The 72089-nt window shown below is 35.0% G+C and overlaps 1 protein-coding gene across 2 annotated transcripts; it reads left to right on the forward strand.

Moving 5' to 3' along the window:
* The first annotated feature begins 5561 nt into the window (after nt 1-5561).
* Nucleotides 5562-43912, forward strand: LOC125681339 (high affinity cGMP-specific 3',5'-cyclic phosphodiesterase 9A-like). 2 transcript variants are annotated; one of them, XM_048921376.2, is made up of 13 exons: nt 5562-5966; nt 12836-12985; nt 15736-15787; nt 21476-21578; nt 22459-22601; nt 27377-27518; nt 32195-32290; nt 34933-35055; nt 38120-38280; nt 38442-38544; nt 39814-39918; nt 42060-42206; nt 42375-43912. In XM_048921376.2, the coding sequence occupies exons 1-13, from the start codon at nt 5879-5881 to the stop codon at nt 42516-42518; spliced, it is 1557 nt and encodes a 518-aa protein (XP_048777333.2). In that variant the 5' UTR covers nt 5562-5878; the 3' UTR covers nt 42519-43912. The 2 variants fall into 2 exon arrangements, 1 of the variants encoding a protein (XP_048777333.2); XR_008801977.1 differs by lacking the exons at nt 42060-42206; nt 42375-43912 and adding an exon at nt 40701-41709 and having other exon boundaries at nt 5600-5966; nt 39814-40605.
* Nucleotides 43913-72089: the final 28177 nt, after the last annotated feature.

Below are 72089 nucleotides of genomic sequence, written 5' to 3' on the forward strand. Positions count from 1 at the left end.
GAATCGACAGTTTATTTACAGCACTTCTAGCATATGTGAGAAAGGAAATCCACCGACAAAATAAACGAGGGAAAAGGTAACCCTAAAAACTGTTATTACGTTTCAAAACTAGTGGTAACATTGTTTTGAAGTTAATTGCTTTGAAAATGAAACAATATTGCAGATCATCTTAATTTCTTTCTCACAATAATGAAGCAAAGCTGTGGAAAAATTACCTCTCCTAAAGATTTAAACAATGCAACTTCATTTATCATTCAAAGTTGTAATGAAAGCAGGAAAAGATATAAAGGCCTGTTCATTTTAAGAGACACGTTTGTTTACAGAAAAATCTTTAGTTTTAATCCCACCATAAGCACTAGGGTAGTTAGGATACCAAAATGCAGTTCCCCGTTACATTTTTAAGAATATGTCCATATCTCACGAAACTGTTTCTAACGAACTTAAATTGCCAGAATAAAACAGTTTATCAAGAAAGGTGATATATATACTAAAGCCAGTAAACAATGAGACAGTAAGGATTTTAAGCATGTTTCTAAAATATCAGGAAAAAAAGATAGATTCAGCTAGAGAGTGTTTTCATTGATGACAATATTTGTATTGTATATTAATTTCAATCTGGATTTAGAAGATCATATTTCAAAATTAAGGATTATCTCCCTCACGCATAGCTCTTATCCTTAAACGAATTTGACTCCACCTTTTTGGCACACTGTTTTTCCCTATAATAGCTCTAAAACTTCATTGTTATTTCGGATTTCAAACATTTCGGTTGAGCATCACTGAAGAGACATTATTTGTCGAAATGCGCATCTGGTGCATCAAAATTGGTACCGTATAAGTTTTACATTCTACACACAACTGCCTAATGAAAAAGTGAAGATAACGAACAGTGGTGAATCTCATCAATCCCATGAATTTAGAGGTGGGCAAACCCGAATCCTTGATATACCAAAGGTGGGATCAGGTGCCTAGGAGGAGAAAGCAGTCCCTGTTGACCGGTCACACTTTGCGTGAGCCATATATCTTGATCAGGTAAACGGAGCATTTGACCCAATCACAGGTTGTATTTGCAAACTAGATCGTTATAACGACCATAAAATTTGCTAACTGCTGACGTTAAACGAGAATGTTGGAACCCCTGTACCATCAACTTGTTTGTAAGTAGCCTGCTTCGATTTAAAAACTGACCTCCGTGGAAGAGTGGTTAGAGCATCGCGCTCAATATCACACGGCCTCTCACCTCTGTCGGCGCGGGTTCGAATCCCGCTCGCGTCGGTAAGTGAGAAAGTTTCCCAGTTTACTTTCGGAAGGTCGGTGGTCTCTTCCCAGGTACATTGTATCTGGGTTCTCTCTTCCACCAATAAAAACTGGGCGCCACCAGATAACTGAAAAATTGTAGAGTGTGGCGGAAAACATCAATCAATCAATAAAAACTTACCATATGCAGATCAAACTCTTGCGTATCGAATCAATTGATCAGGATCATTTAACGACTACAGAATTTGCGAAATGCAAAGATGATACATGAATATTGCTATATAAATATGGAAAGTTGACGATGGTGAAGTTTAAGTCACCTCGTTTGTCATGAAGTTGAGTTGTTAGTTTGTCGTTAAGGTACTCATTACATCAAGAATCATACATCTTACGACACTACCGTCACAAGATGACAATTCAAATGTTTTGAGAAATTACTTGTATCGAGAGATTTGTTTGTATATCTACGTAGCTCGATGGATTAGTTATCGTGTTTGTATATCTACGTAGTTCGATGGATTAGTTATCGTGTTTGTATATCTACGTAGCTCGATGGATTAGTTATCGTGTTTGTATATCTACGTAGCTCGATGAATTAGTTATCGTGTTTGTATATCTACGTAGTTCGATGGATTAGTTATCGTGTTTGTATATCTACGTAGTTCGATGGATTAGTTATCGTGTTTGTATATCTACGTAGCTCGATAGATTTGTTTGTATATCTACGTAGCTCGATGGATTAGTTATCGTGTTGCTTAACCAGCAGATCCAGAGCCCCATGTAGGCCAAATGACGTCACGCTTCATCCCGATATTGATTTATTGTCTATTTACTCAAGACGTATCCATGAGTGAAAAATTGATTAAATATTATACATGTACTTGTAATCAATCCAGGGGCGTAGCCAAGGTACTTTTGATGTGGACGCCCGAGTAGGCAGGGGATTTGGGGGCCGCCTTTTAAAGACCCACAATGGGTCCAGGGCAAAGCCCTGGTGGGGCCCATGGGGCAAAGCCCCCGAAAGCTGGTAAAATTTTAGACGATTTTGATGTGTATATTCGACCCTTCTGAACGCATTTTTCGTACACTTTATAAAATTTGTTCTGTTTTTGTACAAAATGCGGACAAACACTTGTATAATCTCAAACTGAATCCGTTAATAACAATTCCGGAGAGGACAAATATAATTGTCATAAATATTGCCCTTCACTACCTTTTGATATTTCTAATCCCCCAGCTCTCTCTCTCTCTCTCTCTCTCTCTCTCTCTCTCTCTTGTTATGCCCAAATGATGTGGACGTACAAACGTACGCCTGGCTATGGCCTGCAATCAATAGATCTACTTACACAAGATTCATTTTTAATAATTATGTGTCATTCTCTATACTACAGTTTAAACTATTGATGTTATGGTTTGCAACTATAATGAATAAAACGGTGAAATTATAAGTACTATTTTGTATTTTTGTTCAACGAGGAATAACTCTAATATTATTCACTCAAACTACAGGTATCAATAAATAGATATAGATAGGGGGTAAACCCACTCTGTATAAAAACACACAAGAAATAGAGTTTTCCCCCTATCTATATATATTTACTGATTAAAATTCAGATGCCTGTGCTCAAACACTACTCGTTTTTATTATTGCCAGCAACGAAGTTACCAAACTAAGGTCGTATAATTCATTTTTAATGTGTAGCAAAAAATTAATGAATTCGAAAATTCTCATTATTGCATCGCTGGGCACAAGGAAAACGAAATATAATTAGAAATATGAGAGCTAAACACTTTCTAATGAGTAGCCATAAAATAATACGGTTACAAAAAACAACAACCGGCAAAACCAGATGCTTGCAATTGGAATTACGTATAATATTTAAACTGGTATATATAGTATGACAGGATAGAAGAGTCCCACCAATCCATCATTAAATTCTGGGTTGCTCGCTTCAAAGTCACAAAAATTCGGTAATTGATCGTGATAATGCAGTAAAAGTTTTCTCAATCGAAAGCCAGAATATGAAAAAATAAGTCTAACTTCCGAGAATTATGTCACCATCGTTAACTCTACACCATTTTGTCCATGCAATTTTCCTTCGTTACATAATTGGTTTTTAACTTCCCATATTTATGTAGCAATATTCCATTATCACCTGCATATGGTGTTTATATCTAAAGTTCTTCAATACGCAAGAGCTTGATCTGCGTATAATCAGTTTTTAAATCGAGACAGGCTACTGACAAACAAGTTGATGTTAAAGAGGTTTCAACAGTCTCATTTAAAGTCAGCATCTTGCAAATTATATGGTCATTAAAACAATCTAGTTTGCCAAAACAACCTATCATTGGATCAAATGCTGTCTGACGTATTTCATACAATTTGTTTGGCCGTTCTTGGCACACTGGCTTTGACTGTGAATTACTCCGTTTACCTGATCAATATATAATGTTAACGGCGGATGTGATCGGTCGACAGAGGATGCTTACTCCTCCTAGGCACCTGATTCCACCTCTGGTATATTCAGGGGTCCGTGTTTGCCCACCTCTTTATTTTGTATTCCTTAAAGGGGTTATCTCATAACTCCAACTTTTTTTGAACACTGATAGGACAGCAATATTTTTTTGTACTGCAAATGTATCAATGAATAAAAGATATATAAAAAAGTATTTATACCTTTAATTAAAATCCTAGAAGTTATCTATCTTACAAACAATAATACTAAATTGTATGCGTGCCTTAATTATTTCATACCCAAACTGAATTTACTAGAGATAATTTGCAATAAAATACTGGACCTTTGAAAATTTTTGATATGAAAACATGTAATTAAAAATCACAAGTATTGAGCTGTGAATAAAATTGCAAAAATTACATGCAAGTTTTGCATGGAGTATGGATTTCAATTATAGAAAATAAAAATGTTATATCATTTTGACCATAACTTGAAGGATTACAAACCAGAATTTAATTAAAGTCTAAACACATCTTTAATAATTTGATAGAGAAACTGAGGTGTGATAGTTAAAGTGGAAAGGAAATTTATATACCATCTTCAAGGAGGAGAAGAGTAAAGGTTCTAGACAAATTCAAGGACTATTTATAATATGCGATCTGTAACAATGATAATGAAGTAAATTTGTCGTTTATTAGATAGAATTTATTAGATAGGACACATACTTTTTAAAATTACACATCTGATATAGGACAGCAATTTTGTTTTTTTTGTACTCTTAGAAGATAGGACATAGCTTTTTTTGTGTGTATTTTAATTGGTAATATGGAATGCACCGGTTCCAACCCCCCAATAAACATTGACCGGTCCCTTATAAAGTTTATAAGATATTTTTTTAAAAATCATTTATGAATTTTATATCTTCTAAAATTTCAGATATCTTGTATGTTTTATAAGTTATCTTCAATATTGTATGTTTTATAAGATATCTTATAAACTTTATAAGATATCATAAATAGTATATTTCATAAGATATCTCATAAATGAATTTTTATAAGATATCTCATAAACTTTATGAGATATCTTAGGCCCTATAGGCATATTTACAAACAAGATATTTAATTAATATGTTTTATATCTTATGAAAGTAAATTTATGTGATACTTTATAAAGTTCATAAGATATCTTTTTTAATAAACATCATTTATGAATTATAAGATATCCTATAAACTTTCTTTTATAAGACATCTTATAAAAGTTATATAAGATATCTTATAGTTATAACTAAGTTGTAATTAAGATATCTAATAAAGTTATGATAACTTTATGAGATATGTCGTCTATAAAGAAAAAAAGATATCTCATAGGCCTATCTTTCATAAGATATATTATATAGGAGATATTCCATAGATATTTCATAAGATATCTTAGAAAATTTATGAGATATCTTTAAAGAAAACGGTGTGCCGTAACACCCCCCCCCCTCTTTCCTTATGAGCGGAAAAGATACCAAAATTTTCATGTACATGCATGTTTTCTTCTTCTGTATTTCAAGAAAAATGCAATACACATTTTACAATGCCAGTATTATATTTCAAAAACACGTGTAGTTTAGATCTAGGCCTACATAATTTTTAACAATTTTTAATATAGGCCTAGATGATCAGTAGATCTTAATAGGCTCTTCTTGTACATTTTCTAAATTGAATTTTCTTCTTCTAAATCTTAGACAATAACTCTAGCAGTTCAAGGAGGGAAAATATTGATTAAATTCAAACCCTCTAGACATTCTGGTCATTTAAACTTTTTGTGTTCATCATTCTTATTATCATATGACGTCAATCAAGCGGAAGGGGATTTGTCGACCATCGATTCCGAAAGACCTTACCAATATTTTAACTCTCGGTGTAGGTGAACTTGTTTGACTGTCATTCTATAAATTAAAGCTAGTTACTCCAGTATATTTTCATTTCCATTTCACAATATAATTCTTTGCACAAACTGTCGTTATATATTGCGAGGAAATTCGGAAACATTGATCCGGGTCCTTTCGGATCTCTTTCACTTCACACAGGCACGTACTGACGACATACACTTCTCACAAGATGTGTGATGATTGCCTGCATCCTTTTATCGGTATGCTCGTCACTGATTGAAACTGGATTATGGCCACGAAGGTTGTATATTTTACCGTTGATGGAAAGCCAGAGCAGGCCGAATTTAGGTCGGATGATACGGCTGACGAACTGAAAGGTAACTTAGAATTTACCGTAAATTTATTTCTCGTGCACATGCATTGCGTAAACATGATAAACATGTCAAAAGTGGAAAGGGAAGATGTAATTCTTTACACCCACTATATTTACATGCATTAGATAATATGGTAAAATTTGTTTGTAGATTACGAGATATTTTACTGAAACTTTCCCATTTTTACGTCAAAACTCGCGCACTCGGAGGGCATGTTTTCCTTTCAGTTTTCTTTTTATGCAGAAAATCAGGCCTAGAGCTGTATTTGAAATAATGGAAAGCATTCCAACTGCTCCTAAATTTTATATGATTTCTGTTTTGCTCAAAATCCTCACTATGTAATGTGTTAAATATTGTCATTGCACATTGAAATGTTAACAATCATGTATGCTGTATGCCCGAGAGGGCCCTAATTTGGAAATTAATCATATTCTATTCTATAAAATATTTTGGTCTATAAAGAAATATGATACAGGCCTACTTTAAATCATGTTAATCAGAACTTACATGTAAATAATGTATTTTGTGAATGTACCTATCTGATACAATAAAAGGAGTACTTTGCTCTGTGTATAGAGTTCACAAATTATGAGTAGAAAATGTCCATAATAATTGATCATGGACTTCATCAGATAGTGAATCAATTAATGATCAGTTCATAAATGGTTCATTAGTTGTACTAGATGAGTTACTGCTCTAATCTGAGTGACCAACTGGAGACTGCAGAGACAGGATTTACTGAGATAAATGGTCAAGAGATAAATGAAATAATTCTCAGTTGAAAGCATTAGTAAAGTTTTATCATTCAATGATCCCAGGATGAGAAATTACCCTAACTACCTGTAGACAATTCTGTTTATTTTTATCAAACTGTGACATTTTATCAATCTAGCAATTGTCCCAAATCATATAGAGCTAATATAGTGAAATCTTGAGCCAAAGGTTTAAGGGAAATGAATTAGTTATTTTTTCCCATATATATATATATATATATATATATATATATATATATATATAAAATATATTTGTATATGTTTTTCTGCTCATTGGCAAACTCATCGATAAAACAGATGGATCATTTAATTGGTGCCACAACAAAACCTTGATGGGATTTGAATCAATTAGAATTTGTGATGTGTACCGAATGTGTATATTATAATTGTATATATGGCAATACCTGCTTCTCAAATAGCAATACCTGCTTCTCAAAATAAGCAAACATGGATGACTCTGATTGTGCATTTATTTAGAACTACCATTGGTTGTTTTTGTTCTGTATATTTTAAGACAAATTATGCATTCTTTCCTTGGCATGTAGGACATATAAACCAATAACATGTTATTTAATGTTTGTTCCTGATCTGTATGATGTTTTCAGACAAATCTGAGCTTGTAGCACATATAAACCAATAAGGCCAAATAAGATAATATGTGTGGTTCCGGTTACACTCCCTTGAAAAATAGGGTAGGTAGGTAGGGATTTTATTGTATTTATTTTTTATATGATAGATTTTAGATGGAAACACAATTTTCTTTTACTTTCACCTCTATGCATGTACCATTTATATATGCTGTGATATATCCCTATCAAAATTGGTAGGGATCACCCTAGTTTTGACAATTGTTCTATATGATATTTCAACCAGAGTACTGTTTTCAAGCCCTTACAAGTTTTTAAATCTATCCAACTTTTTCAAAAATAAGGGGGGGGGGGGGGGTGTGTGTGTGATCGCTCAGTATGATAAAAAAAGAAACAACCCTGAAATTTGCACTATCGTTTTTGTAAGCACTCTTTAGTTCTAAGTTACTTTCTGTCTAATATATTAGATGACCTACATAGTAAGTGTTTACAGCTTAGCATATTAGTGGTATCTAATCTATATATTTTGTCTATATAGATGAACTTACAGTCAAGCTTCACCTGAAGGAAAACGGGTGAAAAACCTATATGTATAGTGGTATATATTATGCACCCCTTCTCATATTAAGTGAAAATCTTGAAAAAAGTGTGCATTACATTTGGCAAATATGGTAATTGATTTTGGAAATAGTAAAGAAAAAGTTTAGGGTCAGGGGTAAAAACTAGGGGAGGTCGGGTGTCCGGAACCACACACATTTTTTTATTTGGCCTAATGTAAAATATCAAAGAGTTTCAATTTCAATTTCTTAGTTGCCTTTCCGATTTGTTGCCCATAATCCTTGGATTTGCATATCTAGCAATGGCTTTCCAGCAAGTTTGCTCACATTAAGACATGTCTGATGTATGAAAAGATTAAATGAAGCATGGGTAGCTGAAGATGATGAACTCTTGTGTGCATGCGTTCTGACTTTTCTATGATTCTCTCAATGGTGGAAGTGAATGTGTGTAATGTATTTTTAAAATGATTTTAAGTATTGAACCCGATTATAGCAGATAGTCATGACATAAAAATAGCAGTTGATCACATACATTAGTAGCTGACAGGTAATTGATTTTCAATTATAGAATTATTATTATTATAAATTTAAAGCACTAAAGCATACATATTGCATGGATTAAGAAATTTTGTTTTTATTTAATACGTACTTAAAGACATAGGGTCTAAGATATTGGTGACATTTTACACGTTCCAAAAAGGTGGCAAAATTTAAGATCATAATTAGAAAATCACAAAAAGTTTTTCAGAATGTTTAGAAACACATTGGATACGATAGTAATTACAAAATAATTCCCTGTTCTCATTTGCCTAAACTCAGCAGGTACCTGTTCGCATCTGTAGCCACCAATCAGCAGAGTACCAGTTTAATATATTGTCATCCAGACAAAAATATTTTTAAAGGGCTAAAACGTCAAAATGACTTCAATTTCAATGCGCTGCAGCTATAGATAACTCATAATTAATACTACAAATTTGTTTTTTGGAGTTCTTGCAAAATATTGTGATGTCATTTTTGAGATAAAAGATAGACCCTATGCCTTTAACAAATTGCAGATGGAAACTACACTGTACTTGAATTTTTTTTTATACGTATTAGTATATGGTTTGAAAGAATTTCGAATAGGTTCTAGCTTTGATAACTTTTATTTTATGATTTTTAGGGTTAAATTGTAGTTTAGTAAAGAAAAATACACCTATTTAGGGGTTCCTTTGCCTACAAAATAATTTGTCAGATATATCACAACTGTTCTGGTATTTTTTAAGCAGTTTGCGATCATATGACCACTATTGAATTATTGGTGCTATATTTCTTCCTCTATTTTACAATGGTCTGTATTGAATAAATTTATTTTCATAATTTTTTTCTTCAAAATTTTAGAACAGCACAGACATGATACACAATGCATGTTTGAAAAAAGAGTAACTTTGAAAATCAAATCATCAAATGGGGAAAATGGTCAACATGATTAAAGAGTGTAAAGCTCATGTATTAAAAAATCATTCCACTCACACCATCGTTTTCTTGAAATTATAAAGTTTTGATCAAACATTTTCTTCTTCTTGGATATAATGTCAGATTACAAATATAAAAATGAAATCATAATAGTTTTTCAAAATTTTTAACATTTTTTTTTTAAAATTCTCAATAGAATATCAAACTGATTGAATTTTTTTTTTTAGCAATTTTTATATCAAATACAAACCTCTTTTGACAGTCTTGTCAGACTTCACAAATCCTGTATTATACAAAGATATTCATGGATCGCAAGAAGAAAAAAATGCATTAAAATTTCTGCTTCTGTCATAAACATAATTGACAATCTGAAGTTTTGATATGTTTAAATATTTGTTAGTACCTAGTAACTGTAATTAAACCATATCAAACAGAAATCCCTAGTAACTGAATTCATGTGTCTAGTAAAATCCTTATATCATATTTTTATAATTCTGTTATTATACCATCTCATTTTCCTATTTTGATTCACAGATTTTGATTTGTACATGTATAAGGCATAAATGGATATATATATATATATATATATATATATATATATATATATATATATATATTTAACTTTTCCTGTTACCATGCTGTGAAGCAAGTCATAAATGATACATGTATACATGTTCTTTCTCATATACTGAAGTAGTTTAGTTTTGTGATTTCATAAACATGAAGTGGATATATGTTGCATGTATTATAAAGAATTAAAAAAAAAGAAGTAAGATTTATAGTGATATTAATGTATCAGTAGTGATATGAATGGTACAGAGATATAGTTGCACCTTTTAAAATTGCTAGTTTTCTACAACTATTTTGTACTTTTGAGGACACCTGTGACCCCCTGGCCCTCTCATCCAACTTGCATATATAGGCCCTACTCTAAGTTTGGGATGTACATCCCTTAGAAAAACTATGATCCATTTCAACTTTTTGTATTGGATTCTGTTTTAGCATTTCCATAAACACATTGCACATGAGTTATTAGCTGCAATAATGTAGCCCTCTCTGATTTTTTTTTTTTTTTTTTTTTTTAGGGAGGGAGCCCTATCCCGAAAACGCCAGAATAAAAAAAAATGGATAGGGCTACATTATTGCAGCTAATGAGTTATTGATACAGTAACAACTTTGTTTCCAACTAGATTTTAAATGATCAAGAGTTTTATCTTGGACATCTTAGAAGGGGGATATTAATTTTATTTAAGGTGCAGCATGTCATAATCAGAGAAACACTTGATGTGAGGGTAAATATTTATAATCTGCTGTCTTTTTAACTTAATTAATTCAGAAGAATGCAAATGCCAGTGATAAGTGCTTCTTGTGGGGTTGTGAAAACATTACAATCAGCACTGGTCCTCATGGCACAGTTCCGGCCATTGTATCTTGGCTAACATAGAGATACCTCATCTTGATAATCGATGAGCAAAATAATCCCCCACATAGGAAGGACCTTGGAAAATTCAATTGTATCCTTGCATTGAAAATGTGTCTAATTTGTGGATCATGTTTCAATACATATTTGAAAATTTAAAGATTTAAATTTGAATTGTTTGAGGAGAAAGCTTGACTGAGTTGAGCTTATTATGCTGTTTAGATTGTGTTCTAATCTAGATATATATATAATTATGCCATTCATCTTGTTAACTGTGACTTAGGTAAGGTTTGCAGATCCATCCAATCTAAAATTTAAAATTTAGCTAGCATTTCAAAGTGCACATGTATCACTTTTAAGTTTATGATGGTAAAAAACATTGATGGGGGAAATTTTATGTATACATAGCCCAAGTACAGTGTACACATGTCATGTGGAATTAACTACTAAGTGCATTAATGTATACATATATCAGGAACATTCCTAACAGCATACAATAAATTTAGTGAGACATTTTGCTAAGCTATGAAGTTATTCAGGCAATTCATGTTTTAATGCCTTTGTAATGTTAATGCACACTTCTCCAGCAGTATTTGAACGAGTTCGTTTTAGTTGATTTGGTCAATATTGACTTAAGAAATTATTGATTGTCAAGTCAGAAAGAAATGACAATAACATGGACATATTGTTATTTCAAGTGTGTTGTAAAGTCATAATATTGGTTTTATGTCCAAACACTCTTGGCTTTTAGTGCATGATCAATGACTGTCATATGAAGGGTTCTTTTGGTTCAAGGTTAGAGTATATGTACATAGTGGCTACACAGTTTTAGAACATGGGAATTCACAGTTCACTTGTATGTACCATAGGAGTTATCTAGAGTATTCAAAGAAATGACTTTTCAACATGTCATAGAAATTCAATTGCCCCCAAGTATCATCAGCAAAGAGTTCAAATAGCAATTAATACTCCAAAAGAAGACTCTTGTGAAGGTGATCTGCAGGATTTGATAGAAACATACATGGGTGTAAATAGTTTTTGCTGAAGTAGTTAAAATTAAGGGGGGTATCTAATGCATGGTTTGTGAAACAAGAGTGTCCTAGCTTGATCACAGCACAGGTTGTGGTTAAAAATTCTTATTACATTTACCATTTGTAAGGGTGTCTATAAGGGTTTCTACAAAGATTGAACAGCTCAGCTAAATTTTCATTTAGCCCTTTCACTCATAGTTCAAAAGTGATAAATGATATTATAGTTTTCAAAAAGTGGGTCAAAGTTCAAGGTCTGATTATCATACAATTGTCAAGTATCCAAGCTGACTTGTACAGTACAAATGTTATCAGCAGTGTTATTTTTTATAAATATTAAGTTGGTCGATGTGAAGTCCACAACTTGACAAGGTTGTCATATATGTGGTTACCCTAGTGTTCAAAAGGCCTTGTCACACACATCTCCTAGACTTCAAAGCCCCCTCACATATCAATTAAAAATTATAATCATTGTTAAAGTTGTCATAAAGGGGTTGAAGGTCAAGATATTAGCATCATTAGAAAGGCCTTGCCACAGGGATGCATTGATTGGATTTAACACATTTTTATTGTCTCAAAAAAGTTACAATTTGGAATTGCATGGACTCATTTTGTAGACATTAAATTGATCTCTGCCTACACTCGCACATTCTATAATCATTGTAAAACAGTGTAAATATAAAAATGATATTCATTGGATGTAAGGTTACTCTTACAAAATATGAATGGTGTTTTGTGAGTTCAAAAGTTCAGTGCTTTCAATAAATTCATAAGAGCTGGAAGTGAAAATTACTTTTGATGTGGCTGAAGATTTGGAAGAACAAAGTTCCAAGAGGGATGTATAATCCAAGAATACGCAATTTCCAAGTTGTTCTATAGTTGTTTGCTTTGGTTGAACTCTTGCAACAAGCTACTATGTCTCTACAATCTGACTAAAATTCAGACCTATATATTATAAACATTATAGGTCTATACTTTAGTCAGATTTGATGTCCGCATGGATGCAACAGAAACAAGTCCTGTACATAAGATTTCTTGGTTTATTTCAATAGAAACATTTCGTGCAGCTGCTGAAGCCAATTCCGATGACATTCTGAAGCTATACAACACAAAAGGCAACCTTGTCAACATCTCTCCGAAATTACCCGAGAACACCCCAGACACGAGATACAAGTTGGAGGTGGTGGCCTTGCACTGTAATGGTAGGGAAATGTTTGTAGGTTCCTTAATTAGTCATCAAACACTCACAATTAATGTTTTAATCTCAAGTACAAACATAAAATGCAGTCTTAATCTGTTACTGAATTGACATAATTTTACTCCAGGTAATAGATCACCATTTCTATATCTATGACGAGGAGTGTCGTACTGTGAATCTGTTCACTTGTCCATAGACAATTTTGCCTGGAGGTTATCTTTTACACTATGAATTAATATTTAGCTGCCTAGCACAAATGTTTAAAGAGTTAATGTTATTCCCCCCATCATTATTGGCATAGACAGCCAGATGGAAGTTTTTTGAATGGTCTATTTCAAGCCTTTTCATATGCAAGGGCGATGTATATGTTGATGTTCATTACCTGTTAGGATTTGGATGCTGCATATCTGACACATATTTAATTTTCTGAGTGAGTGACCAGGTTATAGATTTTTGAGCACTTTAAAGATTTTTGAATGGTTCATATCCTAGAAACTATGAACCTTACATAATTTTAACTTTCATATAGGATGCATCAATGGATGAAAACAACTGCTCATGATTCTGATGCTGCAATTATCAGACCTACTGTACTCGCCTATAAGTCGGATGTTTTGGAGTTAAATTTGGGTCCAAAACTCTATGTCCAACTTATAGGAGGGTCCTAAGAAGATTAGTATTTTTCTGGACGGTGCAAGACCAATTCAAATTAATTGATAGATTGTCATCCCCGCCCGTCCCTCAAAAAAGGGCCCGCCCCAATTTTTTTTAATTTTCTCAAAAATTTCAATTTCAAACAAACTTGCTTCCCAATGACATGAGTGAATGATTAAAGTCAGAATGTTGGTTTTATATCTTCTACCAAGGATTCTTTGAATGTTAACATGATTAACACTTTGTGTGATGCCTTTTGTCATTAATTTTTTTCTCGGGAAATAAAAATTAAAAAATAAAATCCTCTCACCCGCCCAATATTTTTTTGTCACCCTGGATGATAATCTACTAATTAAGTTGAATTGGCCTAATGTATAGCCTAGTAATTTTTAAACAACAAAACCATGGACGAAATAAACAAACTAACTGTTTAATTTGTTGAGAATAAAAAATGAAATATCGATGTCATATCCCAAAATATTATTGGAACACCGATAAATTTATACACAAGAGTATTGATATGAAATTGATTTGTCGAAAAAAATATCAAATATCGGCGCAAAATATTAAACATTAGAGCATTGATTTGAAATTATCAACTGATTTTTGAAAAAAGTTAGACTGACTTATAAATGGGTCAATGGCAATTCCCTCCAAAATAACCTATAAACTATACAACCGACTTATAGGTGAACCGACTTATAGGTGAGTATATATGGTACATGTAAAATTTACCAGATGACCAGGTTATAGTTTTTGCATGAGGTCCTGAGTCCTTAATAGCAAAGTCACTTGCATGTGTCAAGCGTATATTGTATATAAGGATGCACATGCACACCCGTTATTGATCCAGATGCCCCATCTGACGTATATTTTCTGGTTAAGCACTTAGGTTATACTTTTAGCAGCATTTCCAATCCTAGATGTAATAAATTGTATGTGTTTCATAGTTGCATGTGGATCTGGATTGGAATAGGTCCTCAGTACCCCATGCTTGTTGCAAGAGGTGACTGAATGGGGCAGTCCTTCAGATGAGACATAAAAACTGAGGCCCCATGTCACAGCAGGTGTGACACTATAAAGATCCCTACTTGGTCAAAGGCTGAAAGCGCTGAGCATAGGCCTAAGTTTTGCAGCCTTCACCGGCAATGGTGACGTCTCCATATGAGTGAAAGATTCTCGAGAGGGACGTTCAACAATATACAATCAACGCAATCATACTTGCATGGATGATTCATCTATTTGTATTCATACAATCATTAATGATTCAGATGTTGCATCTATATTAGTAACCTATGTTTTCCAGATCAATGATCAGGTTATAAGTTATAGATCCATTTCTCAGATAATGTAACTTCTATGTTGCATGCTATGTATGATGCGTTTATGGATGCACACAATCGTTCATATTTTGAATGTTGTGCTTAAGCCATATATATCTGGATGAGTGACCACATTATAGTTTTTACAGCGGGTCCATTCATTAGTAACTGAAATATACTGATGAGCAATTATCGTAAAATTCAAAAATCAGTTTTGTAACAAGTTATTTATTTGAAATTAGAGATAAAGTAAGATGCTCTCAAATTTACAACCCCCCCCCCTCCCCCATTCAAACATGCTAATGACAAAAGGATGTGCTTTAATCCTACTGCAAGGTCATTTAGACATTGTAAAAGCAACTGGTAAAAAATACACTACATCATCTTAGAGTGGAGCTCAAACAAGCTTGACACAAAGGTTGAATAGGATGTGCAGTGATTTTAGTGCAGGATTATTTAGACAAATTACCAGTACACCCCGAGATTTCCAAATTTCATGAGATTATAATTTCATTGAGAATCGCATATAAGTCTCCTCCGAGTTATCCTAGCCCAAGGTCATTTTGGAAAAGTCATGAGGAGAAAAAGCACATAATCCTTGTCTAGAAAATTTCTTTACAACATAGAAACATTTAGCATTCAATTTAGACTATATGAAAGAAAATAAAGTACAGAAAGAGTAATTGGTGTTAAAGAAGGGTAGAAACACTGTTGTGTTTACTAAACCAGATAAGATATCTGTTTATCCTGACAATGACTGAGTTTCATCTGATTTCAGACAATGTCTTGACAACACAGTTCGGGGCAGTGATCGTTAATTTGGAATCAAGGTAAACTTTCATCCAGAGATTTTGAGATATTTAATGACTGGAAGGCAGAGTAGACTAAACAATCACAAAATCACTCTGGCTGGGTATCAAAATCTGCTACTCATATGATTGAATAGATCATTGCATGCCCATACAATTTCAGCATTTTAAGGTTAATGTGCCATATTATGACAATTTCAAATCAAAACCTATGTCTTGTATTTCCAGAAATTATTCACACAAACATATATTGATGTATTTTATCGATCACCTCCACATTGCAATGCCCCATTTTATGGATGTATTATTACACTACATGTACTACATATAGATGTATTAAATGTAGATATGTTAAAAACACACAAATTCAGTATGTAGCGCACTCTGACATGTGAAATGAGATAAACATTTAGTACTCAAAAATATTTTATTCCCCCTCTCATGTATACATAGTAGATAGCCTACAACTAGTATAATTATATGTTGACTACAAGTACAGATTGATGACATGCAGTTTGGCTTCATGCCCGGTAGGAGCCCACAGACGCAATCTTCATCATATGCCAAGTCATGGAGAAACATCAGGCAGCAAACAAACCATTGTACATGGCATTAGTAGACTTGGAAAAAGCTTTCGACCGTGTCCCGAGAAAGGTCATCTGGTGGGCCCTACGTAAGTTGGGAGTTACGGAATGGCTGGTTCAAGTGGTGACGTCTATGTACACCAATGTACGTAGTAGGGTACGAGTCAGTAACAGCTACAGCGATGAATTTGAAGTTGGAGTGGGCGTCCATCAAGGATCAGTCTTAAGTCCCCTTCTATTCATCATTGTGCTCGAGGCTCTATCACTAGAATTTCGCACCAGCTGCCCATGGGAGCTCCTATATGCTGACGACCTGGCAATAATTGACACCTCGCTTGAATCACTCAAGGTACGTCTGGACAGATGGAAGAGTAGCATGGAGGAGAAGGGTCTCAGAGTGAACATGGGTAAGAACAAGGTCAGATTCGCTGGTCCCAACCTCGACTTATTGAGGAAAACAGGCAAACACCCCTGTTTTGTTTGTCTGAGTGGAACAGGCAGCAACTCAATCCTCTGCGCACACTGTTCAGAATGGGTGCACAAAAAGTGCAGTGGCATAGAGGGCCCTCTCAAAGCTGATCCTCACTATAAGTGTTTGCGCTGCGCTGGTGCGGCAAGACCAATAGATGGCAGACCAATGACGGAGGTTGGTATTGGTGACAGCAAGCTTGAAGTAGTGACAGACTTTTGCTACCTGGGCGACATGCTGTCATCAGGTGGAGGTTGTGAACTCGCAGCAGCTACACGTTGCAAGGCTGCCTGGAAACAGTTTAGAGAACTTCTACCAATCTTAACCAACAAGCACCTACCAACAGCTACTAGAGGGCGTGTCTACTCCTCATGTGTCAGAAGTGTGCTTATGTATGGCTCCGAAACTTGGGCTGTTTCTGCTAACACTAAAAAGAAATTGCAGCGTAACGACAAAGCAATAAGATGGATCTGTTTGGTGAAGCCTGAGCAAACCATTCCGTTTGAATCCCTCCTCGCTCAAGTCAACTTAAAAAGCCTCGCAGACATCATGCAGAAGAGCAGACTGCGTTGGCTGGGACACGTTGAGCGCAGCACTGGCTGGATTGCTCAAGTCCGACAACTGAACGTACCAGCGGAGAGGACCACTGGCAGACCCAGACTGTCTTGGGAGGATGTCGTGAAGCAGGATAGGAAAACCCTGGATATGGATTCCGTCAACCCTCATCACAGACAGGAATGGAGAGGAAGACTTAGATCAAGACTGGACAGTCAGGCCCCACCCTCAACAGAGGATTAATTGATGGCCTGATCAACAAATAAACTGGATATGATGATGATGACTGAGCTACGATTAGAGCAAGTGCAGTCACATGCATACATGTGTGAGTGGATCCAGAAATTTCCCCCATGGAAATGGGTTCCATATCCCACACTATTTTTTTTTAAAGGGTTCAAATTGAAATCATGGAATAATAAGTAGTATTTTACAACTGGAAATGCATACATATAGACAAATATATTTATTTTCTACCTAGCCCATGGATGGTGGTGGACCCTCCTCCCCACCCCCACCCACCCATGTCTTTGCCTGACATAGCCTCAACCAATGGAATTTAAGATATTTGATGTAAAAGAAAACGATAAAAATCGCTCAACAAGATAATCAAAATAATCATAAATCGATCTCTTTAATGGCAAGGGGGTTATTATCCTGAAAATTGATCTATTATCCCCATGTAGCAATGGCATTCATTTTAATTGAACACCATAATTGAATATTTCAGCATTCACATATTAGTAAATGTTTGACCCCCCCACCTTTATTTTGTTGTTGTAATTGTACATTGATTCAGAAATCCATTCATTAGCCAAGAATTAATCATGTTGATCTCGATCCTTTGATGTCAGATGTTTCTATAGACTTTATACAACCATGAATTTCTCTGTCATAGTGGAAGTGGCAAGGATCATATGCATGCATACTAAATTCACCCTTCAATTCCTATTTTAGATCTGCCGATTCTTCAGTTGTATTTTAAAAGATGTCAAAATGTAGACCGTTGCATCACACACCTATCATCTTGCCATGGTATTACATTCTCATTACACATTAGGCTTAATGCATTGTGTAGGGTATAGCTTCAGCTTGGACTTCTTCTGGACTTTAGTCATTAGAGCTGGCAGTATGAGCCAGCGCTTTGTGGAGTTATAACTTTTATAGTGCCTGCTTTCATTATGGCATCATGTTATTCTCAGGAAAGACCTATGAAATGAAAATAGAGACAACTTTTATTGTTCCTACTTTCATTATGGTACCATGTTATTCTCACGAGAGACCTATGAAATGAAAATAGAGACAACTTTTATTGTTCCTACTTTCATGTGTATATTTTATTTGCTTATACTACTTCAAGACGTCAAAGCAAAGAAAAAGTGGGAACCAACTCTTAAAAGTTGACATAAGGTTATAAATTCCTTGCCATTTGTTTTCATTCTTTCCTATAAAGCCTTGCTCTCTATTCACCTTATTTCTGTAGGAAACTGTGTACACTACACTGTTAGGTACACCTGAATGATACACTGGCTTATAGCTCTCGGAGCATGCATATCATTAGGGCTGAAACTAGGGTTGAGTATCGGTCAGAAAAATTTGATACGATATGAAATTTAACAATACACGATATATTGGGTTTTATTATTTATCAATGTAAAATCAAGCAAAAAACAGATAACAACAAAAATAAAAGCATAAAACAACTTTTCCTTTGTTCTTCTTCCTGGGACAAAGTAAAAAGAGAGAGAATTATAATAATTCACTGAACTTCAATCAAAGTATATGAATTCACGACTTCGTGCAGAGTAGCAACTTTTTTTCTCTCAATATGTCTCTATATATGATTGATTATCTCATTTCGAACTGATGCTGTTATGAATGTAAGAAAATCACATGCATATACATAATCAACATCTCCGGAGGTGCGAGTAGTTTCGCTACTTTTATGAAAGGTGAAGATAACAAACAGTGATCAATCTCATAACTGCTATAAGCAATACAAAATAGAGAGAGTTGGACAAACACGGACCCCTGGATATAGTTCGATATACCAGAGGTGGGATCAGGTTATTTAACACAAGGTTGTGATGCCAGTGCAAATGAAATACCAAATTAGTTGTCCCACCCGATGTGGTGACTACTGCTGAACACAGATTGCATTTTGCTTTCAAATTATTTTTAGGGGTTTTATTCATTGCATTCTTCTCGTACTTACTAATATTGATTCAAAGAAAATATCACTTCAAAATTCGATAACAGAAGCACACAATTGTAGTCAACCGAATTTTCGCTGTCATTTGAGCGAACGACTCACATGACTCAAAACAACGCTCGACAGTTTGTTAAAATGTTTTCAAGAGACTGTTTATGTGATGAAAGAACTTATAAAATCGATAATAGTAAGTACAAGAAGCATCGTTTTATTGATTAATTATGAGTTTAACTTTGAATTTGACTCCAAAGTATTTAAAATCTGCCCGAGAATGCTGCTTTCAACTGGAGGCAGTGAATTTCCAGTTTAAGTAATGGCACCGGTTCTGACGTTTTCCTGGCACGGTAAATATCAAAATCATAAAAAAGCCAGGAAAACGTCAGATATTTCGGACTAGTGGGAAAAATGCGCATGTGAATCTTGGATGATTATAGTACTTCTATTTTAATGACTGAATTCTGACAGAAATGAAAGTGGAATGTGAATACATGTATAAGAAATTTGAAAATATATGAGGGCAGGGACTGTTATGCTTCATGTTTGCATACTTTTCATGAAGCACTTCTAACATTAACATGCTCTTATGAAGTACATGTATACTAGAGTGAAGCATCACAGTCCATGCCCTGGTGTATTTTGAAAAATGAAATTTATTTCATAAGGCCAAAATAAATTAATAGTTTCTCAGGCACCACCGCATCCATATAAACTGTGCTGTATGGATTTTTTTTTTCTCCAATTTATATTTGTTTATTTTTGTAAATGAGGTAACCTTTAATTGCTGTAGATTTTTATGGTAAACTTTCAGAAGGTTATAATAAAATTGTAAGTAAGTTTGATCAAACAATTATTAAATACATAATCATTTATGTGCATGTGTTTAAGAATAATAGTATACACGTATTAAATAGTAAGTAATGTGGAGGTATTTTTTGTAAGAAAAATAAAAAATTTATTGCAAATTCCATATAAATGAAAAGGAAACTAATACTACAATGAACATAAAAAGGAGAGGTAACTCATGCTACATATAGTACGTACAGTAAAAAAAAGAAAAAAGAAAAGAAGATGCCTGCCTCCTCAAAATTTGAAATTTTTGGCCTGAGAAACTATTTATTAATTTTTTTGGCCTAAAGTTACCAGTATATATGATGCAATCTTTGGATATTATTGTAGGAAATAAAAGAAACTGTGTTTTATATCAAGCTGTATAAGTTATACACTTTATGCAAACCATACAATTGAACTCAATCGGATTATAAAGATCAAGCAAATTTCCTATTTAATCATGTATTCTCTGAGTTGGATAGTAAATGCCCCATTTTGAAATATTCATGATCATGTGACATATTGCACATGGATTTTAAAAGTCAACAATTACATGGTGGCGTGAAAGCCTGGACACCCCTCGGTGTGACGCATTCACTGATAAAAGACTGTCGGATCAAAACCAATTTGAGCAATGGAGGGGGAGTTAAATAAATTTCATGTTTAACAAGAAATCACCATTTGGTACGACTACATCCTGTAAACGAAATCCTCATCTCCCATGGTGTATCTAATAAATAAATAATTTTCTTGTGCACATCCACAGTAAACATCATTCCTTCAAAAATATGCATTAGAAAATCATTATTTTTCATGATTTATCATACTGATAAAATTTTGGTTTGGTTTTTAACATTGAGCAAAATATTACTGCACATATACCTTTAAATAACCCTTTTGATGGTATATCATCTGTATACCAAAAGTTTGTTTCATAGTTGACAGAACTTCATCCTTAATTCATAATCTTACTCTTAAGAGTTGTTTCTTCCTTCCACATTATATCATGCATGTATATTGATTATTGAAACCATATAACAGTCTTCCTTGATATGTTTCAGGATAGAAATGTTGGAAAAGAAAGTCTTTGTGGAAAATGGTGAGATTCCACCAGTGATAGGGGAACTAAAACACAAAGTGGAAAACTTTCGAGAAAAGCTGGAAGTAAGAGTTTGTTTTTGCAGTTATCCTTTGTGTTGTTCATTATGCCCCTGCCTTTGAACCTTTAAAGGGGAGGGGATTTTGTTTTGCACCTGTCTGTCAGATGGTCCATCAATCTGACCAATTAAGTCTTGTTCACCCAATATCTTAAGAACCATATATGCTTGACACACATTAAACTTGGTACACTGGTACATCTTAGAAAAGTAGATGACCCCTATTCATTTTGAAGTCACATGGTTAAAGGTCAATCCATTCTGGATACCTGATCATGAAGATATCTGCTCAATATCTTGAGAACCTTTCCATTGACAGAAATCAAACTTGGTACATTATAAGGAATAGACGAACTCTATTGATTTTTAAGTCACATTGTCAAAGGTCAAGGGTCAGACTGGTTATAGTAAAATATTGTCACCTCTATATTTTGAGAATCCTTGACAGATATCAAACTTGGTACACTGGTACATTTTAAGGAATAGATGATCCCTTTTGATTTTGAGGTCACATGCTTAAAGGCCAAGGGTCAATCCTCTTTGGACATGGGAAGATATTGTCTGCTGAATATCTTGAATTGTTTTGGCACTACTATCAAAGTATCAGTTGAATGATGCATGTGTATAACCCTTTTCAATTTTGCACTGGGGGGGGGGGGGGGGGGGGGATACATGTTTCTGAAAAAAAAAAATTTAATTCTTTTTCATTTAGAACTGTTTTTGAGGAAAAGTATATGTAATCTTTATTTTCATGAATGTATGTGGGGCAATTTTATGCTCTTGACTTCTTGAATGAGCAGTTACTGTAATATTTTTTCCTTCAATGAAATATTAAACTTTGAATAATACAAGTCATTCAACTGTTTTCATATCTGATAATTTTGAAGAATGTGGATCATTTGAGCTGGTTAGGACTATTCAAAGATATATCTTGTGGGACCTCACTAAGACCTTTCTGGGACAAGTCACAATCAATAAAGAAGACAGATGAACACATCAGAAATGTATATGAAAAGTTCAAAAAGATCAGGTATGTCTGCTTGTGTTATTCGGTAGGACTGGACACTGATAATTACTATCGTTATTGGGTAGGGCTGGACACTGGTACATGTTATCGTTATTGGGTAGGGTTGAACACTGGTACATGTTATCGTTATTGGGTAGGGTTGAACACTGGTACATGTTATCGTTATTGGGTAGGGTTGAACACTGGTACTTTGCATCAATGCTGTACCATGTTGTTTCAAAAGTACCAGTAATGGACTGTTTCATTTCTTAAAGGGGGAGTGCTGTTTAATCCATCTGTCAGGAATAAATTACTAGATTAGCAGAATATTTGATTACCCAATTTACCAAATGAGTAGACTGCTTATATATACCTCATGCTCCTCTACAAGAAGACCTTATGAATTAGCTTACTTTACTACTTGCTTCTCTATAAGAAGACTTTATAAATTGGCTTACTTTACTGCTCGCTCGCTCCTCTATAAGAAGACTTTATAAATTGGCTTACTTTACTGCTCGCTCCTCTATAAGAAGACTTTATAAATTGGCTTACTTTACTGCTCGCTCGCTCGGTAGACCACGTTTTCTGCTTAATATCTTGAGAACCATTCACTTCATTGTAATATTTCATATGTGGGTTGGTTATGAGTAGAAGAGGACCTTTATTGAATTTCAGATCAAAAGGCTAAAGGTTAAGGGTCAATCTACTCTGGACATAGGAAGATGCTGTCTGCTCAATATCTCGAGAACCCTTTCTTTGACAGACATTAAATTGGGACACTGATACATTATGAGTAGATGACCCCTATTGATTTTGAGGTAACATGGTCAAAAGTTAAGGGTCAGACTGGACATAGGAATACACTGTCTGCTCAATATCTTGAGATACCCTGTGCTTGATAGACATCAAACTTGGTACACTGGTACATCGTTAAGTAGGGCTGGATCAGTATATTTATTATCGATATACATCAGTATTTTTTAGCAATACAATAACCAATACAGCGAGTCCCGTATCGTTTAATATATTAAGAGTGGTTATTAACGTATCTTAGAGCGAGATTTCATGAACGAGTTAACAAATAAATTGAAAATATACGAACGAACTATCTAAATGTAATTTGCTCCATGACATGCATACAACGCAAACATGTGTCGAAAGTGCGCTTGGTGATGATACCGTGGTCTCAGTTTTCAAATATTACATATTTGTAGCTTGATAAGGCCAAGTAAAATTAATTAGTAGATTATCATTCAAACTTCACAAAAAAATGGGGCGGGTGGGAGGATTTTATTTTTTATTTTTCGCCATGGTATTCTTTACCTCGAAAATGCCTTTTCTCATTGAGAAAAGGCTTTATAAATCATAATTACATGTGTATTTGGGTTTCTAAAAGGCAAAGTGAAACAAAGTACGTTTACGATACCGGACCAGACATAAAAATATCCGAAAATCGTAATTTTGAAAAATAAAAAAAATCGGGGTGGGGCGATTTTCGAGGGGCGGGCGGGAATGATAATCTACTAATTTATTTTACTTGGCCTAAAACCAAAGTGTAACGTTTGTGTATAAAAACTAAATGGATATTAAGGAAAAGCAGATTTTTTTTATTATATAAAGTCTTTAATAGGTATGGATACTTTTGGGGGCATTAGTTTTAAAAGCACATGTTTTATGCTGCTGCTGAATATTAGAATTCAGAACAGAAAAATCATCAATTATAGATTTCATAGCCCTTTGGGCAAGTGATCCTCTGGACCCAGTTGTACGAAGGTTAGTTAACTTGTCATTAACTCTTTCATTTATTTAATGTTAACTAGACGTTAACTGTCAGTTAAACTTAAACTAACATTTGTGCAACTGGGTCCTGGTGACCATTAAGGGCCATGGGCCTGTTGTCTTCTCTATGAAGAAAAAGAGCAGTGCAGAGAGCAAATACTCATGAAAATAAATCCCTTGAAGAAAATATTGGTACAATGTAATAAATAATGTTATAAAAGTGAACTACAACTGTTATACCTGCCTTATGAATCATGGAAATAACAACAGATATTACCAAACCATGCGGTGTAATAATTACCAGAGGTACAGGAATTTATAACTATTTGGACTGTCACCTGCTGCAGGCTAAGGCCTTGTTTGGTTGTTGATTAATTGCATTTGCGATATCTTATGATTACCAGTTATAAACATTCCATTGAAAAAAACCTTACATTCATAATACATATGCTTCAATTTGTTATATACATACCAGTTTCTGATGTTTTTACATGCTGTTTTAACAAATAAAATAGTTTTGTGGATTATGATATAATTATGGACATAATTTGTCCTGACATTTGGTCCATCTTTTCATGTATAATAATATATATACCACAGATCATAATACATGTATTAGTATCAGGCATAACAGAGTGACAGTTTGGTTTGCCAGTACTGGTATTGCTAATTTGTACAAGTGTGCAAGTGATTGAGCTAGGTTAATCACATTATCATGTTATGATAATGTGTGAGTGTTGATCTTGTGGGATTCATGCACTGGGACAGCAAACTGCTGAAAATGATGGGGGCGTAAGCTTTAAAAGGACAACTGAAATCAATCAGTAGTGGGCCCAATCATTTCTGTCTTACATGTTGAAAAGATGGAATATAATTGATTGTTGCTGAAGGGGTTAATGCTGATGGTAGCTTTGGTTCAAGCTTTGAGAGTACATTTATTCGTGAAGAAAATAATAGATTTCTAGTGAAATCCAATAATTGAGCCAGAAAGGCATTGGGGGCAATTTGTTTCAACTTCCTCTTAGTTAATGGAATCTTTCTTTCATTGACTTTAATTGTGAGATAGAAATGAGGTTGATTAAAGGACACATCTCATGTTTTGAACGTATACAAAATTATATGCATTTTGTCTATAGAAATTAATTGTAATAGTTCGTTCAACAAAATGTTGTGATAATTAACCACAATACGGACTTAAATCTAAGCCCCGATTTCAAAAAGTCATGTTAAATAGTTTGGTAGTCATGTGGTACAGTGACGTCATATGCGACATACATCGATCAACTTGTTGTGAAAGTAGTGTTAGATATTTTTAAAAACTCTCGGTTTTAGGGGTCTAATTTATCTACCATGGACAACATTTATTTCAATGTTGACAAATTTCCCGAGTCTTATATGGTTTAGCCACCATTGCATACAAATAGCGACCCAAAGCCTTAAAAAGTAGTGAGGAAAGCGAGTCTGAAAAAATCGGCAATTGCAAGTAAATAATGTTTACTGTCTAAACACTATTTGGTCATGTTATTCCTTTAAACATCTGTAATTAGCATTGTTTTTTTTTTTAATAAACAAGGCAATTATTATTTAATTTATTTTTGGATTGAATAAATATTATGATACATATGATGTATCATCGACAACTAGGCCTAGGCTTATACTGTCACGGGTGCATTTAAAAATTTTTTTAAAATAAAAATAATCAAATATATAGTAGAAATCATAATACTTTATTCTAATCAAGCAATTTTATTTATCATTATTTTTTTTAATCTACACGTTAGGAAGTGGGGGCGCAGCATACTGCACGTATTGTTGTTACATACGCATTCATTAAAAAAATAAAAGCATTATAATTCAATTCAAAGTTAGGAAATTCAATATTTCATTATTTATAATTGAAAGTTCACCAGTTGGTAGAAACTGAGAGCACAAATTATACCTATATGTTATTACAAGGTGAGGGTCATTTGGTGTGAGTATATGTATTGAATTTGAAGAGCAGAATGGAATGCATTTGCTGTAACAGTGCTTATAGCTTCGATAGATTAACCATTTTTTCACAGTTTATCTACATCTTTGTCCGAATGCTTTTTTGAAAAAGTACAGGGACACATTAACACGTTTCAGCACCCGAATATAGAAAAATTAAAGTTAGTGAACATATAGATGTATGTGGCCACGGACAATTCAGTGTATTTCCGTTTTATAAACTTTATACAGAAAATACTATTTCCTGACGAGAAAAGAAAGACACTTTATTAAGACTTTAAAACTGGCTCTCAATAGCTTACTGTGAATATGTTTACTGTTACTATCTATGACGTCATAATATGCTTAACGTAAAAACCTTTTCCCTTCATTCGTTTATGACGTCGTTATGTACGTGAAATGTTAGGACGCCTTTGTGACGTCAGGCCATTTCAAAACTATTTTAAAATGTAACGCCTGAGGATTATAAAATGAAAGTGCTTGCGTTAAAATTTTAACTTTGTGTACTATTTATTCTATTTCTTTTCATATATATATATATATATATACACACATACATATACACACAGCATCCTGGTATTTGATTTGACACATTGTCCTTCATGTCTTTAGGTAATCGGCATGATTTCTACAACACAGAGCTTTATCTTGTATTAATAAAAATATTTTTTTAAAGTGTATTTTCATGCTAGAATAGATATACATAATTACAAGTAAGATTTCTCATGTATAACAATGCGTCACAGTCACTTATTACTTGGAGCACAATCCTCACATTTTCCAGTTGCTTTACACAAATTCTTATAAATAACAATGTTTCATTGGAATCCTGTTGGCAAACAAATAAACAAACAAGCAAGCCGAGCCAAAAATGGCTTTCTTGATGAAAGCATATTCAATTGAATACACTTTGAACATGCATTATGAACTTTTATATAAAAGCAGTTATGACTACCTGTCTAATTTATAAAGATGTACACAAGAACTGATGCTAATAATTAGATAATGATCAATGTCTTTCATGATTTCAGTCAAGTTCAAGTCACCGATGAAGTGCGGGAGTATCTTAGGAAACCAACGTTTGATAACTGGCAATGGGACGATCCAGAAATGATAATCTTGCTGCGACAAATGTACATAGACCTTGATCTCATCTCCAGATTCAATATAGAGGTATGACCCTCTTAAATGGTAGATGTTTTACAGGGTGTTGTGAAATCTAATCTCCAGATTCAATATAGAGGTATATAATCCGCTTAAATGGTAGATGTTTTACAGGGTGTTGTGAAATCTAATCTCCAGATTCAATATAGAGGTATATAACCCGCTTAAATGGTAGATGTTTTACAGGGTGTTGTGAAATCGAATGAGAAATTCATTTCTCTCACGTTGGATGAAAAAGTATTATTCTCTTTACCTCATATATGATATCTTTTTTGAGTGAATATATATTTGAAAATGTGCTTCTTTGAAACAGCTAGGTTTTCTGTTGCTAGGGTTTGCTTTTGAAAAGTGGTATTTTAAAACTCTATTGTTATAGACTGTGGTGTAAACTATCAGGGAATGCTAATATTTGTTTGGAGGTCTTGAAGCAAATTAGGACTCTCATTTGAAGCCTGCATGGCTAGTATTACCATGAAAAAGCACATTAATCCAGATTTGTCTCTCATCTTAAGGCTTATAAGCTGAGACAGCATCATGTAGGAAGATGAAAGGGAAAATCAATTTGTGTTCTTGATGAAAAACCTATACTTAGGATATTAAAGGAGACTTAGATGTAAGATGAACTTTAATTGGGATTCTCTGAAGCATCAAGGAAATTTTGGTATATATGTGGAATTCTCAGAAACACCAAGGAGCGTTGGGTGATAAGTGGGATATGCCAACCCACCCCCAGATCAGTATTCTTCTCCATTTGGGAATATGTAAAGCGATTTTAAAATTGAAATTATAGGTTATAGAAACCACCCAACCTTTCACAGGAGGGATATCAAGGGTGGGCATGTAATACCCAACATTCCTTGGTGTTTCAGAGAATTTCAATGTAGGTTCACCATACAGGTGAGTCTCCTTTAATTTCCTGATCCTCCATCACCAAGTTGCATGTACGTGGATATCACGCGAGATGTGTAAAGCAAATATTCATTTACTGAAAATACAATGTAAAATACAGAACATCACTGATTGCGTTCAGATCAGTGTGCCATGTTGCATAATTGGAATAAGTCAACAACTGGTCAAGTGTATACACTACTTATATCTTGACAAACAGTTTGCTGATTAGCATCCATTCCATGTCATCGCGAATTTTACAGCTTTCTAAATTGGCTAGAGTGTTTAATGAGCCCTTGATATGGAAAGCGGTAAGGAAGATATTGTAACTATATGCTTATAACAAAATGTCTCTTATTGTTATAAATCACCGATATGTTGATCCAAAATTATTCATTCAGGTGAGAACCGTGGAATTATCGATATGAAGTTTCACCTTATTGCAAGTCTTATCCTTGAAGGATCACAGAGTTAAATAGACAACAAACAGTTCTAGATAGTTGATGTGTGGATAATTGGAAATGTTTCTCTGGTCCACAACCCTCCAGACTATATATATCATTTAAGACCCCCCACCTCCCCCACTCCAACTAACAGTAAAAGAAGCATCAGTGAACATATGGTCAATTCCATGGAGCCTAAGTTTCCATACCGCCACTTCAAATCATGGATAGAATTATCCTGATGTGCACATAAAAACATAAACCTTTTCTTTATTCAATTTCAAGATGCTTGCAGTATTAACAATCATAGAGGACATGCAAGGAGAAAAGAATTGAGCATGCCTAGCAACTCCAAAACCACTCACTTCCACAAAATATATTGTGTATCTTAAAATTTTGAATTGAGTTTTTCTATCATTTTGTTTTGAATGTTAATTGACACAAAGGTTTGTCTCCAGGTTTTATGTTTGAGTAATCAAATAAATCCCTGATTTCAGAAGCCCAAACAGGGTTTGATTTTTTCTTTTCGCTTACTGAAGTCAACAGTGATAGTTGTATGCTATGTGTATATACTGTCGTCACACCATGTGTTTTGTCAGACTTCTGAGTGTCATGTAAGTATCTATTAAAAGGACGTAATAAAAAAGCCCTTGTCATATATTCTTATGATCTTTTCCACCACAGTGATTTATGGCTGCAGTAAAACAAGCTTACTGTGCAGGTATCATTTTTCATTGAAATACCTATTTATGTTGTTTTTGTGCATTAAAGAGTTGGTTTTTTATATGCCCATCTGTTGATGGGAGTATTATGGAACAGTGATGTCTGTATGTCCATCCATTTGAGGTTTTCTCTTTCTATTTTCATTTCTCTGACACATATCAAGCTTCTTTGTGGGTCTAGATCATGTTGCAATTTTGATTCCTTTTGGTTTCTCTTGCATGAGTTTTGCCACTACATACAGTGAAACTTCTCTAAACCGGCCGGCTCTCGGACCAGAAAAAATGGCCGGTTTAGAGGGATGGCCGGTATACCGAGAATTTAGCAATTATAGACATTTTATCTCAATATTCACAAAGTAGATACTGTTCACTTTGATCTGGTGATCTATGATCAATTATCGGTGGAGATAAAATTAGTCCGCTTGTATCTAAAGATAATTATGAATTACAAGAAATATTCTCGCTGAAATCATCTAATTTTAAACTGAAAATCTATAACAGGATACATAAAGAAAACACAGAGGCCTATTATTGGAATCCCTCTTACCTATAAAAACTCTGTTTACATTCATCGCTTATGTCATTAACAATTTTGCTTAGACGTTTTTAAAAAGTACAGTAGTAAATATGAAATTGTAATTTGAATATTTCTTTGGAATTTTAAGTCTATGGAAACCAAGAAAATTAATCTATCTTTTAATAATTATCATTAACAGTCATGGGTTTGTTCTTTATTAACTACCACTGATATCCATACGAAAGTATGGTGAAACAATATGGCGTTTGATACGGTATTCATTCAATAATTTCATAACTGTTTTTTTACATTTTGTACAGAATTTGGAAGGGTCTCTTGGATTAGCTAAGGGTCAATTAACACGCTTGACAGCACAGATAAACAATAGAAATTGAAGAGGCCACTAGTGATTTTCACACCTCCGATGGATAATTTCATACCTGGCCAGTGGGTCAGTCAATTTGCACACCTGGACGATCTTAATTAACCTTTGGCCAAGATTTTCTAGTCTTCAAAAAGTGGCCGGTATGTTAAGGGTAAATTACACATGTTTGTTAACAAATGTACTTTAAAAAGTGGCCGATGTCCGGTTTTCAGGGGTGGCCGGTTTTGTAAGACTTTCTTTGTAAGGAAATGTTAAGATTTCTGCCGGGACTTTGAAAATCGGCCGATATTCAGGGAGAACCGGTATTCTGAGGGGCCGGTTTGGAGAAGTTTCACTGTATTTGAAAATTTAATATTACATGTATATGGAGCATACACGGCTTGTATGTATTACTCCTCCATCAGTTTTCAAATGAATATTGAAGTTGTGCATATGGCAAATATTTTCTTAAATTTTTGAGAAAATAGATACAAATGTATTGAACTTTATCAGTTTTTAGGAAATATTACAAAGTGAGCTCAAAGTTTGTTCATCTAAATCCTCTCACTGTTTTGAAGCTGATGACTTTGTACAGACAGACAAGAAAAAATAAAACTAAAAATGATGTGCATATTTCAAGGATTTTGATTCCCAACGAATTCCTGATTTTCTTTGATATTTTGTAAAAATTGCAAATTGGGAGAAATATTTCACACACAGAGCTCTTGGCATGTTTAGTAATAAATGTCATATAAAACAAATTCAAGTTTGTGACGAACATATTATGTACCATTTCCAGTACTCTGGGTCTTTTAAAAGAATATGGAATAGTTTTCCACAGTTTTGACTAATCGGTGAAGTTTTATGCCCATGGAAATTGATGAAACCATACTACATATTATGTATGAAAAACTCCTATGACCACGAACATCGAAATTCTTTTGACTGCATGAAATTCTACGTTTCAGGAAGTTTGTTACATGTAGATTTTGTTTCCACAACATGTTGGTTGAAAAATAGGGACATTGATTTTTAGATGCATTGCCTTTATCATTTTGTTCTTCAAACGTGAATCATAGTGCATTTATTTGGAAATTAGAAGAGATCTTTGACCTTGATCTCCTTCCAATGGTTTCAAGGTCACTCGTAAAATTTTAACAATGAATCATATTTTTTTCTGTGTTTGTATGTGTTATAATACATTATTGTATTTCTGTTAAAATGTTTTTTACATAAAATTTAGGAAGTAAATTTCTTAATCTGAAAATTTTAATTAACATACAGCAAAGCTATACCCTGGAGTATGAAATGTGCTGTACACTGCTTTGATTTCCTGTAATTTGATTGGTTGATGATTTCTCCAATAATGATTATTAGACAGGGAAAAAAGTATTCAACATCTGGTATGATAAAATGCCTATCCAATGGCTACAAGTGGGATAGCTCTTTCACCATAACCTTGACTGGAATTACTCATGTTGCAGTTTTGATGAATAATGCTAATGTTACTGGGTTTTCCTAAAAAAAATTCTCAAGTTTAATATCCTTTGAAATTCCTAGCTGTGAAAGTTCCTAGCACAGTCCCAGTGTACTTAAAAAAAAAGAATGGAGTGTAATTAGTTATGTCCAGTGTTGTTATTTTCACCTATGCAGGGAATGAAAATAACTTTTTGATTAGTGAGAATTCATTATAACATGTTCACTCTAACCATGTTTTTCTTTTTAATGATCCACATTTTTTATTTTTGCAGATGAATGTTTTGCATCAGTGGCTCTATGAGATATACAAGAACTATAATCAAGTGCCTTTTCACAATTTCAAACACTGTTTCATGGTAGCCCAAATGGTAAGCAGTATATTGTGCATAATATATTTACTATGTCTTCAACCACCAGACAGATAATCAAAGAAAATTAATGAAGTTAGTTAAGTAAACAGGGGTCAAATGATAATTAGGGCCCTGCCATAAGAAGTGCCCAATAGTAATCTTTCTGTCCATCCGTCTGTCCATCTGTTAAATTTCCTTTAAAAGATTTTCATAAATTTTATACCTGATACTTGGATTAGGCTGAGGAAGACCCGGTCCTTAAAATTTTTTCAGATTTATCAGGTCATCACAGAGTTATGGGACTTAAAATTGTTTAATATTAATACTATTATAGTACTTCCTATTACACATGATAACATGGGAGTACTTGTAAAGATTTTCTTAGAATTAAAGGTAATGTTCATTAGAGGAAGACCCCATTCGATTTTTAGATTTATGGGCTTTGTCATGGATTTATGGGACTTGAATTTTTAAAATGATATTTATAAGATAATTGCACTTTTCATTGCACACAATAGCTTAATTTCCTTGGGAATAAGATTTTTTTCTGTCCATCCATCTGTTCATCAAGCACCATTGTGGAGCCCTTTCTGACCTGTCAGTTTTCTAGTTAGTTGTCTTGGAGTCACATGTGTATTTCTTGTGACAAGACCTTCCTTTTGGTATGAAATTTTTCTACCTTGTTTAATGTCCCTCATGAAAATTTTTCTCTCATATGGAGACATCACCATTGCCGGTGAAGGACTGCAAAATTTAAGCCTTTGCTCGGCACTTATGGCCTTGGAGCAAGGAGGGATCTTTATCATGCCACACCTGCCGTGGCACGGGACCTCGGTTTTTGTGGTCTCATCCAAAGGACCGTCCTATTTAGTCGCCTCTTATGACAAGCATGGGGTACTGAGGACCAATTATAACCCAGATCTCCATGGAACTCATGACCTTGAAGTTTGACCAACTTTTGAAAAAACTTTAACCTAGGTATCACTTTGAATGGTTAGTGAAAAGGTTTTATATTTCACATGTGAATTCCATGTAACAAGACCTTTCATTGGATACTATACTTTCAACTTCATGACCTTGCAGTTTGACCTAGTTTTGAAGAACTTTTTCATATTTTACATTTATACTCTTTGTAACAAGACCTCTCTTTCGGTACCAAAAGTTTTGACCTCATGACCTTTATCTTGTTATACCCCCCGAACGAAGTTCGGGGGGGGGGGGGTATATATAGAAATCACTCTGTCTGGCTGTGCAGATTTGTGTCCGGGCCATAACTTCTTTGTTCTTTGACTTAGGCATACCATATTTGGCACACAGGTGGATCACCATGAGACAATGTGTCAAGAACCTTCATGACCTCTATATGATCTTGACCTCAAGGTCAAAATTAAAGGTTTTTTACAATGGATTTGTGTCCGGGCCATAACTTCTTTGTTCTTTGACATAGGCATACCATATTTGACACATGAGTGTATCACCATGAGACGATGTGTCATGTACCTTCATGACCTCCATATGACCTTGACCTCAAGGTCAAAATTAAAGGTTTTTACAATGGATTCGTGTCAGGGCCATGGCTTCTTTGTTCTTTGACATAGGCATACCATATTTGACACATGAGTGTATTACCATGAGACGATGTGCCGGGTACCTTCATGACCTCTATATGACCTTGAACTTTGACCTCAAGGTCAAAATTGATTGTAGGGTTTTGACATAGTCATACCATAAGACATGGGTGTATCACCATGAGACTATGTGTCATGTACATTCATGACCTCTTTATGACCTTGACCTTTGTTCTCAAGGTCAAAATTATAGGATTGTGCCATGGATTTGTGTTCGGACTATATCTTCCATTTTCTTCTACAAAGGCATACCATATTTTTACACTCAGGAAAGAGGTAATTTATACCTATTAACAACACCCTTTGGGAGATTGGGGTAAGCGGGGTGTATTCTTAGTGAGCATTGCTCACAGTACCTCTTGTTTAACCTACTTTTGGATAACTTTAACGTAGGCCATAACTTTTGAATGGTTAGAGATAGGGTTTTCATATTTCATATGTATTCCTTGTGACAAGACCTTTTGTTTGTCCTTGTGACAAGACCTTTTGTTTGGTACCAGGATTATTTTGCTGCTGTACAGGGGCATCAGTGTTTCACAACACATCTTGTTAAAGTAATGGTCTTGTGGACGTATCTAATCAGATGAAATGTGAATGCAGGCTTCTTCATCCAATCAACTTTGGCAATTTGTGTATTTCTAGACTGGAGGGAGAGTCACAATCTGATTATTTTGCTAGTAGTACATCTATATATGAATTATTGATAATTCTGAAATTCCCTGAGCGATCTTGTCTGTGTATAATCTTTCAGCAAAGTATGAAAATTTTTGTGATATAAAAATCCATACCACTCCTCTGCTTACTCTTCAAAGAGACAGAATTATACTCTGTTATCATTATAGGTTCATCAATTATTTTAGGAAAATTATAATCTTTTGTATCATACAAATTAAATGATCATATTTCTTCATAATTATATCAAGTTTACAAATTGTGAAACTTTTTTGATTTGTGTACATTGAAATGCATTGATATGTATATTTTAGTTATGTTGAATCCTATAGTTTGCAGTGACTGGTTTTAACTTTGCAGATGTATGGTTTGACCTGGCTTATTGACCTCCGATCGGTGCTAGATGATGTTGATATTTTTATACTCCTCACCTCTGCAATATGTCACGATTTGGACCATCCAGGGTACAATAATGCATATCAAGTAAGCTAAAGAAAAGTCATGTGAGGTCATTTTACATTTCGGTGTGTACTGTGTTATGGTTGTTAGTAATGCCATATGCTCTAAAGAGTATGTATCTGGGGGTACACTTAATCAAGTGCAAAGATGTGCACCACCTACACCCTGTACTGGGTGTGTGTTGGTAAATGCACCGAAAAATTCAATATGGCTGATAAATGGTTTGGGCAGAAAATTTGCAGATTTTTCTCTCCGTAATTTGTTAGCAGTTATTGTAGAGTATATAAGCGGATAATTCCAGTTAATTGTACATGTATGTAGTCATTTACAAGAATTTAAAATATACTTTTATGAATAAAGGAAAATGATTGATATTTCATACAAGCATCAAAATCAACCTGGCATAAAAAATCAGCAATATTTTGGAGGAGGATTTGGTATTTTTCAGATGCATGTAGGCATTTATAAATGCATATTGAAATACAGTTTTGTAAAAGAATACATGGATATTAAATTCTAATTTTATACAAATATATACATGTATGAATATATATAGATATATACTAGTAAAAAAAAATTTGTACTTTATTTGCACTAAAATCGTTAACAAAAAACATAAAACAAGAGATTGTCTCCAAAGGATTTCCTCAGCTACAGTTGAGGATTCAATGTCCATATTGATTATACACCACACCAAACTGCTCCTGATTATAAGGTATAATCCGACAAGACTGGAAATGGTGTAGACAATTCAAGCATGCCCTAAAGTTTATTTGGTTCTGAACTACATTCCCAGATTGTTTTTTTTTTTTTTTTTGTCATCCAATAAAACCTCTTTAATTACTTTCATCTAGGTCTTACACTCTACCTATAAACAAAGATGGCCACCCAAGTATTTTTTGCAAGTTTGGGTAGCTGTTTTCAATGTTTTGACTTGTCGTATGATAAAACAATTACCGGTATTGACATTTTCTCGATCATGATGATGATTAGCTACCCTTGAAGTACAATATTCACCTCACAGACTCTGATTTTATTTCTAAGGTAGTGAAATCATTGTATTGACATAAAAAATTTCAATAATTATACCCCCCGCAACAAGTTGTGGGGGGGTATACTGGAATCGGGTTGTCCGTCTGTAGACGCAATGGTTTCCGGACTCTAAAGCATTATCCTTTCCACCTACTGTCACCATATCATACATATGGACTACCCATGGGATGAAGATGTTCCCTATCGATTTTGGGGTCAAAAGGTCAAAGGTCAAGCGCACTGGACATCGAAGTAGCAATATGGTTTCCGGGCTCTAAAGCGTTATCCTTTCCACCTACAGTCACCATATCATACATATGGACTACCCATGGGATGAAGATGTTCCCTATTGATTTTGGGGTCAAAAGGTCAAAGGTCAAGTGCACTGGACATCGAAGTAGCAATGTGGTTTCCGGGCTCTAAAGCGTTATCCTTTCCACCTACAGTCACCATATCATACATATGGACTACCCATGGGATGAAGATGTTCCCTATTGATTTTGGGGTCAAAAGGTCAAAGGTCACGCGCACTGGACATCGAAGTAGCAATATGGTTCGGTTTGTCATGCCATTTGTTTTTTACACTCAGAAAAGAGGTAGTTTATACCTATTACCAACACCCCTTTGGGAGATTGGGGTAAGCGGGGGGTATTCTTAGTGAGCATTGCTCACAGTACCTCTTGTACAAAGTTTCAAGTCTATCGTATAAGCCATATACATGTAGGAGGAGAAGTATTCACAAGCTAGTTTCAACTCCTATCATCTTAGATCCACTATAACTTTTAGGAAAATAATTGGATCCTCACATGCCAACAATATGCACATATACAAATGGCAATGAAGCATTGTACAAAGTTTCAAGTCTATCTGATAAGCCATACAGGAGGAGAAGCATTCACAAGATTTGTGACAGACTGATGGACAGAAAGTACAAAAACAAAATGTCTCTGTCCTGGATTAGGGAATGAATAAATGTTTATTCGGTAAATACATTGAATACACACAAATATACATACATAAAAACCAAGCACAAGCCATTGGAGCTTTAATGGGATAACCCATGAAAGCTTGAAAACTCCAATAGGGTCCTTTGATGCACTGATGTTGATGCTACGTGGTCATTATGTGGGAGGAAAGCAGAGTACCCAGAGGAAACCCACATGTCTGAGCGGGTGGCCACTGTACCCTCACACACACAACCACCATACCCCTCTAACACTGTTGATCGCACATGTCTGAGCGGGTGGCCACTGTACCCTCACACACACAACCACCATATCCCTCTAACACGGTTGATCGTGGGAATCGAACTCGGGGTCACAGCGGTGGGAAGTGCTACCCAAACACCCAGTACTACCCAGAGACATAAAAATAAGAAAAACAGCATTTCAGTGTAAAATTGTACAATTCTTGATAATTTTTTGGTCAATCCAGGCTATTGATGACCCAGCCATAACTCTAGAACCTTTTGACATAAAGACTTGAATGTTTGAACACCCATCAATGAGATAAAGCTGAGAGTTGCAATGTATAACAGTTTTTGACCTTGACGCATTTCTTTAAGGTCAAAGTATGAAAATACCAAAAGGCAGTCAAATGATTAAAAAATGTGTTCATTTTCAAATTAAATAATTTGCTAACTTTTAAACATCAAGAATTGTAAATCATTATTTTAACAGAAACCCTTCCATGGTCCTATTGACCAAACAATGTTAAACTAACACGTGACGTATTCAGATAAAATTAGCACTTACTTTTAAAGCAGTGACTTCACTAATCCCAGTGGCAGATTTAGAGCACTCCAACCCTTTTTGCCACAAATTGTGTGTAGAACTCCAGATTTTGCATTCAAAATGGCTAAATATTTTGACAGTTGGCTAATGCTTGACTTTAACAACTTTAATCATGACAAAATTTGCAATATGGCTACCTCTAAATGGATGTGTGCAAGCCTGAGAACCATAATCTTTAATTTTATTTGGCCTTATGAGAACTAGTATTATCTTTACTCAGCTTGTTCAGTATTTTGAATTCATGTGTCAATTTTTTTTAATAGATAAATGCTAAGACGGAGCTGGCTCTACGATACAATGATATTTCTCCCTTGGAGAATCACCACTGCTCTGTAGCTTTTGAGATCCTCCAGAAAAGTCATTGTAATATTCTACGCAACGTCTCCAAAGAAGAATATAAACGGATACGAGAGGGAATGATCCGGTAAAATTGTCTTAAATTTCCATTGGGGAATTCATATAGTAATTTCAAAGACTAAGATTTGTGCTTTGTAAATTTTTCCATTTGTCTCATAAAAAACATATTTATAAAGAAAATATGATTTTTTATGAATCAGATTTTTTATTAAATTTTTCTTCTTTCAGGTGTATTTTGGCAACAGATATGGCCAAGCATAATGAAATACTCAATAATTTTAAATCGGTGATAAAAAGCTTTGATTTTAAGAATCAGGAACACAAGTCTTTGGTAAGTGCACATATCATATTAAGTAGGACATTTGAGATCAGAATATTAAAATTTTCCAAATATATTGAGTCATACTAATCTTACAGGGAAAAAAACCCCATAGGATCATTTAATTTTCCTCTGTCAATCTAGCTGATGATGATACTCATGAAGGTAGCAGACATTTCAAATGAAGCCCGGCCATTAGGAGTTGCTGAGCCTTGGCTGGATTGTTTGCTTTCAGAATTTTTTAATCAGGTTGGCGGAAGCACCAGTTCTGTGTTGTGTATTGATAGCGCTTATTCCTGTAACTATTTTTTCTTCATGTTCAACTAAGAATCAGATATGAATTGTAAAATACAGAAAAGTGAATTTTGGAATCAAAATCCATAATTCCTGTAACCATTGTGTTATTTTGACATAGAAAATGTAAAGTAGGTAATACTAGTATATAATGGATTTTAGTGTAAAGGTTAACATATATATATATTGTAGCTATATATTATAGTTTACAAAGGAAATTACTTCACCATATGTATCACAATATTCTGATTCTTAGCACAACAGATTTGATGTAGTTTTATTTTGTATTTACTATATTTTGTTTTTGCAAATTGCAACTCTGTTTGGGGTTTATGATACAATTTTAAAGCAGTGTTCAGTATCTAATATTACAGCATAAGCTTACACATGATGGTAACCAATCGATCTTTACTATAACTGTTGAAAGCTGTACATGCACCATGGCTGTATGAAACACTGTTCAACATGTTGTATATATACTTTGTTTTAATTCACTAGAATCCCTCATTTATTATTTTTTATATATTTTAATTAAAAGAACATTCACATGATGAATTCATTATAAAAACCACTTTTAATATCGAATTAACAGTTTATTTTTGTAAGAGTCAATGACATGTTACTCTGTTAAAGCTAACTAACCTATGGACATGTGGATGCAGCTGTGGAGAAATACTGTATTTGTGTGAATAGAATACCTATATCTTAAATTGTCTCACCTTGTTTGTGTATTCTATTTATGCCTAGCTGTATTTTCCTCAGAATCACTAACTGACAGTATAATATACATGTAGTATGTGAGTATTGCTGTAGTATTTGTACTTCACACTCGGTGTCAATTTGTGTCCTTCAAATTTCTGCACATCTTTTAAGTTTTAGCTTTCCATTTCCAATGGCGTAAATGCCTTTATGTATTCCCTTTAAACCAGTCTCTTTAGTTTCATCTGAAGGTTTTTCTTTTATGTTTTACCTACTTTCCTTTCCCAGCTTCTGATGATTTTGTTAAAAGTGGCAGACATTTCAAATGAATGCCGACCCATGGATGTAGCTGAGCCATGGCTTGAGTGTCTTCTTCAAGAGTTTTTCAATCAGGTATATCTTAAGTCGAGTCATGCGAGTGTCAGACAACTAGGTATATCATATTTTAAGTAGAGTCATGCGAGTGTCAGACAAATGAAATGGATGTAAAATAATAAGTAGCCATTCAATGAAAAAATGATTATCTGATTGTTCTTCACTTATTGTACCACCATCTGATTAACATACAACTAGTTTTAAAATTATTTCTTTTTTTCTTATTTTTCCTTGTTCTGTGTTGTTTTATTTCTTTTACCACTACCCTGCATACATAAGTATCCACCGTGTTATTTTCAAAGTTTCTAAAGAAAACTTATAATATAAAAATCTCCTGAATTTTGGGATACATGCACTTTCTTTTATAAAGAGAGATAACCTTTAACATGCTTCATTTATTAAAATATTAAAAGGGGGGGGGGATTTTCTTAGTAAAAGTACTATTGTTACAAAGAAATACCTGCTAAATCACCGTGATTTGATAAGTGATACATTGCTTAATAAAAAAAAAATAAGATAATTGTTATTAAACAAGGAAAATTTTTAATCGGGGAAAGTTTGATGAAAATGAAAACTTTATGATATGAATACAAGTAGAAAAGCCATCAATTGGAAAAGATGAAGCATCTCTTGCTAGCAGATAGGGTCCCTTGCAATCAGCTGCTGCTACTAGAAATAGATAGCCTGGAGATTTGGAGCTACATAGTAAGTTGTCAGTTTACTAATAAACTTCATCAGTTTGCTTCAAACTTCTTAAAAATGAACCCTCAAAATTAATGAATTTTCATTTCTTTTTTCAGAAAGATGATATGAAAAGCATTAGAAAGTGCCAGACAACCCATACAGATACCAGAGCATCCCAGGATGACAACAGTCTGAGAGGACAAAGTGCTAATCACACATTCTCTACAAAACAGAAGAGAGACTGTTCCACAATGAAGGGTTGAGTGGATAAAGTATGGGTTCCAGGCTTCAAACACTAATGTTAAAACATGACTTAAATATATCTCGCAGCAGCTCGTTGGAGAAAAAGATTACAAATTGCGTTAGCACATGTAAATATGAACTGGCACGACTGGTAGAGTCGGCTTGTGAAGTGAGATGATTCTTGCCGTCACTGGCGTCTCTACGCTGATTTCCAGCGGCTCACAAACTCTTTTGTGTATTCTTGCACTGACAGCAAATAAATCCTGTGCATAAAGATCATCATTTTTGAACAACGTATTAAGTTTTGAAGACATAGCATACTCTGGACTGATGAGCCAAGATTTACTCTTCTTTCAAAATGATGGCCTTGTGTTTGTGAAGAGAAGAGCTCATGAAGCTTACAGAAACAATTGTATTGTACCTACAGTACAATTTCGTGGTGGTGGTGTAGTTGTTTGGGGTGTGATGTCTTACAGGGGAACAACATTTCTTACTCCAATAGGGCAACCTCAATAAGGATGGCGATCTAGGCATTCTCAATAACTTTGTGGGACTCCCTCAGCACATCTTCTTGGATAGGGCAATAAATGTTTTCCAAGATGATGGTGTCCCATGTCACAGAGCAAATGCTGGAATGACCACAACAAAGCCCATATTTAAATCCAACAGAAAATGGAGAGACATATGTGAGATGCTCTGCAAGAGATGTTGGCGAACGAATTGAGTCGGATTCCAGTCAGGTGTGAACAACTCATTGGAAGCATGCAAAACTTCTATGGGCTGGAGGAGGATATACCCATAGTATTGACATGAAATGAAAAATTCCAATTACACATTATACTTTATTTTCATAACTATGCCATAATAAACATGAAATATTTATTTTGTTGTTATTTCATTTGTTACATTTGAAATATTAAAATATTTAAAATTAACTTGAAGTATGTAAATGACTGAGAACAGAAATTCAGAAGTAGCGCTTTTCTAGCAGTGGATATTTATTTATGGAGGGCGTAGTGTAGATATTGTGTTAAATGTTGTGAAATGAACTTTTATAGGCATTTGTTATATCGATGATATTTATTTCCTGTTTTACCCTTATTTAATAAAGATTTCCAGAATAAACCTTTATATTTTAAAGATCGTTCTCATAACCTTAATATGATTTCCATAAATAGTATTTTTCATACAGGCAGAGCATGTTTGCATTGTGCTTGTTAAATGTTTTGTAGAGTGACGTGGAAAAACTGGAAGGATTACCTGTGGCCCCATTCATGGACAGAGAGAAAGTGACCAAATCATCGTCACAAATAGGATTTATCAAATTCGCATTGCTGCCCTTATTTGAGGCTCTGAGGGAGCTTTTCCCTGTAATTGAGGTGAGTTCGGATTTCTTTTATGCCTCAAAGGTTGGGGTGGGTAGGGGGTGGGCATTTTGTTTTTGTCCTGTGTTTGTATGAAAAGGACATTTTCTTGATTGACTATTACTATTTCATGAATTAGAAATATCTACATGTATATATAGGACCACTATTTATCTTTTGTAGAAAGACATTATTGAACCTGTGAGGGCAGCCCTTGAATACTACACCGACATGCAGAAGGCATTAGAAGAAGAGAAAAGGAAAGGAAGAGAGGCTGTCAAACAGAGAATGGATAAAGAAGTCATCAAGAGCAAGATACAGACATGATAGAAGTCTTGTGAACAAGGGTAGTTTATAGAAATAGCCAAAGATACAGGCGTGATGGAGGGCTTGTGAACAAGGGTAGTTAATAGAAACAGCCAAATCTGTTGTATTCCTAGAAAGATTAAGAAAATTCTAAATTTTTAAAAATATTTTATACTCATGAAATACCTCACTTTTGAAGTTGGTAATCAACAGCTGTAAATGTTTTTGGTTGGGTTTTTTTTTTTTTGCAGTCTGAATTTTAGTCGTATATGTTTGATGCTTTTGAAACTGTTGTATTTTTCATTGAGTAAATTGGTTAGAATACAAGTATATTGCACTGGATTTAAGAAATGCATGAGACTTGGGATTTGAAGTAATTTATAGTTAATTATGGATTACATAAATTCCTGATATGGAGAAGAAAAATTATGATTGTAAATTTTAGCAAATTCTTAATAGTTCTGAAAAAGGAAACAATCATATTTGTTTCTTTATATTGAACATATACATGTATATGTTGATATTGTTGTTGAAATGCTTTAACAATTACTGATTTTTTTACATGCTCCAAAATATTCTTCCAATGTGTTCAAAGATTGTTTTCTGTTTTACTATTTTTTAGTCTGTCTGCTAATTAATGTTTATATATATATATATACATATATATATACATTGTATATATTCAGGAAATTCTTTTGAACTCAAGAACTGCAATATGTGTTTTGGCAAGATTTGATCTTGACATGAACACCAAATTGATAGCAATTTTATTGTATGTCAAGGAATAGATCTTTCTTCTTTTGTACATCAGTTTATTTTTTGCAATTTTGAAATCATTGAATCGTGAGAAGAATTTTTTTTTTTAAGAATTCCGAATTCATACATTTTGCAAAATGAATCTGAATCTCAAGTTGGTTAATTCATTGGCATATTCACTTGTTTTCATATTCTTGCTTCTCTGCATGTATTTAAATTGGTTTTCTTCATTTCCTGTGATTTGTTAATATCAGGTGTGTTGGTAGAAAGGGGATTAAATTTGAATTTTTATTTACTTTTGAAAAGTGCATTTTAGATATGACTCTTATTTCTCTGATAGACATTTGTAGAAAGAAAACATTTCAATTGTTATATTCTATTGTAGGGCACAATTTTATTATTAGAATGACCAAAATACATGTACATGTATTTTTATACAAGTACATGTATACTGTACATTAAATAACTGTGTTCTCTCTATATCACCAGATTTTTGTGTAGAACTGGAAACTGGAGAAAACATAGGTAGCATGAATGTGATATCTGGCAATTTAGTTGTGTTTCACACATTTATACCTTAGATTTTATATTATTTATACTTAATTATCCGGTAATAGCATATTTTGTTTTTCTTTGAATAAAGTATTTGTTTATTGTTATGCTGTGTTCTTGTAACTAATCACTATTCCTCTGGGTAAAAAATGCACTAGTCTCATGCTGAAAAGATACATGTATATGTACATCTTAAATATTTGTAGATAATCGATTCAAGAACAGAAATGGCTGGGTTGATTTAAAATATGTTATCTATCATAGAGATAGCAGTACAAAACATACTGGAAAAATTACATTAAATGTAGAATTTAAAAAAAACAACCAGAAGCACTTTTAGAATGTCACAATAATGTACAGTGTATATCTTCAATGTTTTTATAACATTTATAATGTGCAAGGTCTGAAAAATGTGAAGTAAAAGCTGTGAGAGGAGTTGGTTACATGAAGTAGGTACCATGCTTAAAAATTGACAAAGTTCAACTACATCATGTACATGTTAATTTTTCAAAGAATGTCTAATCACTTCCAAAAAGACATGCACATCTTCAATGACTCCATAACAGCTGTACAAGGTCTGAAGGATGACAAATAAATACTGTAAGAGGAGTTGATTTTAAAAATAGGTACCGTCTAGTCAAGACATGCTTAAAAAATGATCAATTTCAATTACATGTAAATTTTTCGAAAAATGTCTGATCACTTTCAAAAAGGCACAATGTATCCATAACAACTGTACGAAGTTTGAGGAACGTCAGGTCAGAGGTTTGACACAAAGTAGGTAGATCTACCCTATTATAGGGACGCCCGCCCGCCATTCACCATTTTATAAGCCATTTTCACACTTAGTTACTGTTTGAAAATAGGTCGTATGATCCACCCAAAAACTACTTTCGTCATATGTTGCAGCCTTGACTTACCGTCCGTTAAAAAATTTTTTAAACACGGGTAGTTGTTGTTTATTAGTCAAAAGCAAATTAGACAGTAGGGTTGCAAAGTAAAATGGTCAATCAAATGTTTATAAATTCTACATTTTGAGGAAGAGTTTATTTCAGAAAGTATTGTTTGTTTACAATTACCGTATCAAAAATACGTTGCTTAGCAACTGCAAAAATGTATTGTGGCTTCAAAGTACATTGATTTAATCAATCCAACTTTTGACAAAATACCTTTAACATTTACTACCCAATTTTACAGTTTTGTTTACTACTCATTTCATCACAAATATAGTCATAACATGATTTCAAGATACAATTTTTTGTTGATAAAAGCTTTAACCAATATTTTAAAACTCGTAATTATCTCACACATTGCAATGGTAATATACCCAATTCACTCTAAATCATTACATTAGGAGTAGCACTTTTCACACCCAGTATGCTTTTACAAAAATTCATGTGAACTTTTTCGATACCAGGAGCTGAATGAGCACCCCGCACTTCACATCCATAATTTGTAATGCTTCCTACATATGTATCAAATAAGAATATAAGTGTTGTGAAATTCAAGCTCATATTAGAACATCTTTTTAGTGAAAAAAAGGTAACTGGTAGTGGCCTCCTATAGGACGTACATCGATTATCAACTCGGTATCTTCCAACACTTTCTGAAAACTGACTTTTGGTCATCATGTTTCTTGTCCTTGGTGTAACTATGGACGGACGCCCATTTTCCATACCAGAATCACGAAATTCTAATCCTCTGGTCCTTGAGTCGAGTGAAACACATTGCGATTCTGTTGGATGTTGGACTTCCAATTCTCTCATCTCGGCCTTGTTATCTCTTTCGCTAGCCTCGTGGCATCCTGATCAGCTTCTATCATACTACAAACTAACATCTCTAATGATAAATAATTCACGAACTTCAAATCTCCAATGTCTTTAAAATACCAAAATACCACCAACTATGTAAACGTGTGTCCAGCCGAGCGGTACTATTGGCACGTTACCGGATACACTCGGGATTTGGGACACTATCGAGTTAAACTTCTTTAAAAAAAAATTAATAGTCTGCTACGTGACAAGTTACCAAAGTACATAATCAATATATTTACAATCAAAGACCCATAATTTACTTAATACATTTACTATTACTATGATTGGAAAGATAATCAAGACAGCACAAATTTACAAATGAACCTTTCAGTTCCTATCTTTGTGCCTCTGTCCCTGGACACTTGGTCCCCTTGCCAGTGACATTTAACCCTACTGTTACAACTACTGGTCTGGGTTACTGGCTTTACCCACAAGGCCTCTAGCCAATTAGTTTACCAGCTCACTCTGACGACAGTGTACACAGATTGCGCTGTCGCATTCATCTCGATCTGGATCAAGAGTATTGTTCAGCACTGACCACTGCAGTTTATATAGAGTTGAAGGAGTATTCATTCATATAGAAAACCGGGTTAGAACATAGTTTGGTCTATTTCCAACTATTAGGGTTTTAGGATGAGATTACATAAACTATTTGAATTTATCAGAAACCAGATTCACTACAGTCTTAATCATGAAAAGGTGAAGATTACGAACAGTGATCAATTCATATAAGGAGTTGGGCGAACACGGACCACTGGATATACCATTGCCTAGGAGGAGTAAACATTCCCCGTCACACTCGTCGTGAGCCCTATATCTTAATCAGGCAAAAGGAGCAATCGGTAGTCAAAATCAGTATGTAAAGAACCACTTAACAATTGGTATGAAACACATTAGACAGCATTTGACCCAATGACAGGTATTCATTTGAAAGATTTCTACTTTAATTTTGCTGATATCACATGTATTTTAAAAAGAAGTACATTTAGGAAAAGCAGAAAGGGATGTACCAAAATTTTGCAATCTCAGATTTCTTATTCCAGGGCGGATCCAAAATAGTCATATAGTGTTTATATAATATATACATGTATATACATGTAGTCTTTCATCAGTATGGGCAGTTTTGGGGGGATTTGTGTTTTATAAAAGAACTGTTTTACTCATCTTGTCTTATACTACTGCTGAATATGGAATTAGATCATTATAACCACCACAGAATTTGCGAAATGCTGACTTTAAACAAGACGGTCAAAACCTTGTTTGCCAGCGGCCTGTCTTTGTCTAAAAATTGATCATACGCAGAAAACGCTCTCGCGTATCGAAATAGTTGAGAGACATAAACATTATATGCAAGTAATAATGGAATATTGCTACATAAATATGGGAAGTCATCTCGTTTGTCATAAAGTTGCGTTGTTAGTTTGTTGTTGACATCTACATAATGTATGTTCAAAATGAAACAAATATGGAAGACTGGTATCTTTTATTTTGAGTTCACTGAGATATATTGATATATTAATGAAAATGAGTATTGCTAATAGACAAAGCGTCGTTGATATATCTACATGTAAATGTCAAATGAAAGGCAAGACATTTTTTTCTTCACGAGTAAAATCTTTTGAATAAACTGTCTCATAAGAATACAAAAACAGGTAAGCTAATAATGGAGCACAATTCGTGCCCATGGTGTTGGAATACCTGATCACTAAAGACTACGAAAATATTATCAACGAGTAACTCCATAGTACTTTTGTGTTGAACCAGAATGATGTTTTTAACAAAGCAAAATTTTTGGATGACTGAGCACAAGATATGAATATTTCCATGTTCCATTTTTATCAAAGAAATAACTGTGTGTGGTGTCAAGAAGCTAGTCATTAGTTTATCGCGAAGAGTGATCGTGTAAAATGTTGAAAAGTTTTATTGCTATTGATTTGGAAAAAGTCTTATGGAGTTTTATTTAGAATCCACATTTGATTTACACCACTTCTCGTATATGTTGGGAAACAATACGTTTGAAGTCTCAGTTAATATTTTGGTGAGTAGCAAAGATATAGGATTGGTAGAACATTTATTGCATCCAGCATGTATTCAAACACACTCCTGTTGCCAAGTACAAGCTTCTAATGCCCATACATTGCATGTAAAATGTGTTGGCTCAGACAAAGATTTCTTTTATTGTTTTTTTTATCAGTGACTTTGGCCAGATATTGGTTCTCGGTGATAACACATTTTTTATTAATCAATGGCCTACCTGTTACAAGGTTTTAACTAAAACACAAAGTAAAATGGGGTTTTTGTTGTTTAAAAAAATATTATCTTATTTATCTTCTTTTTTGCCTGTCTTGGGGTCGTTTTGAAAATTTTCATTCACACCACAGATTTTAACCGATGCATGGCGCCAAGGCCCATGGGACTAGGTTTCTCTGTAGTGTCAACATCGACACCAATAATATCTACGACAAATATTGAGCGTTTGGCGAAAGAGCAGTCTCTAGCTATTTTTTTCTTCACTATTTAGGTTTGACACGGCCAACAAACGAGTTGGTCTCATGACCCATGACCTCCCGGTAACGAATCAAAGGCTCTCACAACTGAGCTACCGCGGCTGGTTAAAGAAGATGGGATGGATAGAAAATGAGCGAACAGATATTCAAGAAAAAAAATTCAATTTTGAAAATGAATGAGGACCTTGTTGATGAACTGCGACGCTTTACGCCAGCATAATCCATGGGGAGCGTTTGCTTCACGTAAAGTATACTGACATGAAGCCTTGCTGTTCATATTCTCATGTACATGTATTTACAAAGTTACATTTTACTTTCATTTTCATATATGAAATATTCATAGCCGTTAAAATAGTCGTTCTATATTCATCAAGATTCATACGCATTCTTCACATTCTGTGTTTGCTCAACTCTCTATTTTGTATTGCTTATAGGAGTTATGAGATTAATCACTGTTCGTTATCTTCACTTTTCATTCATGAGGTTGGTTGCTTGATTGTACGTGTATATTATTTAACTACCGTTCGGGAATTTTTCGCTCATATGGAGACGTTACCATTGCCGGTGAAGGGCTGCAAATTTTAGGCCTATGCTCGGTGCTTACGGATTTTGAGCAGGGAGGGATCTTTTGCATGCTAAACTTGCTGTGACACGGGACTTCTGTTTTTACGGTCTCATCCGAAGGACCGCCCCTTTCAGTCGCCTCATATGACAAGTAAGGGGTACTGAGGACCTATTTATTCTAACCCTGAAATGATTATCTTTCAGTTGGTGGAGATATCGATGGTAAAAGCATTGAAAATGTAATTAGATGTTCCACCAAGCCTCTATCTTTGCTCCTCACAAAAACTATTAACAACTAAAAGGGAGAAACTTCAAACGTACTGTGCGACTACATATGCCAGAAGTGGTGTAAATCAAATGTGGATTTTAAAAGATTCTAAAGAACTTTTAGTAAACTTGAAATCGCAAAACTTTTTTCAAATCAACAACATTAAAACGTATGACTTTTCAACACTTTACACGACCATTCCCACGATAAATTTAAGACTAGATTTTTTGACATCATAGACAGTTGCTTCTTCAACAAAAATGGAAAACGCAAATATTTTTATCTAGTGATCAGTCATCCAAAAAATTACTTTGTTAATCGCCACTCTGATTCCACTCACATTTACTCTGAAGTTGCAATAAAAAAATGTATGCTGGAGTTCCTCATTGACAATATCTTCGTGGTCTTTGGTGATCAGGTCTTCCAACAGTCTGTTGGAATCCCCATGGGCTCGAATTGTGCTCCTTTGTTAGCTGACCTGTTTTTATATTCCTATGAAAAATAATTTATTCAAAAACTTGTACATGAGAAGACAAAATTTCTTGCTGTGGCCTTCAATTCGACATTTAGATATATCGACCACGTATTATCTACATGTATTAACAATAATAATTTTCATTCATATGTCGATTCCATATATCCCAGTGAACTCGAAATAAAAGACACCACATAGACGTCCACTTCTGCTCCATACTTAGATTGATTGAATATTGTTTAACGTCCCTCTCGAGAACATTTCACTCATATGGAGTCGTCACTACTGCCGGTGAAGGACTGCAAAATTTAGGCCTATGCTCGGCGCTTACGGCCTTTGAGCAAGGATGGATCTTTATTGTGCCACACCTGCTGTGACACGGGACCTTGGTTTTTCCAATCTCATCCGAAGGACCGCCCCCATTTAGTCGCCTTTTACGACAAGCAGGGGGTACTGAGGACCCATTCTAACCCGGATCACCACGGGACCCATACTTAGATATGCTATTGAAAGTAGATATTAACGGCAAACAAACAATTGAACTTTATGACAAACGGGATGATTTCAGCTTATAATTTATGTAGCAATATTCCATTATCACCTGCATATGGTGTTTATATCTTTCAACTGGTTCGATACGCAAGAGCTTGTTCTGCGTATGCTCAGTTATTAAATCGAAGCAGGATACTGACAAAGAAGTTGAAGGTGCAGTGGGTCAAGCATTCTCATTTAAAGTCAGAATTTCGCAAACTTCTATGGTCGTTATAACGATCTAGTTTGCCAATACAACCTATCATTGGGTCAATTGCTGTTTGACGTGTTTCATATCGATTAATAGACCGTTCTGGACACACTGATTTTGACTACAGATAACTCCGTTTACCTTATCAAGATATAGGGCTCACGATGGATGTGACCGGTCGACAGGGGATTCTTACTCCTCCTAGGCACCTGATCCCACCTCTGGTGTGTCCGGGGGTCCGTGTTTGCCCAACTATCTATTTTGCATTGCTTATAGGAGTTATGAGATTGATCACTATTCGTTATCTTCACCTTTCATGTGAATGGTGTTGATTTATATGATCATTCTTTGTTTGTTGGGGGTTAGATTGCACACCTAATTTGTGTGCTATATATATAAGACAAAGTAGAAACATTTTACCACATGATAGATGTAGTCACGCCGAAATCACTACCTAGGAAGCATAAATCTCGTATTTTGGTAGAGGCCTCCAAGCTCATTATGAATATGCATGTACAATGCAGTTTATGTGCTATAGCTAGACGTTCAGAAGTAAAGACGACCCACATAGCCCTGCCCACGAGTCTGGACTAGCAGGACCACAATTTTAGTAGAAGTCTCTGTGCTCATTATCACTATTTATTCAGTTTATTTCTTTGATGTTCGAGATTTAACAACAAAATAACGACATTCTAAAAGTGCTGTAGATCACTTTTACTTCACGAAGCTATACTTGTGGATGCAACGAGGTATATATCTACGGGACATAACTTTTTTTTTTTTTTTTAGAATTTTTAAAATAAAATTTTCAGGTACACACAACATTTATTCACATAATGACAGTCAGGGTTTTAACATCATGCCCTTACAAACCCACCTGACTAGGGGGTATAGGGTATTTTATCTACCATTTACTCACACATCCACTCTAATAGACATTCATTCAAAGATAGAAGAAAAGGAAGAGGATTAGAAAAGAATGAAATTACTCTGGCTTATCATAAGTACACTATACAAAATAATATTAATCTAATAGGTTGTCACAAACTAAAGGTTTTAAATGTATTTCAAATGTACTGTTATGACATTGATAATAACTTCCGAGGATACATAGGCTAATGTATTTAATTACATATTATGTATATATTCTGGATGATCTAAAATCTATAAATCTTTTAATTTATGAAATGTATTCCATTTCATCTCAAAAACATCTACATAATCATTTTCGCATGCTAACCGCCTTTCTACTTTGTACACATTTGTCCAAGTGGTAACTTTATTTAACAAAGGCGGATTGCCTCTACATTTGCAATAATACACAAAAATCTTTAAATAATAATTAATCAAATTGATCATTTCATTTTCTGAGCCACCCAGTTAAAAGTTTTTTTTATCAACATTTACTGGAGAGAAAAAATCCCTAAACTATGACTGCACATTCTTGAAAAATAAAACAACATTTTCACAGTCATACAAAACATTGCTCTATTGCTTTTGTAATGCAATATTTTCTTTATTTTTAACAAAAATAAATTTGTGACTAAAATTTTATGATTTATACGATATTGTAGCCACTGTAATTTTGTATCCTTTGTAATAGTAAAAACATTTTTATTAATTGTATTCAACTCTTCTTGAGATATGTCAAATTGTATATCCCACTTCTTTTGACCTGTAGGTTTTTCATCACTATAATTAAAAATTTGGTACAGTTTTTTATTGTTTCTTTTAAAATATATGAAAGGGGTTATATGTAGAGGAATAGTAGGTTCTTGAACTTTTATGAACTGGTTTATTCCATTAACTCTAATTATTGCTTTCTTCAATGTTTGTCGTAAACCAAAAATTGAGATTTCACTTTATACATTTCCATGAATTGATTATAATTCATGATATCTCCATTCTCATCTAACAATGAATTAACTGTATATACATTATTTTCACACCATTCTTTCAGATATAAAGTTTTTCTTTGTTTTCATTGTACCATAAAATACTGTTAACCATAAGTTCAGAAGACTTTTGTTTCTCAAAAAGAAAAATTAACCATTTCCAGGATTTAATTACATTCCTCCAAAACAATACCGACAGAAATATCACAGGACATGTACAAACATTCCTATCACACAGATTATACCGACAGAAATATCACAGGACATGTACAAACATTCCCATCACACAGATTATACCAACAGAAATATCACAGGACATGTACAAACATTCCTATCACACAGATTATACCGACAGAAATATCACAGGACATGTACAAACATTCCTATCACACAGATTATACCGACAGAAATATCACAGGACATGTACAAACATTCCCATCACACAGATTATACAGAATACCGACAGAAATATCACAGAACATGTACAAACATTCCTATCACACAGATTATACCGACAGAAATATCACAGGACATGTACAAACATTCCTATCACACAGATTATACCGACAGAAATATCACAGGACATGTACAAACATTCCTATCACACAGATTATACCGACAGAAATATTACAGGACATGTACAAACATTCCTATCACACAGATTATACCGACAGAAATATCACAGGACATGTACAAACATTCCTATCACACAGATTATACCGACAGAAATATTACAGGACATGTACAAACATTCCTATCACACAGATTATACCGACAGAAATATCACAGGACATGTACAAACATTCCCATCACACAGATTATACCGACAGAAATATCACAGGACATGTACAAACATTCCTATCACACAGATTATACCGAATACCAACAGAAATATCACAGAACATGTACAAACATTCCTATCACACAGATTATACCGACAGAAATATCACAGGACATGTACAAACATTCCTATCACACAGATTATACAGAATACCGACAGAAATATCACAGAACATGTACAAACATTCCTATCACACAGATTATACCGACAGAAATATCACAGGACATGTACAAACATTCCCATCACACAGATTATACCAACAGAAATATCACAGGACATGTACAAACATTCCTATCACACAGATTATACCGAATACCAACAGAAATATCACAGGACATGTACAAACATTCCCATCACACAGATTATACCGACAGAAATATCACAGGACATGTACAAACATTCCTATCACACAGATTATACAGAATACCGACAGAAATATCACAGAACATGTACAAACATTCCTATCACACAGATTATACCGACAGAAATGTCACAGGACATGTACAAACATTCCTATCACACAGATTATACCAACAGAAATGTCACAGGACATGTACAAACATTCCTATCACACAGATTATACCGACAGAAATATCACAGGACATGTACAAACATTCCAATCACACAGATTATACCGACAGAAATGTCACAGGACATGTACAAACATTCCTATCACACAGATTATACCGACAGAAATGTCACAGGACATGTACAAACATTCCTATCACACAGATTATACCGACAGAAATATCACAGGACATGTACAAACATTCCTATCACACAGATTATACCGAATACCAACAGAAATGTCACAGAACATTGTACAAACATTCCCATCACACAGATTATACCGACAGAAATATCACAGGACATGTACAAACATTCCCATCACACAGATTATACAGAATACCAACAGAAATATCATACATATGTAGAACATTGTACAAACATTCCCATCGCACAAATTATCCCAAATACCAAAAGAAATATCACAGAACATTGTACAAACATTCCTGTACCCTGATCTAATTTGTGTAAAAGTAAATAAACTGCTTTCCATGCATGAAAATTCACAGGGTATTAGTGCAGACTTTGGTTTTTCTCTTTTCATCTTTTTCTTTTTTTCATCCTTTTCTTTCTTTCTTTTTTTTAGAATTACAAATCTATGTCTTCTTCATGTCTAACTTTTGCAGATTTGTGTAAATGTCCTTTCTTATATTGGTTATATTTGATTTTTATTTGTTGTGCAATAATGGTCATATCCCAAGCCACGATAGTTCCAATGAAGACAACAATGATGATGATAGCAGAACTTCCCAGAAACTGACTGAGCGGCCGGGTGTCTCCCGGGCTGTACTTCGTTCGTTGATAACGACTTGTACTGGTTTTATCAATTTTTAAGTTATTTATGTCAAAAGTTGTCGTGTTGGAAGTTGAGTTGGTGGTCAAATTTGAAGTTGATGAACATGGGCAGTATTGAAGAACGGATGTGACCAGAACAGTCGAAGTGATAGTAAGAATTGAAAATGAGGCACTTCCGGTTGTCACTGGATCTGTAGAAAATATGCTGGTATCTGAAAACAGTGGGCTGGAGTAGTCTGAGGATAATGGACTTGTTTCTTGTGTTGTAGTCGTAAAGGAAGGAGAAATAGATGGCAGTGATGTCGACGTCACACTTACGTTAGTCGGTGGAGAGCAATCATTCGTTAAGGAATCTGAAAGCAAATAAATATCATGAATTCTTTTATTACATCAATGCGATTTAATTGACAATAAGCACTTGATTTTAAACAGCAAAATCCTTGATATCGTGAAATACTATTGTTATGACCTAGATTTATCATAGCGAAATCGATCTCACTATAAACTGCTATATGAAAGGCGAAGATAACGAAGTGATCAATCTCATAACTCCTATAAGCAATACAAAATAGAGAGTAGGGCAAACACTGACCTCTGGATAAACCAGAGGTGGAATCAGGTGCGTAGGATGAGTAAGCACCCCCTGTCGACGGTCACACCCGTATGAGCCCTATATCTTGATCAGGTAAACGGAGTTATCTGTAGTCAAAATCAGTGTGTCAAGAAAGGCCTAATAATCGGTATGAAACAAGTCAAACAGCATTTGACCCAATGATAGGTTGTATTGGAAAACTAGATTGTTATAACGACTATAGAATTTGAAAAATGCTTACTTTGAACGAGACTGTTGAAACCCCTGTACCATCAGAGGCCTGCCTCGATTTATGTAATTATATGATAAACTATACATAACTCTAACGGACGTCGCCATATTTTGATACAATGCCAATCAGCGTTGAGGAGACTACTGATCTATGTTAGAGCTTTGTCACGAAGACAGAAACAGAGCTAACAGGATTGTTTGAGTTTGTTAACTATCGTCCGTGCTTCATACATAGATTCGACAAGTAAAGTCCATTAACAATGTTGATTACATGGATTCAAAAAGTCCAAAAAGAAGACACACTGACAGACTTTTCATTAGGTGTCAGAGTAGTCATCGTCGGTTACCCTCGGGTGCTTCTATTCGATTATCTCCATCATCATGAGGGAGTGTGAGTGGACTCAAAACCATGGGTTGCGACGATGCAGAGTAGTGGACTGATTTTGTAACTTCGCATTACAGGAAATGAAAAATAAGCATGTCTGGCCTGAGTTCTTTTAAAAGCATTCCGATTTCAAGAGACTAGGTAGATCTCGGAATCGAGATTTCACAAAAATAATAGAGCATATAGCATTTAGGATGATGAGAGGGACAAGATGTGTACATTGACAATCATTTAATTAGGACCAAAATCAGTTTGAAGTTGAAGAACAAGGTTAACAGAAATGAAATAGAGAGAAGTTAAACAGTAAGGAGATTCGGAGAAGTTTCAATAAAGAAATCAGGGACAGGTTTCAGGTGTTTTTTCAGGATACGTAGACGAGGATTGTGACAGGACAGCCACGAAGGACTAACAAGTATAGTAAACCATGGACCAAAGAAAGAAAAGAAAGGAAACGCTAGAGAATGCGAACTCACACAGAGAAAGACTTAAAAATTGCATTGTATCTTGTTTAACGTCCCTCTCGAGAATTTTTCACTCATATGGAGACGTCACCAATCGGTGAAGGGCTTCAAATTTAGGCCTTTGTTCGGCGCTTACGGCCATTGAGCAGTGAGGGTTCTTTAGCGTGTCACACCTACTTTGACATGGAACATCCGTTTTTAAAGTCATTTCCGAGGACCAGTGATATTCATACCTGATGCCGAGCGTTTGGCGATGGAACTTGTGTTACATCCTTAATCGTCGCTCCATCCCAAATCGTCGCCGGCGACGGGCGACGATTTGGAACAAGATAACTTTATCATTAGGGGCGACGATTTCGAATGTACTATAGTACACCCCAAATCGTCGCCCGTCCAAAATCGTCGCCCGCCAATATTTATTAACGTTTCTAGGATAGATTACACAGAAGTTATTTCATTTTACCTCTCTTATAATGGGGTGGGATACATAAGTTTCACTTGGTCTGTTTGTCTGTTTGTCCACACTCATATCTCTGGTGTTTGTCGACCTATTAAAGCTATTGGGCTGAAAATTTGTATGTAGATTACAAGTGACCCTCTGACATGCCTCCCCAAAAATGAGAATTCTGGAAAGAGAGTTAATAGGCATAATCTTATACAATGTGATGTCACTAACAAATCTGCGGTGAACAAGACCTAACAACCCCGTGATCAGCAGAATGACCCTATGTACAACAAAAGGCAAAATTATTTACTGTTGGACATCTCCCCCACCGCCGCAAAAAAAAGTTGAAGCACAAAAGTCCCATAACTCCTGTACAATTTGTCGAATCAATCCTACAAAATTTGAGCAAAATCCAGTGATCAGTTTCGGAGGAGTTAAATTGCGTCCACAAAGTGTTTCTATAGTGTAGCATGTACAAATTCAAGAGTTTCATAACTCCTGTAAAAATTTCGAATCAAAATGGCAGCGAAATATGATCAACTACACATGGTGACTAACAATCCTACTTAATATGAACAAAACCCATTGAGCGGTTTCTGAGGAGTTGCGTCCACAAAGTGAAGTGGGACGGACGTACGGACACCGGTATTTCTATGTCCCCATCCGCGTTGCGGTGGCGGACAAAAAAATATACAACAGAACAAGTAAAAGTCGAAGTAGAAGATGAGAATAGCTTGCTTATTAGGTCCAGAGAACCTTTTGCGGTCATAGCTGGACCACAAAAGAAGAAGAAAGAGTTGGAGAGGGAAAGGAGTCAACAAACAGGGCCAGTTTATATGTAAATGATGTTTCCAAATACATGTAGTTGCAGCAAGGGGAACGACAATTTAGGGAGTGAGGCTATGCCCAAATCGTCGCCGGCGACGATTTAGGATGGGCGACTATTTGGGGTCTTACATAAGAAACCCCAAATCTTTGCCCATCCCAAATCGTCGCCGGCGACGATTTGGGAAGAGCGACGATTTGGGGTGTAACAACAATTGTCACTACTTGTTTTAACGACTTAGGTTTTTCGCGGCCGGGATTCGAACCCCGACCTTCCGCATGCGGGGCGAGGTGAATATAGAAAGAGAGACAAAGTAGTGAAGAGAGTGCTCTAGCAGGTGAGAGAAACTTGATAGGGGATATAGCTGAGGCTGCAGAGAAGGTTGATGAAAGCAGGATGACATGGGAAGATGGGTTCAACATTTCTGTGACATAATGAACCGCGAGATGTTGAACCGTAAAAAAATGATATCAGTGACATCAATGATATGGGGAAAATGAGGAAATTGTGTCCATAGATACAGGAAGATGGACATTAGGTGGAGTAAAAACGGCACTGGAAAAATCGGCCCAAACTACTGAAAGCGAATACGGAACAAAAAACATCTAGTCTATTGGAAATAAGCAGCAAGAAATATTGCTGCATAAATATGGGAAGTGGACGATGGAGAAGCTGAAGTAATCAACTTTGTCGTAAAGTTGAGTTGTTAGTTTACAATGACTGTTTGCTTCTTGAATATCTTTAAAATCTTATCGGAAAAAGAAACCCGACCAAAGATAAGAAAACAGGAGCTCATTTTAAAGAGACTCAAGAGGTAAACAGTCATTGTAAACTAACAACTCAAATTTATGACAAACGGGATTAATTCAGCTTTTCCATCGTCCACTTCCCATATTTATGTAGCAATATTTTATTATCATATGGTGTTTATATCTCTCAACTGATTCTTTATGCAAGAGGTCGTTCTGCGTATGATCCGTTTTTAAACCGAGACAGGCTACTAACAAGTAAATTGATGTTATAAGGTTTTCAATAGTCTCGTTTACAATCAGCATATCGCAAATTTTATGGTCGTTATAATGATATAGTTTGTCAATACAACGTGTCGTTCGGTCATAAGCTGTCTGATGTGTTTCATACCAATTGTTAGGCCGTTCTGTGCATATTAATTTGACTGCAGATTACTCCGTCACCTATGCGTGTAATTGATCAAGATATATGGTTCACGGCGGTCGACAGGGGATGCTTAATCCTCCTAGACACCTGATCCCATCACTGGTAAGTCCAACTCTCTAATTTGCATTCTTTATAGGAGTTATGAGATTGATAACTGTTTCTTATCTTTACTTTTTTCTAATATTCAAGAAGGGATATTTAATGGACTCCAACGACTGAAATAGAGTGATAATGTTACCAGTCATCAGCATAGTGTTTTATCGACTGGATTCGAGAAGAATAGACAGGAAACTCCGGGAATGGCAGGCAGAATTTAGACCAGGAAGATGAACAACACAAGAGAAATAGTGAAGATTGCGAACAGTGATCAACTCATAATTCCTATGAAGAATACAAAATTAAAACTACAGCAAACACATACCCATGGGCACACTAGAGACGGGATCAGGTACCTTGGGGAGTAAGCATCCCTTGTTGATCTGTCACACCCGCCGTGCGCCCTTGTGGGACCTATATCTTGATCAGGTAATAGGAATAAACCGTATACAAAATCAGTATGCATAGAGCGGCTTAACAACTGGTAAGAAACACGTCAGACATCAGTCGACTTAATGAGAGATTGTATTTGGAATTAGATAGTTATAAAGACCATAGAAATTGCGGAATGCTTTTTTCATGACTGTTGAAACCCCTGTAACATCAACTTATTTGTTAGTAGCCTACCTCGATTTAAAAACATCATACACAGAATATTCTCGTACGTATCGAATCGGTTAACAGTCAGCATATGGCAAATCTCTTGTTGTGGCCTTCAACTCGATATTTATAAAATAGGTATCGACGACTTGTTATCTATTAATAATGTTCATTTCACTTTTAAATTCATCTATGGGCACTATTCACTTCATTGATATGTTGATTCGATATATTCAAATGAATTAGACGCTAATTCTTCCACATCCGCTTCGTAAATGTTCATAGAAGCAAACTAACAACTCCACTTTACGACAAAACGGGCTGACTTCAGCTTCTTCGTCGTCATTTTCCCATAATTATGTAGCAATATTCCATTATCACCTGCATGTTATTTTTGTCTCTCTGCTGATGGATTCGAACCCGCGGCGACCAGAGGTGAGAGGCAATATCACACAACCTCTGTCGGCGCGGGTTCGAATCCCGCTCGCGCCGGTAAGTGAGAAAGTTTCCAAGTTTACTTGCGGGAGGTCGGTGATCTCTTCCCAGGTACATCATAACTGGTTTCTCTCTTCCACCAATAAAAACTGGGCGTCACCAGATGACTGAAGAATTGTTGAGTGTGGCGGAAAACAGCAAACAATCAATCGATACACAAATTCATGTTTGCGTATGGTCAATTCTTAAATCGAAGCAGACTACTAACAAGTAAGTTAATGTTTCAGGAGTTTCAATTTTCTCGTTTAAAGTCGGCATATCGCAAATTACATGTTCATTTTAATGATCTAATTTGCAAATACAATGCTGTCTGATGTTTTTCATACCAATTGTTAGACAATTTTTTGAATATTGATTTTACTACAAATTATTCAATTTACCTGATCAAAATTTAGAGAATCATGGCTGGTTTGACCATTCGACAGTGGATGCTTACTCATCCTAGGCACCTGATCTCCTCTCTGGTATATCCAGGGTTCCGATTTTGCCCTACTCTCAATTATATATATTTTATAGGATTTATGAGATTGATCACTGTTCATTATCTTCATTTTCTTTCGTTTGGAAGAGACCTAGAGTAACAGATCACAATTCCAAAGTAGATACATCTTTTAATTGTTCAAATTGTCCTTAAACACACAGACACAGTTGATATCAGTAAAAATACACTTGCCCCGGTTCTTTTACTGTAACATGCATAATCGAAAAGTAGCATCCGCCATCGACCCAAATCCTAATCAGAAACAAACATCAGTCCAAAAGATATTAGAATGGAACATATTGAAAGTTAAAACAAAATCTAGGATATCCAACTGCATTATGAAGATTTGGACCTTCCCCGTTACATGGATTCATATATAGAAGAACAAGAGGCACATGGGGCCACATCGCTCACCTGAGTCACCTTGACCCTGCCGTTGTGATTTTAAAAAATTTCGATCTTCATTCTTATGAAAAAATTTACCCCCATATTTTGACCCTTGTCTAGTCCAAAAGGGTTGCGACATAATCATGATACAAGTACACTGTACAAGGTCAGTCATAGTTTGCGTCTCACTGCGTGTAAGAGTTCAACAAAGGGAAAAAACTATTGACAACTGGCCTGGAGGTTATAAAACTTTTTTGAGCTCGTTTTCATAATCCAACCCAAACTCTGTGCTCTAAATCGTACTCATACTCAAAAGCAAAGGTTACAAAACTTTTATGAAATTATTCTCATACTCAATGGAGTACATGCTCAAGATTTTTCGAGAATGCCTCAGAGTGTTCTCAGAGTTTTACTCAAAACAAACATGGCTGAGTTTGAGTATGAGTACAGTAAAAGTTTTATAACCTCCAGGCCTGGTTAATATTCGTCTTCAATACTGCATAAGTGGTATTTTAGCGATACACAAATTTAGTGACCTCATCACTGTCGCTAATAATGCCATGATTAAATCTTCGCAAAAATTTATGCTTATACGGTGAGTCAATAAATTTAATGTTTTGTGGTGTGTAGAGAAAAAAGATATCTTCTAGCAAATACCCACTTACCTAGCTCACAGTAACAAAGAGATGGATAACTATCTGTGCAGTCTCTGTTATGCCAGAGATGTGAACCTGTTGCACTTAGAACAACACAGAATTCGTGTTGAGCAATGCCATCCGGTTGTCCATTAGTGTAGTCCCATTGGAAAGTGTAGATTGGTGTACTGTCCCATTGAGTGAATAGGTTGTTCTCTGTCCACGATCTTAAACCAACGAAGACATCCTGTCCTGGGCTAAAAATTACGTGCCCATGTGTAATACATGAAATATATACCAGTGAATTGTGTATAAATATGGCTGTTTTAAAAAGAGCAAATGAAAAAGACAGCGATGGACTGGCATTAGAACTACGCATTTTACTCTTTATGTGACGTCACAGACACATGTACTCCAATTTAAAAACACAGAATTGATTCCCTTTAAGCTCTTAACATAGATAATTTTTCAGTAAAGTCTACAATTCTTGTTACACTTATTAAATGCATTTCTTAACGAGGTAGTTAACACGATATGACATTGCTTTGTGTGTCTCATTTTTTATATTTAAAAACAAAATACAAAGTGCCTTTAATTCCAAAGTGATATTATTTGAAAGTACAATCAGTGCATTTATATATTCTTCAGATCTACAAAACTTCGACTTATATGAGAGGGGGAGAAAGTGAGAGAGATTTTGGGTTTTTAAAGGTCTCTTCGAGAGGTTTTCACTCACATCGAGACGTCAACAGTTGTAAGTAGAGTACAACAAATCTATACCTATGAATGACACTCAGGGCGGTAGCAGTGAAGGTTCTATGTCGTGCCAACGACTGCCACAACACGGAACCTCCGTTTTTAAGGTAATACCCAAAAGAACCATGATTCTCACTTCTAAATGCCGAGTGATTGGCCAAGGGACAATATTTGTTTAACGTTTACTTCTGATGTTTGACTCTGTCAAGGTACGAGCGGGGACCCACGACTTCCCAGTTACGAGGCAAAGGGCGAAAGGTCTACCATCTGAGCCACCGTGACAGACTGGAGAGAGAGAGAGAGAGAGAGAGAGAGAGAGAGAGAGAGAAATATTTGCAAATGAGCCAGTATTACCGCCAATGATTGTCCATATTGTCACTTATAAAACTTAAGAAATCAGCATTTGCAGTGATATATGACATATATCCACCCGATGCTGCGCAGTTGACGGAGCCATTGCCTGCCGTGTCATTTGAGAACGTCATCCAGAAACAAAAATTCCATGCTGAGTAGTGCTTGCCTCCAGTGCTGTGGAGTGTGCAGAGAGAGTCTGTCTGCAGTGTGAATGGTACTGGAATGGTAAAAAAAAAACCCACTGTATTTATTAATATCATGATGTGCTCAGATCAGTTATTTATTCAGTATTGTAGTAAACTAAACATTTTTCCTGGTTTGTTTATGCTTATACATGTGTCCATGTTATTCTTATTTCATCGCTTGTATCTTTTATTGTAACTTAAATTCTTTTGTTTTGAACCCTATAAATTCGGCCATTTACTAAACTCCAGGGTCTACTTTGTTGGCTTGCGGATCGTGCTTTCCCTTCTTGGCCACTTTAGAGTTTCAAGGTATTACCTTTTCTAATTTAAAAAGTCTTTAGTTTGCATTCCTTGTGAAAGGAACATTGATCAATCTCATAACGCCTATAAGCAATACAAAATAAATAGTTGGGCAAATACGGACCCCCGGACACAACAGAGGTGGAATCAGGTGCCTAGGAGGAGTAAGCATCCCCTGTCGACCGGTCATATCCGCCGTGAGCCCTATATCTTGATCAGGTAAACGGAGTTATCCGTAGTCAAAATCAGTGTGCCAAGAACGGTCTAACAATTGGCATGAAACACGTCAGACAGTGGTAGGTTGTATTTGCAAACTAGATCGTTATAACGACCATAGACTTTCCGAAATGCTGATTTTAAACGAGATTGTTGGAACCCCTGCACCATCAACTTGTTTTTCAGTAGCCTGCTTCGATTTAAAACTGACCATACGCAGAACAAGCTCTTGCGTATAATCTGTTGAGAGATGTAAACACCACATGCAGGTGATTATGGATACTTTCGGTTTTGAAATTGAACATAGGAGGAGGGATGCTGACATTCTCTCACACAGACCTCTATCTAAACCATGCACGCACCTAGATTATTTCGATTGCAACTCAAAAGCAACGCATGAAAAGCAGGATTACATTCCGAAGAATACATTTCAGATTTGTTCTCCAGAAGACAAAAGCGAACGTTCTGATGAACCTGTTTCTATAGGTGACAAACACGATGATTCTACTGAATCTGTTATTATACAAAATAGATTATTATTGAGAATTTGTCCCCTTATTGGTTACAGACTTGGTCCTATGGCGAGCTCTCTGAAAATCAATTAGAAGATCCTTCTAACGGTCCCATTTCCAAAATAAAATTTGGAAAGATGTGAAACCTTCCAAACGTACATCCAGTTAGATATCTATTGCCTAAGCGGAATTCGTTCTTTGTTAAAAACAATGTTTTGTATAAAAATAATGGGAATGACATTCAGTTAGTAACACCTCAAGAAATACGAGATTTCATTTTAGGTAGCTTCATTCTTCAAGGCTAGGTGGTTATTTTGGTGTTGAGCGCACTGCTGAAGCAGTGGAACGTAGGTTCTATTGACCAATATGATTGACGATAGAACAACATGGTGCAAACAGTGTGATATCTACTCTCAGCGAAAATCAGGACCTGGTCTTGGGAAATCTCTCAAAGTATCTGAAGGAACAAAACCTCTTGATAGAATTGGTATTGATATTTTAGGTCGTCTGTCTATTACACACAACGGCATGGAATATACTATGACAGTTGGCAATTATTTCTCCCAGTGGACAGAGGCATACGCCATTCCTGACCACACTGCATTAACAGTGGCAGATAGATTAATGACATACTTCGTAAGTAGGTTTGGTGTTCCGAAACAAATTCATTCAGTTCAGGGCAGGGAGTTCGAGTCAAGTCTCTTCACATTACATGTATTATGCTGTAAATTAGGTATAAAAAAGACAAGAACTACACCCTATAGATCTCAATCAGATGGTAGAGAGATTTAACCGCACTATTCAGCAAATGTTGTCAGCCTTTGTAAACGAAATCAAAAACGATTGGGACGACCACTTACCTTATCTAACGACGGCATATAGGGCTAAAGTACAGAAGAGTACAAACTGCACTCCCAATATCTTGATGTTTGGTCTTGAAATCAATTGTCCCATTGATATCATTTGCAGAAATTCTTCTGCAATTAAGCGGTACGAGTCCTTTAGAATGAAAGGTGAACATAACGAACAGTGATCAATCTCATAACTCCTATAAGCAATACAAAATAGATAGTTGGGCAAACACAGATCCTTGGACACACCAGAGGTGGGGTCAGGTGCCTAGAAGGAGTAAGCATCCCCTGACGACTGGTCACACCCGCTGTGAGCCCTATATCCTGTTCACGTAAACGGAGTTATCCGCAGTCAAAACCAGTGTGACAAGAACGGCTTAACAATCGGTATCAAGTCAGACAGCATTTGACCCAATGCTAGGTTGTATTGACGAACTAGATCGTTATAACGACCATAGAATTTGCGAATTGCTGACTTCAATCGAGACTGTTCAAACCCCTGTACCATCAACTTGTTTGTCAGTAGCTGACCTCGATTTAAAAACTGACTATACGCAGAACATGCTCTTGCATATCGAATCAGTTGAGATATATAAACACCATATGCAGGTTATAATGGAATTATTGCTACATAAATATGGGAAGTTGACGATGGAGAAGCTGAAATCACCCCGTTTGTCATACAGTTGAGTTTTCAATTTGCCGTTAATGTCTACTTTCAATAAAATATCTAAGTGTGAAGCAGAAGTGGACGACTCTGTGGTGTCCTTTATTTCGAGCTCACGGGGATATATCAAATCGAGATATGAATGAAAGTTATTATTGTTAATAGACAAAACGTTATCGATATATCGAAATGTCGAATTGAAGGCCACAGCGAGATTTTTTCTTCTCACGTAGAAGTTCGTGAATAAATTCTGCTTCATATGAATATAGAAACAGGTCAGCTAACAAAGGAGCACAATTCGTGCCCATGGGAATTCCAACAGACTGTTGGAAGACCTGATCACCAAAAGACCACGAAGATATTGTCAATGAGGAACTCTAGCATATTTTTTATTTCAACTTCAGAGTACTTGTACGTGGAATCAGAGTGGTGTTTAACAAAGTAAGTTTTTGAATGACTGATCACTAGATATGAATATTTCCGTTTTCCATTTTTGTTGAAGAAGCAACTGTCTATGATGTCAAAAAGTCTAGTTTTTAATTTATCGTGAGGAATGATCGTGTATAGTGTTGAAAAGTGATAGGTTTTAATGTTATTATGATTGGGAAAAATTCTGCGATTTCAAGTTTACTAAAAGTTATTTAGAATTTTTTAGAATCCACATTTGATTTACACCACTTCTGGCATATGTAGTCGCACAGTAAGTTTGAAGTTTCTCCTTCACAGCTGTTAATATTTTTGTGAGGAGCAAAAATAGGGGCTTGGTAGAGCACTTACTGGATCCAGCAATGTATCTTTGTTTATAAAGGTTTTTATTGAGTTTAGGAATCCAGTATAGGTACGGTAACTTATATTCATTCAACCCATTGACTGGGATATTAAATGTGTCTAAAACTGAAGCATGGTTTTGAAGAACTTCATCTTTTGAAAGGGCAGTTGGAGTACAAGTACGATTACCAAAAGTGGAATTAATGCCAAGTTCGTTGAAAATACAGGTGTAATAATGAGCCTTACAAACAAAGACAATGTTGTTACTAGCTTTGTCAACTGGAACCAAAACATATTCCTCACGTAACCTATATAATTCTTTTATCACAGAATATGTACAATGGCTACAAACTACTATACGGATATTGCATATGCTTATGACCATTTGAAAAAAGTGTAGCGATTTAAGTGAGCGGATCATAGGATCTGATTTTAATCAGATTGCCTTCGCTGCAACAGTATCCTACAACTAGATTAGGCAGGGAAAATAAGTCAAGATTCTCCATAATGATATTTTAAAAATATTTTATTCTCTTTTATTTCAGATGGATTCCCTTAACATTTACGTTGATGAAAACGAATTGAATAGCCTGGATGCAGATTTGGATCCTTCAGTTCTTTTTCAGAAGAGTATTTCTTGCCCTGTTCCAAATTGTATTTACCAAGGAACTCTAGGAAATTATTCAAAGTTAAAACGCTGTTGGAAAGATCTTCACGAGAGGATATCAGTTATGGATAGATGTATACACTGTTCAAAGATTTTCAAGAATGGGAAATCGGAGTTGAAGCGCCACCTAGTTAGGTTCATCAAACCATATCTCGAGACATTGCAGAGGCTTTAAAAAAACCAGCACCTTAACACAATCAACAACAGGTACACGTATATATCACCGAAGGTCATGCCTATTCCAAAACTTCAACCGTCCGGTAATATACAACGATGTGAAGAACAGGAAAGAAGATGTCGACTTCTAATGGAGATTCAAGGAAATCGTATGTATCTACAGAACACCTAAACATGTGAAATGGAAGATGTTTGTGAATACCTAGGGGAGACAGTGCAGTGATGACATTGTCTGGGAAATCTAATCCGAACGCTACATAGAATTGTTTTTGTGACATTGTGTAAAGACAGCGTTGAACTCAGCGGGACTATACGGAATGGAACATTGACGGTATTTCATGTGATTTAGGGATTTTGATTATTAATGTGACAGACAGTGAGAATCTTGTTTTAAATTCTTTTGTTCTGAATTCTATAAATTCGACCGTTCACTAAAACCCAAGGTATCTATGTTTGCGGATTGTGCTTTCCCTTCTTGGCCATTTCAAGGTTTTACTTTTTGCTAAATTTATTTCTGTTAGATACACTAGGAATTATGTTCAGTTACGGGATTTACAAAATGTATCTATAATAGACATCTAAACACATGTTTCATTTAATTCAAACTGCGTCTCATTATTGTTATTTTGGAATTACACTGAAAACTGAAAGCAAATACGAACCTGGGTTGAAATACAGTGGGACTCTGTCCCGTATTTACTACAGTACATATAAGTAGCAAATTCAACGATTTTGTAATCGCATACATACATGTAGAATACGGTACTTTCGAGATACGGATCCACTCGACTTTTTCGCGCGTTGAATGTCATTTGTAAGGCATGTCACTTCCGGATTACAATAACAACTAAGTAAACAAACATGGAATTCTTCAATTGCTATCAAATTCCTGCATTTCAATGCTATCTTTGAAAGAAAGTAATTACTATAACCATTTTACAGGAAAATGCATTTGATTAAAATATGCGAGTTGGTTAGGGCAATAAATCTAGGGAATATCTTGAGGATACCGGTAAAACCTCACGCCTTGCATCCATTGATACGCTACTAAATGCACATTTTCCCCTCCATCTAATTTACACCCAGGTACTAGGCACCAATAATGACTCGGATCATCATCGTGGGACTACGCAGAGCTCTTTACGGAGCGTCTGCTACTAAACACCATTTGTAAAAGTTCCGTATTACGGAGGGAGAGAGCTGCCCCCCCCCCCCTCACTTTTTTGTGACATGTGATATGTGCCGTTTTAATGGTGGCATGAGACCGTAAAAAAACAGATGTGACACGCTGACATGTATAAGAGTATTTTATTAAATTTTGATGCCGATTTTTGTCCTCATACCCCCTTCTTATTTTGGAAGAACGATGTCACGAGCCTGTTAATGACTTAGAGTTGTAAGGAAAGAAGAACAAGAGGCCCACAGGCCTTATCAGTCACCTGAATACTAGTGAAAAAGTATCACTACTTCCATGGGCTATGAAATCTAGAAAAAAAAATTCCTGTTCTGAATATCTAAGCTAAATTCTAATGTTCAGCAACAGTATAAAACAAGATGTGTTCTTAAAACTTCACTGCCCTCAAAAGTGCATACACTGATAAAAGGCTTTAAATAATAGGCGTATTAACATTAAAACATCAAACTATATGACTAATTTGGACTCATCCTAAAGTCATAACCCTGGGTTATGAAATTCACCATTTTTTGTACATCTTTTTCTGCTATTTCTAAATTTGCACTTAGATTTTATATAGTATCAGCAAACTTACACATAAATACTATATATACTAAGTTTGCCCCCACCCTGGGGTCAAAGCCCTTACTCTGGGGAAAATCAAATTTACAATTTTGGTGAAAGACTACCTGCTCTATCCATTTAGTTTCAATTTAGTATCAAAAGCACTAAAGAAAATGCTATTTAAGTGTTTTACACATAAGCACTATATAACAAGTTTGGCCCCGCCTAGGGGTCAGAACCCCTACCCTGGGGATCATGAAATTTACGATTTTGGTAGATGCCTTCCTGCTCTACATCACTATGCATTTAGTTTTTCTTATATATGTGGACTACCTGTTCTTTCTAAATATCTATTTACTTTCAATTTAGTATCAATAGCATTAAAAAAGATATAATTTAAATGTTTTTGACATAAACACTATATAACAAGTTTGGGCCCGCCCTAGGGTCAGAACCCCTACCCTGGGGATCATGAAATTTACAATTTTGGTAGAGTTCTTCCTGCTCTACATCACTATGCATTTAGTTTTTCTTACATGTGTGTGCTTCTTGAGAAGAAGATTTTTGAAAATTGGTCAATTTTGGTCAGTTTTTGCCCCGCCCTAGGGCCCCAGGGATGCTGGAGTCCTGAAATTTACAATTTATGCCCCCTTGTCCCAAATGATGCTTCATACTAAATTTGAAAAGAATTGGACTGTTAGTTATTCAGAAGAAGTAAAAAATGTTCAATTGTCAAAAGTATCAAATATGTTACTATATATATAAGACTTTAAATTTCAATTTTCCTGACCGGTCAATATGATTTGCATGTGTGTAACAAAATTCAGCATTTGGATTTTTCTACAGTAAACATTTTTTCGGATTAATTTGATTCGTACTACGTTTTCGATTAAGGGTATATGAAATAACAAGAGTAGTAACATCAACAGAATGGTACTTACAATAGGTGATGGACACCACGGTGACTAAGAACCATCCAGGCAAACTAATCATCTGTAAAAACGATAGTTATGTACATACAATTCAAACAGCTCTCTCTGGATTCATTCATTCTTTTTGATAAGGAAATACAAATTTTCAACAGGAATTGATGAATCAGTGAATAGTTACATGTACAAAATTTGATAGATTTGTCAAAAGATTCTTTTCTCTCGTTAAAGATCCCTCCCTGCGCAATGGCCGTGAGCGCCGAGCATAGGCCTAAATTTTGCAGCCCTTCACCGGCAGTGGTGACGTCTCCATATGAGTGAAATATTCAATCAATCAAATCTCTCGTAATTCCGAAAGCGAGTTTCCTAATAAAGAAATAATTGTCTCGTAATCACGAGTCTGGCCTCGTAATTCTTTCATAATTATGATTCTAGTTTTCGTAACAACATACAAATTGTATTCATATTCTTGTTAGGAGGAGAAAACATCTCCCAATGCTGATATATTTTGTTGCCATATCAAATATTACATTAAAATAATTGATAAACGGATGAATTGTTACTAACGAAAGTCCACTAGGATCCTTTCAAACAAAAGAAAATATTTTTAAAGGCGTAATAACACGAACTATTTGCACGTGTATGCATGTAGACACGTGGGCATTGGTTACATGCACCAGATAAGTTGTCATTCTACTCGTATAAAGATACATTTACCTTCATTCGAGTGAATCCCCGATCCGTAGTCCGTAGATTCGTTAATATTTGACTGATCATTTTTACGTGTATTAATCACGCGCATATTTGATTCTTTTTTCAAAAGAATGAGGTTGGGGAGATTTAATTGAATTCCTTAATCTTCCCACTAAGCTATGATATTACACAATCGATCATGCTCAGCAAACTTAGTGTTAAATTTGTATTTGTCATATGGAATAAAGCTTTTGATATAATCAATAAAAACAAAATAGGTCACACCTCCCCGGGTATGAGAACCACAGTCTGGTGGGAAAGGGGGGGGTAAGCATTGTACATGTACGATTATTACATTCTTCTGCACATCAATTATTCACACAAAAAGCCAAACTCTGCGATATGAGCTGTCCAGCAAGACATGGTAAAATATGAGTAAATTCTAAAGAACAAACACAAAGGCAGTCATGAAAGCAAATATCCCATTATATTATATCGATATTTTCTCGTATTAATGAGATTGAGATCTTTTTTCGAAATAATTACCGGTATATCGTACTTAACCCATTGACATATTTTATGTGTTTGTCTTTGAAAGGATGTCAGCAAATACGACGAGATTTCATTCATTCTTAAAAGAGATTTACCTTTCAGTTAAATGATTTACGCTATAGTATTTTAAAACAATTCAATATAACCCATACCTTTGACAACTAATGAGACATTGGTTTGTTAATATAAGTAAAATGATAAGTATTTCTTTTATGTAGAAAAGGTCTCTCTGTGTAGTGTATATACATATGCATAACATTCTGCAATTCTATAATACAAATCCTGGTATTCGAAAATTTTCCAAATGAATATTTTTCTTGTAAAGTTATTATTGCAATACGGAATTACTGTCGTGTCCCTAGAGACTCTAAGCCAGATCCATGGTGATCTTTCAAATCATCAAAGATTGAAACTCCACATGTCATTGAAATATTCTGCCTAGCTCTTAATATGTGTTCATTAAATAGCTGGTTGCCAAAGCTACCTCTTTGTGTCGTATTTAATTTTTCATTTGATTTTGTCAAAACTTTGTGTTAGGATTTTTCAACTTCATCTTGCAACACAATTTGCCAATTTTATTTTTTTAAAAAGCATACAACTTGGGATATTATTATGGGAAAAGCCCGTGTGGAAATAATTGTGTGTTGGGACATCTCACCCCCCCCCCCCTAATCTGGAAGAACTAGAAAGAAATCTAAAAAGACCTAAAACGATTCGGAGGTTCGTTTCCCCCCTAAGAGAAGCCGTTAAGGTGGGTCCTTAGTCCTGGATTTTTGGGGTTTAGGTAGCATTTTTTTTTGTTTGGAATCAATAAATTAACAATCAGAGTAATGTAAAAAGGCAAAATAGTAAAGGGTTTCCATATTAATTTTCATTACAGACACTACTGAAGTTATGTACCCCTGTGTAGATTTTTATGAAATTTATTGGAAACCGTTTTTTGTTGTTATTTTAAAATAAAAACAACAAAATATTTTTTAATTGCATTTATTTATCAGGAAATATGTCAATAACTAAAACACAAGTCATTTTCAATATGTTCATCAAGTTTTAGAATGATATATGCTAAATTATTGAATTAGCATTATTCTCCAAAATGTTAAAAAACAAACAAATGTGGACATATTTTCCTTATACCATGGTTTACCTATCATTTTTTCTGTTTATATTAGTAGATGTACATCTGTTATAGTTATTTATGAAAAAAATTCCACACCTTTCCTTAATAATTTCAAATCTATAGCTTCCAGAGTATGTATACCCCCCTTGGAAAAAAACCCCGAAGTCTTGCACCATACAGTTGAGCTATTCAAAATCATTCGCAGGGATTAGAATATTATGTAATTTCATGAAAAGACACAGATAATGATTCTTTATCAACTTGGTAAAATGTTTGTGAAAAATAAAGTAAATCTATCGCATAATAGACTTGATAAATTTTTTAATGAAAACAGAGTTATTGCCTTTGGACTCAATATTTTGAAACATATCATTGATTATTCAAACATAATTATGACTTTTGAAATATCTTATGAGTAACAATATCTTAACAATAACTATTGAAAAAGACTCCAACAAAATTTATGTTCCAGTCATTAAATCATTGACTTTGCAAAATATTATGACGTCACAGGAGTGTGG

Source organism: Ostrea edulis, chromosome 1, assembly GCF_947568905.1.
Source record: "Ostrea edulis chromosome 1, xbOstEdul1.1, whole genome shotgun sequence".
In the NCBI taxonomy this organism is placed as follows: domain Eukaryota; kingdom Metazoa; phylum Mollusca; class Bivalvia; order Ostreida; family Ostreidae; genus Ostrea; species Ostrea edulis.

Excerpts from the sequence above, each read along its gene's own strand:
- LOC125681339 (XM_048921376.2), top strand. The coding sequence starts at position 5,879 with ATGGCCACGAAGGTTGTATATTTTACCGTTGATGGAAAGCCAGAGCAG. Across the intron at positions 27,519-32,194 it reads TCTCCAGATTCAATATAGAG|ATGAATGTTTTGCATCAGTG; the intron begins GTATGACCCTCT and ends TTATTTTTGCAG. Across the intron at positions 39,919-42,059 it reads TTCAAGAGTTTTTCAATCAG|AGTGACGTGGAAAAACTGGA; the intron begins GTATATCTTAAG and ends AATGTTTTGTAG.